Source organism: Jaculus jaculus, chromosome 17, assembly GCF_020740685.1.
Source record: "Jaculus jaculus isolate mJacJac1 chromosome 17, mJacJac1.mat.Y.cur, whole genome shotgun sequence".
NCBI lineage: Eukaryota > Metazoa > Chordata > Mammalia > Rodentia > Dipodidae > Jaculus > Jaculus jaculus.
The window spans coordinates 11,447,452-11,518,673 of record NC_059118.1 but is presented as its reverse complement, the minus strand read 5'-3'; the positions used below and the strand labels follow the sequence as shown (position 1 = coordinate 11,518,673).

At 46.0% G+C, this 71,222-nt stretch overlaps 1 protein-coding gene across 1 annotated transcript; it reads left to right on the top strand.

The window, feature by feature from the left end:
• The first annotated feature begins 16,523 nt into the window (after nt 1–16,523).
• Dync1li1 (dynein cytoplasmic 1 light intermediate chain 1) lies at nt 16,524–60,414 on the top strand. Its single transcript, XM_045136948.1, has 13 exons — nt 16,524–16,824; nt 17,034–17,107; nt 38,145–38,261; nt 40,775–41,005; nt 43,378–43,547; nt 47,558–47,651; nt 48,986–49,121; nt 49,977–50,088; nt 51,235–51,294; nt 51,832–51,876; nt 52,916–53,036; nt 56,599–56,754; nt 59,495–60,414. Exons 1-13 carry the CDS (start codon nt 16,682–16,684, stop codon nt 59,605–59,607), a joined length of 1,572 nt encoding a protein of 523 aa, XP_044992883.1. The 5' UTR covers nt 16,524–16,681; the 3' UTR covers nt 59,608–60,414.
• Nucleotides 60,415–71,222: the final 10,808 nt, after the last annotated feature.

Here is a 71,222-nt window from a genome sequence, read left to right as displayed (position 1 = left end):
CGAACCTGGATCCTTACACTTTGTAGGCAAGTGCCTTAACCAGTGGGCAACCTGTAAAGACCCAGTACCCATAAAGCCAGATGCACAAGGTGGCCCATGCATCTGGACTTCACTTGCAGTGGCTAGAGGCTCTGGTGCACCCATTCTCTTCCCTCTCTCTCTCCTTTCTTTCTGCTTGCAACTAAATAAAAACATTAAAAAAAAAAAAAAAAACCTAAAGTAAAACTAGTGGTGCAGGATTTTGAGGATTTTGGAGGTGGTCTCCCAGACTTGTGAACCCCAATTTTTGGGTCTGTATCCTATTTAACAAGGAATTGATAAAGATGGACTTGAGAAGCACATACTATGAGTTGTTGAGTTTATTTAGGGAGAAATTAGATACAGCGGAGTTTATTTCCGGTGAATTAAAATCCAGGGAGGAAACTAGCTGAAATACTTCTTGTTTGGCCGGAAAGGGAGAAGGGAGGCTGCAAGACACCCACACATGGATGGCAAAGCATAAGAACCAGAAAGTCCCCTCCGATTAAAAGACCAGGGAAGATTCAGAGTAGTGAAGGCCGGTGTGGTGGTGCACACCTTTAATCCCAGAAGCTGGGAGGCAGAGGGTCACCACGAGTTCCAGGCCAGCCCGAGAGTTCAGAGTGAATTCCAGTTCAGCCTGGACTACATCAAGACCTCGGGAGAAAGAAAGAAAGAAAGAAAGAAAGGAAGGAAGGAAGGAAGGAAGGAAGGAAGGAAGAAAATAGTGAAGGACTTAGAGATCAAAGAAATCTTACATACAATCAAAGTGAGAAGGTTCCCCAAATCATGACAAACAGAAGGCAGGCAGAAAAATACCTAACTGAGAGCCTTGCTCCCCCTATACAGTCCAGCTTATAAATATGCTCAGGGCTGCTCACAGGGCCGAAGGAGAGGGAGGGAGGTCCGGTCTCCTCTATAGAGATGAGACATCCAGTCAGGGAGAACCTCATCATCACACACAGGTCAGCAAGCAGAGACCCGCATGGTTCATGGACTCAAGGGGGAGCCAAGATCTGATCGGCTCCTGGGCTCATCTGGAGAGGCTGAGCTGAGGAAGATTCTGCAGGCCTGTCTCTGCGGCTGTTTGGACGAGACAATCAGACCCAAGTTTCAGTTTTGCCAGGACAGACAGACTTGCGGCTCTTTGTTTCCTCTTTGGGATTCTGTCCCTGACTACCTGAAAACAAAACAAAACAAAAAAAAAAAACCCCAAAACTCCGGGGGGTGGGGGTGACTAGTGTTTCTCTTTTCTTATTACTTTGTTTGTTTTTGTTTTTCCGAGGTTGGGTCTCTCTCTGGCTGAGGCTGACATGAAATTCTCAGGCTGGCCACCAATTCACGGTGATCCTCCTGCATCTGCCTTCCAGCTGCTGGGATTAAAGACGTGCACCATCATGCTCATATAGGAATATTAATTTTTTTGTCTTGTTTTATTTTTTTGAGGTAGGGTCTCACTCTGGTCCAGGCTGACCTGGAATTAACTCTGTAGTCTCAGGGTGCCTTCGAACTCATGGTGATCCTCCTACCTCTGCCTCCCAAGTGCTGGGATTAAAGGCGTGCGCCACCACGCCCAGCTAGGAATATTAATTTTTAAAAGAATTTTTAAATTTTTAGTTGTAAGCAGAGTGAGACAGAGAGACAGAGGAGAATGGGTTTGCCAGGACTTCTAGCTGCTGCAAATGAACTCCAGATGCATTGCTACTTTGCGCATCTAGCTTTACAAGGGTACTGGGGGTAGGGGCAATCAAACTCCCGTTCTTGGACTTTGCAGGCAAGTGCCTTAACCACTGAACAATCTCTCCAGCCCCAGGAATATTATTTTTTTGTTTTTTGAGGTAGGGTCTTGCTCTAGCCCAGGCTGACCTGGAATTCACTATGGAGTCTCAGGATGGCCTCAAACTCACAGTGATCCTCCTACCTCTGCCTGTGATTAAAGGCTTGTTCCAGCATGCCCCACTCAGGAAGATTAATTTTGTCTTAAGAAACAAAGGCCAAAAAGCAGGAAGACACTCCAAATCAAATTGTAGTGCTTTAAAACTCCAGGTTGACAACTTAATGTTAAAAAAAAAAAATTAGGGGGCTGGAGAGGTGTGGCTTAGTGGTTAAGACACTTGCCTGCCAAGCCAAAGGACACAGGTTCAATTCCCCAGTACACATGTTGAGCCAGATACAGAAGGTGACACATGTGTCTGGAGTTCATTTGCAGTGCCTGGAGGTCCTGGCGTGCTCATTTCTATCTGCCTTTCTCTCTCTCAAATAAATACATAAAAATAAAATATTAAAAAACCGACAGGGCTGGAGAGATAGCTTAGCAGTTAAGGTACTTGCCTATGAAGGCTAAGGACTCACATTTGAATCTCCAGGTCCCACGTAAGCCAGCTGCACAGTGGCACACAGTGCCGGAAGCATGCAAGGTCACACATGTGCACTAGGGGGCGCATGTATCTGGAGCTTGATTGCAGTGCCTGGAGGCCCTGGCACGCCCATTCTCTCTCTCTCTCTCATCAAAAAGAAATTAATTAGCAGCCTGGGCTACAGTGAGACCCTACCTTGAAAAATCCAAAAAAAAAAAAAAAATTAATTAAAAGCTGGGTGTAACAGGTGCAATAGTGGCACGACTATTCATGGTGGAAACCAGCTGCCCTCTAATTGGACTGGAGGCCCGCTCCATGGGAGGGAATACATCCCTGATACTGAAAACCTATAACAGGGGCAGTCATGAGCCCTAGGGGTGTAACGTCTGCTGCTGTCTGGCTAAATGTATATACTATGCTTATGAAACTGCTCAGTAAGCACTTCTGTTAATGTTCACACCCTTATATTAATGTTACTCTCACTTTGGGTAGAGAATCTTCTCTCTTCAGATGGCAGTGACCTTGGGATGACTCAGAAGGCATCATGGTGCAGGAAAGAAGTGACTGCAGTGCTCAGTACTGAAATATCTCTACCACACCTTCCAAGGCTCAGGGTCTAATGCAGAAGAGGTGGTGGAAAGAAAGTAAGAGCCAAAGGCAGGGTAGGACTCCTTACAACGTGCTCCCTCCAGACATAAAATGGCCTGGATATCCATGACCTCACCGTGCCTGACACTACCTACACAAGACCATCATAAGAGGAGGAAAAGATCATGACATCAAAATAAAAGAGAGACTGATTGAGATGGGGAGGAGATATGATGGAGAATGGAATTTCAAAGGGGAAAGTGGGGGGAGGGAGGGTATAACCCTGGGATTATTTTTATAATCATAATAGATGTTAATAAAAATTTGGGAAAAAAAATGCTGGGTGTGGTGGCACACACCTTTAATCCCAGCACTCAGGAGGCAGAGGTAGGAGGATCGCCGTGAGTTCAAGGCCACCCTGAGACTACATAGTGAGTTCCAGGAGAGCCTGAGCTACAGTGAAACCCTACCTCAAAAAAACCAAAAATAAATAAATAATAATAATTAAGCTTTGTGTGGTGGTGAATGTCTTTAATCCCAGCACTGGGGAGGTGGAGGTAGGAGGATCGCTGTGAGTTCAAGGCCACCCTGAGGCGACATAGTGAATTCCAGGTCAGCCTGGGCTAGAGCAAGACCCTACCTCGAAAAAATCCCCCCCAAAACAAAACAAACAAAAAACCCCACAACTCCAGGCTGTGGTTAGTACATGAAAACCTCTCTGGAAGTGAATAGTGGACAGTGAACACTTCCTGCTTCCTTGTGGATAGCAGCGGAAAAGGAAGAGACAAGCCCTTCATGTCCCGAAAGGGCTGAAGATGTTCCTCACCACCACCATCAGCAATACCAACCCAGGCTAGAGAACTTTTACAGTACTGTGCCCTAAAATAACTCTTGCTCCCGAATGAGTTATAAAAACTGCAGTGGTAAGTTCTTTCCACCCACCTCCAGAGCAGCTGCTCAGGAGCCCGGAACACAAGGGCATTATGCAATGGCTTGCTGGAGCCAGTCGCTGCTCTGTGATGGGCTTTCCAGGTCATGAGCCCGCTGAAGGGAAAGCAAAGAAAGGATTCGCACTGAGCTACGTGGAGTCCCGAACCAGCTTGAGCTAAGCAAGGAAACCTCGTCTCTCCCAACAACATGATAATATGATTATGATTATTGCCATTTGTGGTGGTACACATTGGTAGGATATTGCTGAAGAGGCAATATCAGGAGTTCAAGGCCAGTCTGGCTACACATCTAGCTGGGCGTGGTGGTGCACACCTTCAATCCCAGCACTCAGGAGGCAGAGGTAGGAGGATCGCTGTGAGTTTGAGACCAACTTGAGACTACACAGCCCAGGTCAGCCTGGGCTACAGTAAGACCTTACCTCAAAAAACTTTTTTTGAAAAAAGTCAGGCATGGCGGATGGTGAGCCTGGCCCAGAGTGAGACCCTATGTCAAAAAACAAAAAACAAAAACAACAACAAAAAAGATGTTATGGGTTTGAGGGATGGCTTAGCTCTTAAAGTATTTGCCTGCAAAGCCCAAGGACTCAGGTTCAGTTCTCCAGTATCCACTTAAGCCAGATGGACAAGGTGGTGCATGCATCTGGAGGCCCTGGTGTGCCTATTCTCTCTCTGTGCCTCTGCTCTCTCTCAAATAAATAAATAACATTAAAAAAAGATTTTAGTATAGCTTAGAGATTTTTTGTTTGTTTTTTTTAAATTTATTTATTTGAGAGCGACAGACACAGAGAGAAAGACAGATAGAGGGAGAGAGAGAGAATGGGCGCGCCAGGGCTTCCAGCCTCTGCAAACGAACTCCAGACGCGTGCGCCCCCTTGTGCATCTGGCTAACGTGGGACCTGGGGAACCGAGCCTCGAATCGGGGTCCTTAGGCTTCACAGGCCAGTGCTTAACTGCTAAGCCATCTCTCCAGCCCTGTTTGTTTGTTTTTTGAGGTAGTGTTTCACTCTAGCCCAGGCTGACCTGGAATTCACTCTGTAGTGTCAGGGTGGCCTCGAACTCACTGCGATCTTCCTACCTCTCCCACCCAAGTACTGGGATTAAAGATATGCACCACCACGCCCAGCTCTAATTTAGAGCTTTAAAGAGGGAGAACATTAAGAAAAGGAAGGAAGACATAGCTCTTGCCCAAGGAGGCAAGAGGGAGTTTGAGAAGCTCACTTCAAGTCTCAATCTGTGGATTTTTTTTTTTTTTTTTTTCTTCAAGGTAGGTTCTTACTCTATCCTAGGCTGACCTGGCACTCACTCTGTAGACCCAGGCTGCCCTCAAACACAGTGATCCTCCTACCTCTGCCTCCTGAGGGTTGGGATTAAAGGCATGCACCACTATGTCCAGCTTATTTTATTTATTTATTTATTTATTTATTTATTTATTTATTTATTTATTTATTTATGGGAGAGAGAAAGAGAGAGCAGGAGAGGGAGAATGAGCACACCAGAGCATCTAGCCAGGTGCATGCGCCACCATGTGCATCTGGTTTATGTGGGTTCTGGGGAATTGAACTGAGGTTTTAGGCTTTGGAGGCAAGCACCTTAACTGCTAAGTCATCTCTCCAGCCCTATTTTTTTTTTACTTTAAAAAAGTTGGGGAGCACACTCTCCTGTTGCTGCTGTCCATCTGATGATGGCCAGGAGGTGATGTCCGTCCTCTGCTCATGCCATCTTTTCCCCCTGGCATCATGGAGCTTCCCCCTGAGTCAGTAAACCAATATAAACCCCTTTTCTTCATATGCTGCTCTTGGTCAGGTGTTTCCTACCAGCAATGCGAACCTAACTGCATCAGTAAAACTGGTACCGAGAAGTGGTGTCCTTACTGCTAGAAACCTGATTCTGTGGCTTTGGCCTTTTGTAGGAGGAATGTGGATGAATTTGAAAACTTGGCCCAAGAGACACCTTGCAGTGCTGTAGGTAAAGCTTGATGGACATTCTGGTCAGAGTTGAAAGACCTGAATACAATAAGAACTATGTACTGTCAGGATTGGCTTGTGAGGATAAGAAAGAGCTTTGCCTGGACTGGGCTAGAAGCACTTTGTGTGCAAGGCTTTCTGCATTCTGCTTGCCTGTGTCCTGGGAACCTGTGCAGGGTTGCATTGTATAGAAATGGACTGGTGGGCTGGAGAGATGGCTTAGCGGTTAAGCGCTTGCCTGTGAAGCCTAAGGACCCCGGTTCGAGGCTCGGTTCCCCAGGTCCCACGTTAGCCAGATGCACAAGGGGGTACACGCGTCTGGAGTTCGTTAGCAGAGGCTGGAAGCCCTGGCGTGCCCATTCTCTCTCTCTCCCTCTATCTGTCTTTCTCTCTGTGTCTGTCGCTCTCAAATTAAAAAAAAAAAAAAAAGGACTGGTGTGAGCAGAGGGATATGGCACACACATACACAAAAATACGAAATATTTGGACTGAAACTGCTGCCTGTTTGGCTGAAATTCTTTGAGAGATTACAACCATTGAGATTGGGCCAGCTGGCCTGCATTGGGACAACAGAAAGAATGTAGACTCTTTTGAAGGGGCCTGAATGCTAAAGGAGTGTCCTGTTCTTCAAAGTCTGCATTACGCCTGCCTGGATTAACAAACTGGCAGCCCACCTGGTATTATGGAGTATAAGAAATGCAGGAAAGGGGCGGGAGGGCATTACCATGGGATATTTTTTATAATCATGGAAGTTGTTAATAAAATTAAAAAAAAAAAAAGAAGTTGAACCTGTTTCAGAAGCAAGAAATCTATGGAGTATTATGAGGAAATTTCCATGGGAATTTGTCTCGGTCTGTTGCAAAGCTTGAGGGTCTTTCCATGTTAGGAGTCTAGCCTGATGTCACCATTCCCAGTTCAAAGCACTCCCGAATTTCCAGTCAGATTCAGCCAGAAGGTTCATCCCTCTTTGCCCTGTCACAAGGGACTTATTTTAACTGTAGGAACATCACAGGGAAACAGTCTTGCACCTACCTTATTTCTGGTTTTTTGCTATTTGGTTTTTTTGCTCTTTTTTTCCTGCTACATCTAAATTATATTTACTTATATATTTTGTGTCCATTGAAATTATTTTAAATGTTTCTAGGCAGCTACACAATATAAATGAACAAAATGAATATAATGGGTGGAGATTCTGGCCACCCCCCCCCCCAAAATAAAGAAATGCAGGAAAGAGGGTCATGGAATTTGCAACACAATTTTATATTTTGGAAATGGCACTGGCACTGTGAAGCAGCATGTTGAACCTCCTGCATGGAGCCCAGTGGAGCCCTGGGGATGAACCATGGTTGCAATGGAGACCCAGTGGAGATGCCAGCACTATGGGATGGCTGCCAAGGAGAGCTGCTGGCACCAGATGAAGTTTGCTGGGGCTGTGAGTAGCCTAGCTGGAGGGGCGGAATTGGAACTCCAGACACTTGTCACTGGTCAGAATTGACTTGGAGACTTGTCACTGGTTACAGCTGGGCTTGGAGCTACAGAATTTGATGTTTTCCCTCTTATTTTTCTTTCTTTCTTTCTTTCTTTTTTCTTTTCTTTGAGATAGGGTTTCACTCTAACACAGGCTGACCTGGAATTTGCTATAGTCTCAGGGTGGCCTTAAACTCACAGGGATTCTCCTTTCTCTGCCTCCCGAGTGCCACCACGCCCAGCTTCCATGTAAAGCCAGATGCACAGAGTGGTGCATACATCTGGAGTTTGTTTGCAGTGACAGGAGCCCCAGGAGAGCCTACTCTTTCTCTCTCTTTACCTGTCTCTTTTCTCTCTCTCAAATAAATAAATAAAAATAAAATTTCCTGAAATATCTTTATGCTTTATGCCTTTTAAAAATATTCATTGACTTGAGAGAGAGAGAGGCAGATAGAGTGAGCGAATGGGTGTGCCAGCGTCTCCAGCTATTGCAGACAAACTCCAGATGCACGTGCCACCTAGTGCATCTGGCTTACGTGGATGCTGGGGAATCAAAGCTGGGTCCTCAGGCTTTGCTGTCTAACTGCTCTTTAACTGCTAAGCCATCTTTCCAGCCCCTAAAAATGGTTTATTCTTTTTTTGGGGGGGTTCTAGGTAGGGTCTCACTTTAGCCCAGGCTGACTTGGAATTCACTATGTAGTCTCAGGGTGGTTTTGGAATCACAACCATCCTCCTACCTGCCTCCTGAGTGCCAGGATTAAAGGAATGCACCACCAAAATACTTCATTCTTAAATGGTATGAAATAACAGGTTAATTTTTGCATATAAAAATTTCCCACTAGGCAATTCTCTGATCCTCTTCCCATGAAGGTGGAAAAAAAAATACATGGTTTTTGTCCGTACCAGGAATGATAGATTATAATTCTAGGCTTACTTTTCATAAGAGCAAAGAGAAACCATAATTAGTTTTAGACTAAAGTAGACTAAATTGGTATGAATGCGAAATCACCTACAGCTACAAAAGATAACACATTGCTAAAAATAGCATGAAATTTAATATTTTTCTCATTTTACCTAACGCAGAGCCCCTGAAGTAAAAAAATAAAAATCTTGTTAGGGCCAGACCTTTAATCCTACCACTTGGGAAACTGAGGTAGGAGGATTACTGCAAATTTGAGGTCAGCCTGAATGACAGTGAGATCCTACTTAAAAAACAAAACAAAAATATTTATTTATTTGACTTTTTTTGTTTGTTTTTTTCAAGGTAGGGTCTCACTCTCACTCAGGCTGACTTGGAATTCACTACGTAGTCTCAGGGAGGCCTCAAACTCATTGTGATCTTCCTACGTCTGCCTTCTGAGTGCTGGGATTAAAGGCGTGTGCCACCACGCCCAGTTTATTTACTTCTTTGAGATAGAAGAAGAGGCAGACAGAAAGAGAAAATGGGTGTGCCACTACCTTCAGCCACCGTAAACGAACTCCAGACACATGTGCCATCATGTGCATCTGGCTTACATGGGATGTAGAGAATTGAACCTGGGTCCTTAGGCTTTGCAGGCTAGTGCCTTAACTACTAAGCCATCTCTCCAGCCCAGGAATTTATGCATTCTAAGGTGATGCCTAGAACAGGGTTAGCATGATGCAGAGGAAAACCACACTAAGCCCTTTGGGACTGCCTTCTCCTCTCTGGGTCTCTTGTTGGACCTTCTAGAACAGGAAGTGCCATTCATGCATCACTGTTTTCTCTCAAATGTCAGAGATGCTGAAAAAGAAAGAAAAGGAAAGGGAAGGACAGTAAGCAGGCCGGCCATGGTGGCACACGCCTTTAATCCCAGCAGTTGGGAGGCAGAGGTAGGTGAATCGCTGTGAGTTCAAGGCCACCCTGAAACTACGTAGTGAATTCCAGGTCAGCCTGGGCTAGAGCAAGACCCTACATCAAAAAACTTAAAAAAAGAGCCGGGCGTGGTGGCGTACATCTTTAATCCCAGCACTTGGGAGGCAGAGGTAGGTGGAGTGCCATGAGTTTGAGGCCACCCTGAGACTATATAGTGAGCTCCAGGTCAGCCTGGACTAGAGTGAGACTCTACCTCAAAAAAACAAAACAACAACAACAACAAAAAACTTAAAAAAAAAAAAAAACCCTACCCCAAAAAACCAAAAAAGGGGGATGGAGAGATGGTTTAGATGACTTAGTGGTTAAAGAGCTTGCCCGCAGGTCCTAAGGATCCTGGTTCGATTCCTCAGTCCCCATGTTAGCCAGATGCACAAGGGGGAACATGCGTCTGGAATTCATCTGCAGGGGCTGGAGGCTCTGGTGCACCACCCATTCTCTGCTTCTCTCTCAAATAAATAAATAAATAAATAAAAAGAAAAATCAAAAAAGGAAGGAGGAAAGGAAGAAAAAAAGGAAACCAATAAATTCTATGGCCTCTTCCAAGCTATTCTGTGATTTGGGTTGCTCATACAGTCAGACCTTAAAGGTCTGCTCATCCTGCTTACTTCCCTTTTCGGTTGGTTTTGGTTTTTCAGGGGCATTTCCACCCACTGTGACTGGCAGCTTTTGGGGCAGCGGGCGAGCCTGGAGGCAGCCTGGCGGGCCGAGCCGGGAAGCACTGCGTTGTCTCAGCTCCCAAACACAGAGGGCACCGCGCCAGCAGGCAGGGGACTTGGCTCTGCCTCCCCCAGCTCAGGCCTGCAGAAGGTTCTCCCAGCAGCGCTCTGTGCCTGCCAAACCAAAAATTTTGAGATGTCAAAATCCCCACGGGTGGCCTCCAGGAGGGTGCTAGTGAGCGGAGGATGGGCATGTAACAGGGGAGGGAGAGAGAGGTGCCCGGCTCCGGGAGAAGCTGGACCGGGGAGCCCTTGTCTGCTGCTCCATTCCCCGCTTCCAGGCCCTGGGGTTTAGTTGAATTAGAAACCAAACTAAAGAAACAGGGCCATCTGGGGTACCCCAAGAATATCCCAGCAAGACCTAGCGTTATGACAGGAAACCCAGAGCCTTTTGGGAAAAGTAAATCTGTAGTCTCATAAATGGAGATAGCAAGGATAAGGGGCATATAATTAATTCATTCTCAAAGGATACGTGTATAATTGTGTGCGTACAGATAAATATAGTGTTATTTTTTTTAAGATGGATCCTGTTTTTAAAAAAAATTATCCAGTGGAATTTCAAAGGGGAAAGTGCGGGGGGGGGGTATTACCATGGGATTTTTTTATAATTATGGAAAATGTTAATAAAAATTGTGAAAATTAAAAATAAATAAATAAATAAAAAATAAACAGAAAAAAAATTATCCATTTTTTTGTTGTTTTTTGTTTTTCGAGGTAGGGTCTCACTTTAGCCCAGGCTGACCTGGAATTCAGTAGGTAGTCTCAGGGTGGCCTCAAACTCACAGCGATTCTCCTACCTCTGCCTCCTGAGTGCCGGGATTAAAGGCATGTGCCCCTCCCCAATTTATCCATTTTGAGAGAAAGAGAGTCAGACAGATATAGAAAATGGATGCACCAGAGCCTCCAGCCATTGCAAACAAACTCCAGATGCACGTGCCCCTTTTTTCACCTGGCTTACAAGGGTACTAGGGAATCGAACCTGGGTCCTTAGGCTTTACAGGCCAATGCCTTAACCACTAAGCTATCTCTCCAGTTCTAAGTTTTTAAATTTTTATTTATATTTATTTATTTATTAGAGAGAGAGAGAGAGAATGAATGGGCACACCAGGGCTTCTAGTCCCTGTAAATGAACTCCAAACACATGTGCAACCATGTGCATCTGGCTCATGTGTTTGAGGTCACCCTGAGACTGCATAGTGAATTCCAGGTCAGCCTGGGTCAGAGTGAAACCCTACCTTGAAAAAACAAAAAACAAACAAACAAAAGCAATGGCAGGGCTGGAGAGATGGCTCAGCGGCTAAGCCATTTGTTTGCAAAGCCTAATAACTCAGTTTCAATTCCCCAGTACCCTTGTAAAGCCAGATGCACAAAGTGGCGCATGCACCTGGAGTTTGTTTGCAGAGGCTGGAGGCCCTGCCTTGCCCATACGCTTCCTCGCCTGGGGCCCACCCTCACGCACCCGTCTCTATCTCTCTCATTGCAAATAAAGAAATAAAAACTTAAAAAATCCCACCACTTGGGAGATAGAGGCAGGAGGAGCAGGACTGTTCCGTTCAAGGTCATCTTTCCTTGCATAATGAATTTGAGGCCAGACTAGACAATGAAAGATAGGCGAGAGAGAGAGAGAGAAAGAGAGAGAGAGAGAGAGAGAGAGAGAAAGAAAGAGTATGAATATTACAGCTAAGCTAACCACCAAGGGGTTATCATGGACGAGTGATAAGTTAGGTTGTAGATTGTGATTCTTTTTTGTTGTTGTTGTTGTTTGATTTTTCAAGGTAGGGTCTCGCTGTAGCCCAGGCTGTAGTGGAATTCACTACGTAGTCTCAGGCTGGTCTTGAACTCATGATCCTTCTACCTCTGCCTCCTGATGGCTGGGATTTAAAGGTGTGTGCCACCATGCCTGGCCTATGAGCTTAAAAAAATTAATTTATATTTATTTATTTATTTGAAAGGTGGGGGCGTAGATAGAAAGAATCCAGAAGCCAGGGCCTCCAGCCACTGCAAAGGAACTACAGATGCATGTGCCACCTTGTGCATCTGCCTTTAAGTGTACGCTTGGGAATTGAACTCCAGTCCTAACACTGTGCATCTGCCTTAAGTGGGTCCTGGGGAATCAAGCCTCAAACTGGGGTCCTTAGGCTTCATAAGCAAGTGCTTGACTGTTAGCCATCTCCCCAGCCCCCCTTTTTTTGAGGTAGGGTCTCACACTAGCTCAGGCTGAACCTGGAATTCATTATGTAGTCTCAGGGTGGCCTCAAACTCAGTGTTCCTCCTACCTCAGCCTCCTGAGTGCTGGGAATAAGGGCATGCACCACCACATCTGGTTTAAAAAACACTTTCAAAAACATTTTAAAAGCTTTTTTTTTTTTTTTTTTAACTTATTTGCAAGCGGAGAGATAGAGAGAAGACAGAGAGAGAATCGGCATGCCAGGGTCTCTAGCTGCTGCAAATAAACTCCAGATGCATGAGCCATCTTGTGCATCTGGCTTTACATGGGCCCTGGGGAATCGAGCTCAGGTGGTTAGGCTTTGCAGGCAAGTGCCTTAACAACTAAGCCAACTCTTCAGCACCCCCATAAAAACTTTTTTTTGAGGTAAGGTCTTGCTCTAGCTCAGGCTGTCCTGGAATTCACTAAGCAGTCTCAGAGGGACCTCAAACTCATACCAATCCTCCTACCTTTGCCTTCCTGAGTGCTGGGGATTAAAGGTGTGCACCACCATACCCAGCCCCCAAAACATTTTAGTGACAACTTTCATACATATACATAATGTCCCTTCCCATTGCCTTCCTTTGTTCCCTTCTTTCTAACTGTTATACTGTTACATTGATGTCTTCACCCACCCCCTCTGCATTTGCTGGATGCCAGAGGTCAACTTCTGGTGTCACCTTTTCTTTTCTTAAAGGAACTTTATTTATTGGAGAAATAGATGCAGACAGGGGAGAGAGAATGGGTGCACCACGACCTTCAGTGACTGCACATGAACTCTAGACACATGTGCCACTTTGTGTATCTGGTTTATGTGGGTACTGGGGAATTGAACCTGGGTTCTTTGGCTTTGCAGGCAAGCACCTTGACTACTAAGCCATCTTTCCAGCCCCCAGGTGTCACCTTTTTTGAGACCAGGTAGATTACTGGCCTAGAACTTGCCAAGTAGGCTAGACTGGCTGGTCAGACGGCCCCAGTGATGCTCTTGCCTCTGTCTTCCCAGTGCTGGGGTTACAAGCAACAGCCACTATGCCTGACTTTTTTTTTTTTTTTTTCTTTTTTCGAGGTAGAGTCTCACTCTGGTCCAGGCTGACCTGGAATTAACTCTGTCATCTCAGGGTGGCCTTGAACTCATGGCAATCCTCCTACCTCTGCCTCCCGAGTGCTGGGATTAAAGGCATGCGCCACCACGCCCGGCCTATTTTTAAGTTGGGTTCTTGGGATTGAACTCAGTTCCTTCTGCTTGTAAGGCAAGCACTGTACAGACTGGGCTATCTCCCCAGGCCCTTTATCAGCCATCAATAGAAAAGCGCCACATGGGCTGGAGAGATGGCTTAGCGGTTAAGCGCTTGCCTGTGAAGCCTAAGGACCCCGGTTCGAGGCTCGGTTCCCCAGGTCCCACGTTAGCCAGATGCACAAGGGGGCGCATGCGTCTGGAGTTCCTTTGCAGAGGCTGGAAGCCCTGGCGAGCCCATTCTCTCTCTTTCCCTCTATGTGTCTTTCTCTCTATGTCTGTCGCTCTCAAATAAATAAATAAAAAATGAACCAAAAAAAAAAAAAAAAAAAAAAAAGAAAAGCGCCACATAGTCAGGTGTGGTGGCGCACGCCTTTAATCCCAGAATTCGGGAGGCAGAGGTAGGAGGACAGCTATGAGTTCCGGGCCAGCCTGAGACTACACAGTGAATTCCAAGTCAGCCTGGGCTACAGTGAGACCCTATCTCAAAAAAAAAAAAGGTGCCACATAGTGATAGTATAAGATTACAAGAATACAACTTTGCCCTCAATTTCACTGTATAGTTGGACATCTGAAGATATACCATTATTAAAGAGAATAATACTTCTGAGGCTAATAAATATAAGAAACTTAACGCTCTCTTGGCTGGCTTCTGAACTTCAAGCTTCTGGCAAACTTTCCTTGTTTCAGTCCAGGTGGGTTGATATAAATGGAGACCCCCTTCCCTTATTCCCACATGGGCTTTCTTTCTTTCTTTTTTTTTTTTATTGTTTGTTTGTTTTGTTTTTTGAGGTAAGGTCTCACTCTGGTCCAGGCTGACCTGGAATTAACTCTGTAGTCTCAGGGTGGCCTTGAACTCATGGCGATCCTCCTACCTCTGCCTCCCAAGTGCTGGGATTAAAGGCGTGCGCCACCACGCCCGGCTTCTTTCATTTTTTTAGTATTTTATTTGTATTTATTTATTTGGGAGAGAGAGAAAGAATGGGCACGATGTCAGGGCCTCTACCCCCTGCAAATGAATTCCAGATGCATGTACCACCTTGTATATCTGGATTTATGTGAGTCCTGGGGAATTGAACCTGGGTCCTTTTGCTTTGCAGGCAAGCACCTTAACCATTAAGCCATCTTTCCAGCCCCCACATGGGCTTTTTACTCCCTCCTGCCCACTACATGACAGGAACTCTCTGCACTTTCTTTTCTTTCCTTCTCTTAATCTAATAAAGTCTTTCAAAACTTTTTTAAAAAGAAAATAAACTTATAATTGTGTATATAAACAAAGTTGGGGTGCGGGGATGCACTGAGGAAAAAGGTGATGAAGAACTGAATACAGCAGTGACCTGGACAACCCCAGCCTGCTTGGCACCTCAGAAAGCATGAGATACACTGTTCTGTTTTCTAATCATAACAAAATGAAGAATTTCTGCAGCAGCAATAGACATTCATTAGGTCTACCAATTCCAGGGATTGGTCAGATGTTGTTTGAAAGGTTAAGGAACAAAATCATTAGCAATAATTGGTGGTACGAAGTGTCGATCACCTATAACCACAGCAATTTGGCAGCTATAGAGGCAAGAGTTCGAGGCCAGACCCTGTCTCAGCCAACAAAAATCTATTAAGGTCACCAAGTAAACAAGTTCTGTCAATATCTGTCAATCATACAGCTGTTTAGAGGCTGCGAGAAGCAGCTCCTGATGTGTGTCCATCGTCATCCAGGAGGAGAGTGGACATCCATGGCACAGAACACCGATGTGTGTTCATCATCTTACAGGTGGAGAAAGCAGACGTCCAGGACCATAGGAACACCAATGTGCATTCATCGTCATCCAGGAGGAAAGAGAGGACGTCCAGGACCACGGGAACACCGATGTGCGTCCATTGTCATCCAGGAAGAGAGAGCGGACGTCCAGGACCACGGGAACATTGATATGCTTCCATCGTCATCCAGGAAGAGAGTGCGGACGTCCAGCACCACGGGAACATTGATATGCTTCCATCGTCATCCAGGAGAGAGCGGACGTCCAGGACCACAGAACACCAATGTGCGTCCATCATCATCCAGGAGGAGAGAGCGGACGTCCAGGACCACAGAACACCGATGTGCGTCCATCATCATCCAGGAGGAGAGAGCGGACGTCCAGGACCACAGAACACCGATGTGCGTCCATCGTCATCCAGGAGGAGAGAGCGGACGTCCAGGACCACAGAACACCGATGTGCGTCCATCGTCATCCAGGAGGAGAGAGCGGACGTGCAGGACCACAGAACACCGATGTGCGTCCATCGTCATCCAGGAGGAGAGAGCGGACGTGCAGGACCACAGAACACCGATGTGCGTCCATCGTCATCCAGGAGGAGAGAGCGGACGTCCAGGACCACAGAGCACCGATGTGCGTCCATCGTCATCCAGGAGGAGAGAGCGGACATCCAGGACCACAGAACACCGATGTGCGTCCATCACCATCCAGGAGGAGAGAGCGGACGTCCAGGACCACAGAGCACCGATGTGCGTCCATCATCATCCAGGAGGAGAGAGCGGACGTCCAGGACCACAGAGCACCGATGTGCGTCCATCACCATCCAGGAGGAGAGAGCGGACGTCCAGGACCACAGAGCACCGATGTGCGTCCATCACCATCCAGGAGGAGAGAGCGGACGTCCAGGACCACAGAACACCGATGTGCGTCCATCACCAACTAGGAGGAGAGAGCGGACGTCCAGGACCACGGGAACACTGCCAAGTGCGCGCGACGGCGGACACGAGGGAGGCTGGGGAGCCGAGCCTAGACGGCGAGAGCACGATGGGGTGACAGGCTGGCAGAGAGCAGGCCTCCCCCGCTCGCCCACGGCCCAGGCTGCCGGCGCAGGACCACCCTGCAACGCGTCCGAGCGTCCAGCAACTGCGCGAGAGCAAGACTAGCGCGGGCTGGCAGAGGGGCGGGGGAGGAGGGAGGGAAATCCCCAGCCGCTCCTCAAACTGCGCACGCGCAGCCTCTGCAGCCGCCAGCCCGCAGCGCACGCGCAGGACGCTCCCGGCGCGCGCGGAGTCGGCCCCGCCCACCAGGCCCCGCCCCTGTAGGCCCCGCCCCCAAACTCCCGAGCTCCGAACGCCCATATCCGGGTTCCCGCCGCCGCCGCCGCCGCCGCTGCCACCGCCACCGCCGCCACCGGCCGCCGCCACTTCCAGCAGCAGCAGCAGCAGCGGCCACAGCAGTAGCAGCAGCGTACGTGCGTCGCCTCCGTGTCCATTCAAGCCGTGCCGGGGAGTGGCGTGTTGATCCCCGACCAAGATGGCGGCCGTGGGGCGAGTGGGCTCGTTCGGCTCTTCTCCGCCGGGACTCGCCTCGACGTACGCCGGCGGCGCCCCGGCCAACGATCTGGCGTCGGGTAGCGGCGGCGCGGCGGCCGACGACGACGACGGGCAGAATCTGTGGTAAGGAGCCGTTCCCGAGCTGTGTGTGTGTGTGTGTTGGGGGGGGCGTTGGTTCTTCCCGGTGGCGGGCGGGCCGGCCCCCCTCTCTCCCGTCCCCGGGGGGTTCTCCCGTTCCCCCCGCCCCCGTCCCGAGCGCAGGGCTGGCTCCGTGCACCCCGCGGCGACCCGGCCTCAGCCTGGCGTCTCCGCTCTCCCCCCTCCCCCGTTAGGTCGTGCATCCTCAGCGAGGTGTCCACGCGCTCGCGCTCCAAGCTGCCGGCCGGGAAGAACGTGCTGCTGCTCGGTAAGCGTCCCCTTCCCCGCGGGTCCGGCCGCTCCTCCGCCGTCCTCCTCCTCCTCCTCCTCCTCCCCCGGGGCCCGGCGGACGTCCCTTTGTCAGGCCGCGCCGCGCCCCGCCTTCCCCACCTGTCCCCCTCCCCACCGACCCGGAGAGCCTGGTCCTCCGCCCTAGCATCCTCCGGACCCCGCCCGTCCTCCTGCCCTGGGATGGAGGGGACAGTGGTGGTGGTGGTGGTGATGGTTGGTGGTGGTTTCTTCCTTCCTTTCTTTCTCCCCTCGCCGAGATGAGGGGCAGGAGGCTGTTCTTGCCAGCTCCAGGGCCGGTGCAATGCCATTAATATTTTAATAGCTGGCCCTTCTGTGTAATTGACAGGAGCTGGAGACCAGAGTCCCCTTGGTGGACGTTCCTTGTTTGAATCAGCAATTCTCGGGGGCGCCGTGGGCTGCTGTTGGCTCTTGCCTTTTTTTTTTTTTTTTTTTTTTTCTTTTTCACTGTCGCCCAATACCTGGGAAAATTCGTGAAGGGCCCCCGGAGCAGCGTGAATGGGCTATAAGGATACAATAACTCGGTTCTCTTAGGTATTTTTAATCTTCCTTGGCTGGAAGGTTGGGGGAGAAAGGATCCAGAGAGAACAATTACAGCGTCAGGATTTCTGGTTTTTTGTTTTTTTTTTTTTTTTTTCTTTTCAGGTTCAGCTTCTGAATTTACAGGAGAATTTTACTTCCACCCCTTGTTTTTACTTCAGTTTGACTTATACATAGATGATGGTACATTTTAAAGCTTTGGTATGGATAACTTGAGACGTTTTGTTATGTGTATCTGAAAACAGGGATGGAAACAAAAAAGAAGCCACCTGACAAGGGGCTGTGGTTTTGTGGGAATGAATAGATAGAAAAACTGACTTTTTTTGAGTTGCTACCTGTACAGAATGCATGAATTTTTGTGTTCTTTTTTACTTATTTGAGTGAGAAAAAGAGGCAGAGCAAGAGAGAATGGGTGTGCCAAGGTCTATACTCCAGATGCTTGGGCCACCTGGCTTTACGTGGGTACTGGGGAATTGAACCCTGGTCCTTCCACTCTGAAAGCAAGTGCCTTAACTGCTGATCCATCTCTCTAGCCCCAGTCTTTGTGTTCTTTAAGGTTAGTTGGAAAATTAGCTTTGTGCCTTTCTTTTAATGAGATTGAAAGCGTCTCGTGCAGTTTAACCTGGATTAAGTAAAGGCTCCTTCTGGACAGGCCCAGTGATGTTAAGCAAGTTGCTTGGTGTCTATAAATCTTAACTTACTAATCTTGAAAATGAACGTTACAGCAATAATAATGCCTGTCTCCTGGAATTTGGGAGAAGGTAAAATGGGAGAATGTGTGTAAAGTGAAAACAGACGTGACTTTGTGATTGATTTGATTGAATTAGGGAACATTATGAAAACTCTTTTTTTAACGGGATAGTCTGTCTCTCCAGGGCCTACCCTTTTCTTTGTATTGTATTAAATACACCTGCTTTCTTAAAAACAAAATTAGTGCCAGCCTGGGTGATACTAATAGAGATAAAATGATTCTGAAAACTAGAACTTTACAATTGAGTTGATCATTCCATCAAGTTCTGGGCCACTGCTTTCCTCCCTCCCTCCCTCCCTCCCTTCCTTCCTTCCTTTCCTCCTTCCTTCCTTTCCTCCTTCCTTCCTTTCCTTTGCTTGTTTTTTTCGTGGTAGAGAGTCACTAACTGGGGCTGACCTGGTATTCTGTAGTCCCAGACTGGTCTTGAACTCAGTGATCCTCCTTCCTCTACCTCCCAAGTACTGGGATTAAAGGTGTGCACCAACACGCCCTGCCTTACTGCTTTCTTTGCAGTATATTAAACACACCTGTTTCCTTAAAAAAAAATTAGTGCTGGGATGGGTAATACTGATGGAAATAAGAGTCCAAACCAGTTCCAGAGAATGTTAATTGCTAATGCAGACAGATTACTACTAATTACTAAACTGCAGTGGACTTAAGACTGTGACCTCATCGGAATGGATTATATTTTAATGACTGTTACATAGTTTCAAATACTGCCAGGGTAAAGATTCAAGGTCCTGAGTTTTATTTATGTGTGGTCAGTTCTCTTCAGTTAGTCTTGTGCTTACCGTAGTACCTGGATGGTCAGGAGTGGCTATTTTGTAGTGAAACCAAAGTGTGGTTTTGTTCTTTCCTGGAGTTAAAGTAATTTCTACTTGTTAGCCTTTCTCTTTCTCGCTTTCTTTTATTTTTATTTTTTGGTTTTTCATAGGGTTTCACTCTAGCCTAGCCTGACCTGGAATTCACCATGTAGTCTAAGGGTGGCCTTGAACTCAAGGTGATCCTACTTCTGCCTCCCCAGTGCTGAGACTAAAGGCATGTGCCACCAAGCCTGGCACCTTTTCTTTCTTTTTTTAAAGTTTATTTTTATTTTAAATATTTTTTTATTTACTTGAGAGAGAGAGAGAGAATGGGCAGGCCAGGGCCTACAGCCACTGCAAACGAACTCCAGATGCATGTGCCCCCTTGTGCATCTGGCTTATGTGGGTCTTGGAGATTTGAACCCGGGTCCTTTGGCTTTGCAGGCAAGCACCTTAACCGCTAAGCCATCTCTCCAGCTCTCTCTCTCTCTCTCTCTCTCTCTTTTTTATTGACAACTTTCATAACCTTTTTCTTTTCAAAGTACCTTTTGGACACTAGGTCAGGACCTAAGACTGAGTGTACTTGGTGGTTGCACTCCTCCATACTTAGATTTAGTTTCCTTTTCCTTTTTATTTGTTTATTTATTTGAGAGAAGGATAGTGACTGAATGAAAGGCCTAGAGAGAAATGGGGGGGGTGGGGTGGGGGAGGGGGAGGGGGAATGGGTGCACCTGGACCTCCAGCTGCTGCAAATGAACTCCACAGACGTACTGCCTTGCACATCTGGCTTATGTGGGTTCTGGGGAATTGAACCTGGGTCCTTGGCAAGCGTCTTAACCACTAATCTATCTCCAGTCCCTAGTCCGTTCTCCCCACCACCACCAAGGTAGGGTCTCACTGCAGCCTCAGGCTGACTTGGATTCACTATGTAGTCTCATGGTAGCTTCAAACTCTCAGTGATCATCCCACCTCTGCTTCCCGAGTGCTGGAATTAAAGGTGTGTGCTGGGGCTGGAGAAATGGCTTATTGGTTAAAGTGCCTGCAGAGCCTAAGGACCCATGTTTGACTCTCCAGATCCCACATAAGCACAAGGTGACACAAGCACACAAGGTCACATATGCATACAAGGTGCCATACATGTCTGGAGTGTGAGTGCAGTGGCTGGGGACCCTGGTGTGTCAGTTCTCTCTCTTGTTCTCTCATTAAATAATCATAAAGCCGGGCGGGGTGGCGCACGCCTTTAATCCCAGCACTTGGAAGGCAGAGGTAGGAGGATTGCCGTGAGTTCCAGGCCACCTTGAGGATACATAGTGAATTCTAGGTCAGCCTGGGCTAGAGTGAAACCCTATCTCGGAAAACAAAATCAAACAAAAAATAATAAAATGTGTGCCACTGCACACCCAGCTAGTTTCCTTCTTTTATTTATTTATTTTATTCACTTATTAGAGGGAGGAAGGGAGGTGAGAGAATGGGTGAGGGCCTCTAGCCACTACAAATGAACTTCAGATGCATGCGCCACTATGTACATCTGGCTTATGTGGGTTCTGGGTAGTCAGACCTGAATCCTTAAGCTTCTCAGGCAAGTGCCTTGACCGCTAAGCCATCTCTCCAGCCCCGTTTATTTTTTCTAATATTTTTATTTATTTATTTTGAGAGAGGGCATGAGAAGAGGGGAGTGGAGAAAATGGGCATGCCAGGGCATCCAGCCATTGCAAACGAATTCCAGACACAGGCACCAACCACTTTGTACATCTGGTTTATGTGAGTCCTTAGGAATCAAACCTGGATCCTTTGGCTGTGCAGGCAAACACCTTAACCACTAAGCTATCTCTCCAGCCCTCCTTTCTTAAAATCTTTAAAAAATATTACATATATATATTTTTTTTGGTTTTTCGAGGTAGTGTCTCACTTTAGTCCAGGCTGACCTGGAATTCACTATGTAGTCTCAGGGTGGCCTCAAACACATGGCAATCCTTCTACCTCTGCCTCCCGAGTGCTGGGATTAAAGGCATGTGCCACCACGCTCGGCTAAAATATTATTTTTTGTCAGAGAGCAAGAGAGAGGGCCTCCAACCACTGCAGTCAAACTCCAGACGCCCGTGCCACCATGTGTGCGTGTGCAGCCTTGCACACTTTGATCATCTTGTGCATCTGGTTTACTTGGAACCTGGAGAGTTGAACATGAGTCCTTAGGCTTCACAGGCAAGCTCTTTAACCGCTAAACCATCTCTCCAGCCCTAGTTTCCTTTAAAAAAAATTATTTATTTATTTATATGAGAGGGGAAGATAGAGGATGGGCATGCCAGGGCCTCCAGCCATTGCAAATGAACTTCAGACACATATGCCACCTTGTGCAGCTGGTTTACATGGGTACTAGAGAATCTAACCTGGGTGCTTAGGCTTCTCAGGCAAGTACCTTAGCCACTAAGTCATTTCTCCAGCCTCTATTCTCCTTTATGAATTTAATAGTTCAGGAAGCTCCATCTGGTATCTAGTTATATAAGCTTGAAATTTAGTATTTTTTTTTATCATTTCACAATTTAAATTTAGTATTTTTATTAAGGTTTCATGAAGTTTTTCATGTTTGAAAGAAGCTATTAACTTTTATTTTTTTTATTTTTTTCATTGTTTTTTATTTATTTGAGAGTGGCAGACAGAGAGAGAAAGACAGATAGAGGGAGAGAGAGAGAGAATGGGTGCGCCAGGGTTTCTAGCCACTGCAAACGAACTCCAGACACGTGCGCCCCCTTGTGCATCTGGCTAACGTGGGACCTGGGGAACCGAGCCTCGAACCAGGGTCCTTAGGCTTCACAGGCAAGCGCTTAACCGCTAAGCCATCTCTCCAGCCCTATTAACTTTTTTTTTTTTAAGGTAGGGTTTTGCTGTAGCCCAGGCTGATTGTTATTACTGATACAATAAATGGAGTTAAATTTCTAAATTTTTTTTCTAAAGATTTCTAGAGCATTTAATCATCAGATAGTAGAGAAACCTTCAGTCTGTGGTGGTAGAGGAAAGAGATAGGAATTGTGATTTTCTTTTTTTTTCCTCAGTTTTTATTAACATTTTCCATGATTATAAAAAGTTTTCCATGGTAATACCCTCCCCCCCAACCTTCCCCTTTGAAATTCCATTCTCCATCATATCCTCTCCCCATCTCAATCTCTCTCTCTCTCTCTCTCTCTTTTTTTTTTTGGTTTTTCGGAGTAGGGTCTCACTATAGCCCAGGCTGACCTGGAATTCCCTATGGAGTCTCAGGGTGGCCTCGAACTCAAGGCAATCCTCCTACCTCTGCCTCCCGAGTGCTGGGATTAGAGGCGTGTGCCACCACGCCCGGCTTCAATCTCTCTTTTATTTTGATGTCATGATCTTTTCCTCCTCTTATGATGGTCTTGTGTAGGTAGTGTCAGGCAATGTGAGGGCATGGATATCCAGGCCATTTTATGTCTGGAGGGAGCACATTGTAAGGCGTCCTACCCTTCTTTTGGCTCTTTCATTCTTTCCACCACCTCTTCTGCATTAGACCCTGAGCCTGAGGATCAGTGAGAGACTCTGTCTCAAAAACAAGGTGTAAGGCTGGAGAAATGGCTTAGTAGTTAAGGCGCTTGCCTGCGAAGCCTAAGGACTCAGGTGTGATTCCCCAGGGTCCGCGTAAGCCAGATGTACAATGTGGCACATGCGTCTGCAGTTTGTTAGCAGTGGCTGGAGACCCTGGTGTACCCATTCTTTCTTTGTCTCTCTCTCACTGTCTGTGCCCCCTCCTCCTGATAAATACTAAAAAAAAATAATAATAATGTGGAGAGGAACTGAGGAAGACATCCGACACTATCTCTAGCCTCCATGGGCATGCACACTCACACACACAAGCATCCATCCACACACACACAAACATGCCAAAATTGGGATTCAGAACTGCAGCCTCGGGGCTGGAGAGATGGCTTAGCAGTTCAGGCGTTTGTCTGCAAAGCCAAAGGATCCCGTTTTGACTTTCCAGGACCCACGGAAGCCACATGCACAAGGGAGAGCATACACCTGGTGGTCGTTTGCAGTGGCTAAAGGCCCTGGTGTGCCCATTGTCTCTCTTGTTTTTCTCTCTCTCAAATAAATAAGTAAAATATATTAAATGCAGCCTGACGTACACATACACAGGTACAACTAAATAATTTTTTTTGTTTGGTTTTTCGAGGTAGGGTCTCGCTTTGACCCAGGCTGACCTGGAATTCACTATGTAGTCTCAGGGAGGCATCAAACTCATGGCAGTCCTCCTACCTCTGCCTCCAAGTGCTGGGATTAAAGGCGTGCACCACCACGCCTGGCTGCAACAAAAATTAAAAAAAGAAAAAAAAAGCACCCTGTATTCAGAGCCAGTACCCCAGACTATAGCCCAAAACAGGAAAGGACTTGCTTTGTAGGAAGAGAAAGAGGGTGCTTCTCAGTTACTAGGGAATTTTATCTGAAACTCAGTGTGTCTGCTTGAATGAGAATGTCTCATTGATTTCCTTGAACTCACTGTCAGCTAAGGTACTGTGTACTTGCAGTCACAGCTCAGCCCCAGCATTCTAGGGTGCCCGTCAGTGTGACTTTCTGATTGCAGGCAGTGTGGGTTACTGAAAGCTAGCTTGTGTTTTGGCAAGTCCTTGAAGCCTCATCTTTCTCATCTGCTAGTTGAGCTACAGGATCTGCAGTAGTGAGAATGTAGTAGAGGATGGTTTTGAACCCCTGATCCTTCTGCTTCCACTCCCAAGTTCTGTTATTACATGCATGTACCACCTTGCCCAGATACATTTTTGGTGGTGCTTTTTTTTTTTTTTTTTTTTTTTGTATTTTCAAGGTAGGGTCTCACTCTAGCCCATGCTGACGTGGAATTCACTCTGTAGTCTCAAGGTGGCCTCGAACTCATGGTGATCCTCCTACCTCTGCCTCCCGAGTGCTGGGATGAAAGGTGTACGCCACTATGTCCAACGGCTCTAAATATTTTAAATGAAGATTATAGGACACATTATAATTAGTTGTAAATTAATAAAATATTCCCTTGTAGAATGATCTGGTTAGTTCTACCTAGGGAAGAAATCTAGAGTTAATTGTTCCCTATAGGCAGGCTTCAGTTCAGGCTACTGTACAGAAAAAAAAAATCCTACAAAATGTTAAGTTTCATCAAGAAATGTATTTGAAACAATCTTTTTAAAAAAGAAATTATTTTGGTTTATCAAGGTAGAGCCTCACTCTAGCCCAGGCTTACCTGGAATTCCTCTGTAGTTTAAGGGGCCCTCGAACTCAAGGTGATCCTCCTACCTCTGTCTCCCAAGTGCTGGGAGTAAGGTGTGCACCACCACGCCTGGCTTGAAACAGTCTTTTTTAAAACTAAGGAACAAAACCTGACCCTGTTAGGTTAGATTATGGCTAGTAGAAAACCTTAATATGAATGCAGTGAAACTAGAGATGTGTTTAGAAGGTAACATGTATCTGTCAAGGGAATACCTGGCTTTCTGTGTAAGGAAAATAAAGAAAAGTGCTTAGTGTGAAATTGCTAATTTTATGAAGAGCTTGGATTAAAGATCACCATGATCCCATGGCTGCAAAAGTGGTTTTATTAGTTGAATTATTTTGATGCTGTTTTCTGGTGTGATTAGTTATGGAATATGATGCAAGGGATAGAATGATTCAAGGAATGGAGTATTTCATATCTAACACTGAATTGACTTTCCAAGAATTAACATAAAATTGTTTTAACCATGTGTTGCTTGCTACTAAAAATACACAAAATTGGGTTGGAGAGGTGTCTCAGCAGTCAAGGTGCTTGCTTGCAAAGTTTAATGACCAGGATAGATTCCACAGTGCCTACATAAAAAACTAGATGCACAAAGTGGTGCATGCATCTGGAGTTGGATTGCAGAGGTTAGAGGCCCTGGCGCACCCATTCTCTCTGACTCTTTCTTTGCTTGCAAATAAAAGAAAATGTACAAAATACAGTGTACTTGTGAGGCACATCTGGCACCTTATAATTGTCAGGGTTAAGCAAATTTCTGTTCAGGGCCAGATACTGAGTAATGTAGGCTTTGTGAGTCATCTAATCTCTGTGACCACTACTCAGTTCTGCTCTTGTAGTTTCAAAACTGCCCCAGACAAAACAAGTGAAATAAGAACGGCATTGCTTAAATAAAACTTAAGTACAGGGCTGGAGGGATGGCTTAGCAGTTAAAGTGTTTGCCTGCGGGCTGGAGGGATGGCTTAGCAGTTAAGATGTTTGCCTGCGAAGCTTAAGGACCCAGGTTTGATTCCCCAGAACCCACATAAGCCAGATGCACAAGAGGGCACATGCATCTGGAGTTCTTTTGCAATGGCTAGAGGCCCTGGTGTTGCCCATTCTCTTTCTGTTTGTCTGTCTCTCATAAATAGGTAAATAAAAATAAAGTATTTAAGAAAAAAATCTTTACTGACAGACACAGACAGCAGGCCAGTTTTGACCTATGACTTGAAATTTGTTTTCTGTATCCCTGGTATTATGGTCATCAGTGTCATCCATAAGCAGAGATGATAGTTGATAGAGGTTTGGCCAGTGGGACATGGTGCTTAGTGGAAGCATGTTGGGTGAATGATGAAAAGCTTTCAGTAAGTTGAATATGGGTTAAAAGTCAAGAGGAGAGGGCTGAGAGATGGCTTAGTGGTTAAGGCACTTGCCTGCAAGCCTAAAAGGGCCAAGGTTTGATTTCCTAGGACCCATATAAGCCAGATGCATAAGGTGGGGCATGCATCTGGAATTCATTTACAGTGGCTGGTGGCCCTGGTGTGCCCATTCTCTCTCTTTCTCTCTCTCTCTCTCTCTCTCTCTCTGTCTCTCTCTCTCTCTGCCTCTCTCAAGTAAACAAATAGAACAAAAGTGTTTGTAATAAGTGAAGTGTGTTACAGTGTTGTAGCCAGTGCTCTTGCAGAAACGGAAAACATTGCCAGAAGCGTCCCAGGTTAGAACAGTAGTTCCGCGTGCGGCCACGGGAGCAGGAGCGCTGGCTGACGAAAGCATTTGGAAGGGAATGAAAAATGAAAGCTTGGACACACACGCACACTTGCCCCATAATTTTTAATTTTTTAATTGTTTTATTTATTTATTAGATACATAAGGACAGAGAGAAAGAGAGAGAGAATGAGAATGAATGAGCACACCAGGGCCTCTAGCCACTGCAGACAAACTCCAAATGCATGTACCACAATGTGCATCTGGTTTACGTGGGACCTGGAGAATCGAACCTGGGTCCTTAGGCTTTGCAGGCATGTGTCTTAAGCGCAAAGCCATCGCTCCAGCCTTGCCTCTGCAACTTTTTGTACTTAGGAAGTAGAATACAAGAGGATTAGGTTTCAAGGCCATTTTATTTGAGAGAGGGAAGAGAGAGGGAGTGGGTGTGCCAGGACCTCTAGCCAGTGCCAATGAACTCTAGAGCATGCACCACCTTGTGCATCTGGCTTACGTGAGTCCTGGGGAATCGAACCTGGATCCTTTGGCTTTGCAGGCAAATGACTTAACCACTAAGCCATTTCTCTAGGCCTCAAGGCCATTTTGGCTGCATAGTGAGTTGGAAGCCAGCCTGGGCTATGAGACCAGTCTCAGAAAACAAAAAAAGAGGGCTGGAGAGATGGCTTAGCGGTTAGGGTGCTTGTCTGCAAACCAAAGGACCCAGCTTTGATTTTTCCCAGGATCCACATAAACCACGTGGCATGTGCATCTGGAGCTTGTTTGCAGTGGCTGGAGGCCCTGGCATGCCCATTCTCTCTCTCTCAAATAAAAGTAAAATATTTAAAAAAGTAAAAAGAGCCAGGCATGGTGGCACACACCTTTAATCCCAGCACTCAGGAGGCAGAGGTAGGAGGATTGCTGTGAGTTTGAGGTCAGCCTGGAATGACAGAGTGAGTTCCAGGTCAGTCTGAGCTAGAGTGAGACCCTGCCCTGAAAGAAAAAGAAAGAAAATGCAAAACAGAGGAACCTTGAATTCTGTGTTGTTAATAAGTGAGTGGACATGGGTCAGTCTATTTTATTTTTATTTTTAGTTTTTTTTAAATTTTTATTAGCATTTTCCATGATTGTAAAAAAATATCCTATGGTAATTCCCTCCCCCCCCTTTCCCCTTTGAAATTCCATTCTCTATCATATTACCTCCCCATCACAACAATTGTACTTATATATATACAATATCAACCTATTAAGTACCCTCTTCCCTTCCTTTCTCTTCCCTTTATGTCTTCTTTTTAACTTACTGGCCTCTGCTACTAAGTATTTTCCTTCTCACGCAGAAGCCCAAGGGTCAGTCTATTTAATTTGTGAAGAAAGATTTTAGAATTATCTCTTCGTTAATTTTTTTTTTTTCTTTCCTTGGCTTTTTAGGTCGGGTCTCACTCTAGCCCAGACTAGCCTGGAATTCACTATGTAGTCTCAGGGTGGCCTCGAACTCGCAGCGACCCTTCTGCCTTTGCCTCTCAAGTCCTGGGATTAAAGGCCTGAACCACCACTCCCCGCCCTTCGGCCATTTCTTCAGTCTTTTTTTTTTTTTTTTTTAAATTAGAATTATGGTGTGTGTAACACAGAACAGTGAGTCAGCCAAGGAAAACAGGGCTGACTAAGACTTGCTCCCTGCTCTTCAGAAGCTTATAAACCCCATGGGTTGGAGAAATGACTCAATCAGCAAAGTGCTTGCCCTGCAAACACGAGGTTCTGTGTTCAGTCCCCAGAACCCACTTAGAAAAGCTGGGCGTGGTGGTGCCCACTTGAAGTCCCAGCACTGCAGAGGTGGAGACAGACTGCTGGGCCTCACTGGCTAGCCGGTCTAGCTTTCTTGGTGAGCTCCAGGATGCAGACCCTGTCTCAGGTAGATGGCGCCCGAGGAGGCCTGTGGTTGCAAAGGTCCTAGCACGTCTGGGAAGGGCGGAGGGAGTCCTGGTGGAGAGGCCAATGCTGCCGTCCTCCCTGCTGTCTTGGGAAGTGGGGCATTGTGTGGACAGCCTCTTGACCTCAACTGAGATCGTGTCATGCTCAACGGGGTTAAAAGAACCAAACGGGGCTGGAGAGATGGCTTAGCGGTTAAGCGCTTGCCTGTGAAGCCTAAGGACCCCAGTTCGAGGCTCGGTTCCCCAGGACCCACATTAGCCAGATGCACAAGGGGGCGCACGCGTCTGGAGTTCGTTTGCAGAGGCTGGAAGCCCTGGCGTGCCCATCCTCTCTCTCTCCCTCTATCTGTCTTTCTCTCTGTGTCTGTCGCTCTCAAATAAATAAATAAAAAATATTTAAAAAGAAAACCAAACGACAGTATATCTAAAACACCTGAGTGTTTTATATTATAACAGTAGTGCGTATTTCTTGCCAAACAAAGAAAAAAAGAAGATAAAAGATGAAAATAATATATAACTGCCACAGCCGTCCTTCTTTGTTCCACCCACTGTCCAGGCAGCGCCCTGCCAGGGAGCTGCTCCACCACCCTCGGGACTCGGCGGGGAAGCCCTTTACGTGGGGATGGAGAACTGAACCCCGAGCAGCTGGGGAAGCCCTTTACGTGGGGATGGAGAACTGAACCCCGAGCAGCTGGGGAAGCCCTTTACGTGGGGATGGGGAACTGACCCCCGAGCAGCTGGGGAAGCCCTTTACGTGGGGATGGGGAACTGAACCCCGAGCAGCTGGGGAAGCCCTTTACGTGGGGATGGAGAACTGAACCCCGACCAGTAGTCTTTGCAAGCAAGTGCCTTTAACTGCCGAATGATCTCTCCAGCCCCAATTTATCTTATTTTCGAGGTAGGGTCTTCCCAGGCTGACTTGGAATGTACTATGTGGACTCTGGCTGCCCTTGAACTGCCAGTGATCCTCTTTCCTCAGCTTCCTGAGGGCTGGGATTAAAGATGTGTGCTACCACGCCCCACTCGTCCAGCCCCAATTAAAACTTTTTTTTTTTTAATTCATTTATTTGAGAGAGACAGGCAGATAGAGAGAGAAAATGGGTGCACCAGGGCCTCCAGCCACTGCAAACGAACTCCAGACATGTGGCGCCCTTGTGAATCTGGCTGACGGGGGTCCTTAGGCTTCACAGGCAAGCGCTTAACCACTAAGCCATTTCTCCAGCCCTTAATTTTTTTTTAATTTTTATTTATTTATTTGAGAGTGACAGACAGAGAAAGAGACAGAGAGGGGGGGAGGGGAAGAATGGGCGCACCAGGGCTTCCAGCCACTGCAAATGAACTCCAGACGCATGCGCCCCCTTGTGCATCTGGCTAACGTGGGTCCTGGGGAATTGAGCCTTGAACCGGGGTCCTTAGGCTTCACAGGCAAGCACTCAACCACTAAGCCATCTCTCCAGCCCAATTTTTTTTTTTTTTTAATGCTAGTTGCATAGTGGGACAGAGGCTTCATGTCAGACTTTTTTCACCCTTCTTTTACTTGGTCCTTTTACTTGCGTCAGACGTGCATGCTGGTAGAGGGTCTTCCACGCCTGAGATGTGCTCTCTTGTGGAGAGAGGGACAGGACAAATGTCCTCTGGGATTGCCTCACAAGCATGTCCTTTATGTCGTGTCCTGCCTCTGGTTGACACAAGCTGCCTAGAGAGATTCTTGTCTTTTTTTTTTTTTTTTTTTTTTGAGGTAGGGTCTTGCTGTAGCCCAGGCTGACCTGCAACTTGCTCTGTAGTTCCAGGCTTAGAGATCCTCCTCCACCTGCTTCCAGAGTGCTGGGATTAAAGGTGTGAGCTCCTGAGCCCAGCCATCATATTTTGAGTGAGGGGCTGTTCAGACAAGTATCCCTTTGTAGTCCAGACTAGTCTTGCTATGTAGGATGACCTTAAACTTCATTCCTCCTGTTTCTACCTCCTGAGTACTGAGTAGCAAGTGAACACCAAAATGTCCACTTTATGCAGTGCTGGGCATCACAGCCAAGGCTTTGTGCATGCCAGGCAGGCACTCTATCAACTGAACTATGTCTCCAGCCCAGATTTTTGCCTTTTTGTATGCTTTTTAAAAAATATTTGAGAGAGAAAGAAGCAAATAGCAACAGACTGGGCATGCCAGGGCCTCTAGCCACTGCAAATGAATTCCAGACAAATGTATCTGGCTTATGTGGGTACTGGGGAATTGAACCTGGGTCCTTAGGCTTCGCAGGCAAGCACTTTAACCGCTGAGCCATCTCTCCAGCCCTTTTTTGCTTTTTGTGACAGGCTCACACTATATGCCAGGTTGGCTTGGAACTTACTGTGTAGTCCTTGAGCTCATGACCCTCCTGCCTTGCCCGCCCCAGTGTTTGGATTGTAGAGGTGTGCTGTCGTGCCTTGCTGGGGCCCTGTGGAGAGCCTTCTCTATGCCAGGCTCCGTTGGGGGTGAGAGGATTCTTGGGACTTAGTGGCTCATGTGTTTGTGGAGTTGTGCTCCACAAAAGATTGACTTGTGTTGTCTTGGAGGCTTGGCTGACAGCTACCTTTGAAGCTATTGCCTTGGCCTTAGTTTTTTGAAATAAAGATATTTAATTAATCCCTTATAACTTCAAAATGTGGGCTTTAGAGTCTTTATTTTCAGTTTCACCACTTCTGATGTGTTACCAGAAGTGAGATTTGTGAAATCAGAGTGGGGAAAAATAAAGGCCTCAAACTCCTTTGTTTAACATACTACAGTTGACCATAAACTCTTTTCTTATCAAGTTTTACTTGTGGAGTTAATCAAAGGATCTACACAGCGATAAAGGCTTAGTTACCAATTTTTAAAGTTTCAGAAAAGAAGAAATTACCAGTGTAGTGGTGAAACAGCCTTTCTTCCCAGTGTAAGAGATAGGATCGGAAGTACAGGGGCATAGGACACCTCACTCAGAGAAAGTCTGCTAAAAATTACAGTGACCCTTGGGAGCAGAAATAACTTTCTTCAGTGTCGGAGAAGGGCCTCTGAAGACAGCAGCACCTTGCTTATGTAAAGAAGAGTGTGCGCAGGCCCCGGCTCTGGGCGCTTCCCTGTGCGGCCTTGGGTAAGCCGATCTGAGCGTCGGCCTCGTCTGCCCAGTGGGAGGTAGCTGTACTGGTTACCTTCCTTGTTGCCCTGACAAAACAGCTGACCAGACGCAATTTAAGGGAGGAAGGGCTGATGGTGGCTTACTGTTCTATAGGGTACGGCGCAGTCCACCATGGCGGTGGAGAAAAGAGGTGGGAGGCAAGAACACGGTCACTGAGGGATTTTGAAACTCAGCCAGTTTTAGGTGAATGCTGCATTGGTGGTACTTGTTTGAGATACGATCTGTTCTGGAGAAATACACTACAGTGTTTGCTATGAGAGGAGCAGAATAGGTGCTTTTATTGTAGGAACTTTCTAGACATTAGGGATACAACGGTGAACAAAAAAGACAAAACAGGGCTGGAGAGATGGCATAGCAGCTAAGCGCTTGTCTGTGAAGCCTAAGGACCCCAGTTTCAGGCTCGATCCCAGGACCCACATAAGCCAGATGCAAAGGTAGGCACATGCATCTGGAGTTGGTTTGCAGTGGCTGGAGGGCCAGACACAGCCATTCTCTCTTTCTATCTCTCTGTCGCTCTCAAATGAATAAAAATAAAAATTAAAAAAAGACAAAAGACTTGTCCTTCTGGAGCAAGCTTTGGGGTAGAGACCCAGTGAGACATACTAACCAACCCCAGTACGCCCAGTGCTCAGAAAAGAAGACAGACAAGGTGCGCCAGCAACGGTGAGAGGCTTCGTTTTACTTACCTCCTTCGGAACATTTAAAAAAATTGTTTGCTTGTTTATTTGAGAGGCGGAGAGGTAGATAGAGCAAGAGTGGCTGTCCCTGGGCCTCCAGCCACTGCAGACAAATGCATGTATGTGCCACCTGTGCATCTGGCTTATGTGGGTACTAGAGAATCGAACTTGAGCCTTTTTTTTTTGGTTTTTCAAGGTAGGGTCTCACTGTAGCCCAGGCTGACCTGGGATTCACTGTGGAGTCTCAGGGTGGCCTTGAACTCATGGCAATCCTCCTATCTCTGCCTGCCTCCCAAGTCCTGGGACTAAAGGTGTGTGCCACCACAGCCAGCTTAAAAAAAAATATATATATATATATATATATATATATATTTATTTATTTATTTATTTGAGAGAGAGAATATGGGCACACCAGGGTCTTCAGCCACTGCAAAGGAACTCCATATGCATGCACCTCCTTGTGCATCTGGCTTATGTGGGACCTGGAGATTCGAACTGGGATCCTTTGGCTTTGCAGGCAAACAACCACTAAGCCATCTCTCCAGCCCCATTCTTTATTTTTATCTATTTATTAGAGATGGTGGGGGAAGAATGGGTGCACCAGGGCCTTTAGCTACTGCAAATGAACTCCAGACACATGCACCACCATGTGCATCTGGCTTATGTGGGACCTAACAATTGAAAGTGGGTCCTTAGGCTTTGTAGGCAAATGCCTTAACCATACCAGGGCCTATAGCTACTGCAGATAAACTCCAGATGCATGTGCCACTTTTTGCATTTGGTTCTATGTGGGTAATTGAACTGGGACTGGGGTTGTTAAGCTGTTCAGGAAAGTGCTTTAACTGTTGAGCTATCTCTCCAGCCTTAGAGGTGTAATCGTGTTCCTTTGTCTCTGTGTGGAGATGAAAGCAGAACTTTGTACGTGTGCATGTTGGGTGAGCGCTCCCATCTCCAAGCCACATCTCTGACCCTGAGCCAGCAGCTTCACACCCTAGAGAGCTTGTCGAAGCTGCAGATCCTTGAGCCTTTGTCTCTACTTTCCTGCTGATGGGACTATCTGACACCAGCCTCCCGCCCTGCCATGCTTTCCCCATCGTGAGGGAATCTACCCCTGGAACTGTGAGCCAAATTAAACCTCTTTCCTTCCACACATGCCTTTAATCCCAGCACTCAGGAGGTAGAAGGATCGCTGTGAGTTAAAGGCCACTCTGAGACTACATGGTGAATTCCAGGTCAGTCTGAGCTAGAGTGAGACCCTACCTTGAAAAACCAAATGCAAACAAACAGTAATCTGGAGAGTTGGGTGTGGTGGCGCACGCCTTTAATCCCAGCAGTCAGGAGGCAGAGGTAGGAGGATCATTGTGAGTTTGAGGCCAGCCTGAGACTACATACTGAATTTCAGGGAGGATAAGTTCTACTCATGCTTTTACGATTTTTTTTTTTTTTTTTTTTTGAGATAGCGTCTCACTTTTAGGCCAGGCTTGCTTGGAACCCGCTGTGCAGCCCACACTGGTCCTAAATTCTCTTGCTTTTCAGCCTCCCAAGTTCTTGGATTACAGTTGTGAGCTACTGCGCCTAGCTTTCCCACTTCAGTTTAAAACAATTTTAGACAATTTAAAGTTTTAAATATTTTATTTATATGCAAGCGGGGGGAGGGGGGGGAAGAGAGGGAGAGGGAGGAGACGAATGGGCATGTCATGGCCTCCAGCCACTGCATGTGAACTTCAGATGCATGTACCACTTTCTCCATCACTCTGGCTTTACATGGGTACTGGGGAATTGAGCCTGGGTCATTAGGCTTTGCAGGCAGGTGCCTTAACCACTGAGCCATCTCTCCAGCCCTGGAAACTTTATTCTTACTCAATTAGAAATTCAGGTAGTGGGCCCAGCAGTGTGTTTTAGCAAGCCCCACATCGTTCTGACAACATGCGTGAGAACTATTGACTAGTCCCGTGAAATGAGTGGCAGCCTCCCATGGGGGCAATCAGGTCTGGAGTCCCGGAGTCTTTCCTGTTAGTTCTCCGTCCTCAGGAAAGGAGCTACTTTACTTCACGAGCTGATAGTACTGGGCATGTGAAGGGAGGGTGACGGGATGGTGTGTGTGCACTTCATTGCAGGTTGGCCTCGAACTCATGAAGTCTCCTACCTCTGCCTTCCAAGTGCTGGGATTAAAGGTGTGCACTGCCATTCCTGGTTTGAGTGACAGAATACATATTTAAATCTTTTTTGGTGTTTTCTAGGTAGTGTCTTACTCTCCAGCTCAGGCTGACCTGGAATTCAGTATGTAGTCTCAAGGTGCCTTTGAACTCATGGTGATTCACCTACCTCTGCCTAAGATTAAAGGTGTGTGCCACCACACCTGGCCCTTAAAAAAAGTTTTTTTAATTATTGAAAACTCCCATAAATGTAGACAATATATCATGGTCATAATCCCTTCCCACCATCTCCTTTATCTCATTCCCAAATCCCTACTCCACTGAATCCCTTTTTTCCATTTAGTCTGTCTTTTTTTTTTTAATTATTTATTTGCAAGCAGAGTGAGACAAAGGGGAGAGAGAATGAGCATGCCAGGTTCTATAGTCACTGAAGACAAGCTTTAGATGCATGTGCCCTTGTGATTCTGACTTTACATGGGCATACTGTATATAACATGGTATTGTGAAATATGTATGCATTATAGAATGGTTCAGTTGAGCTATTATCTTTATACTTTGTAACATTTAAAGTTGGGATTAAATGTTTCTAATCCCAGCACTATTGAGTGCTGAGGCAGGAGGATCCTGAGTTCCAGGCCAGCCTAAGATACATAATGAAATCCTACCAGTAAACGACAATTAAAAAAATAAGGAATTGGGCTGGAGAGATTGCTTAGTGGTTAAGGCGCTTGCTGCAAAGCCTAAGGACTTGGGTTTGATTCCCCAGTACTCACATAAGTCTGGAGTTTGTTTTCAGTGGCTGGAGGCCCTGGCATACCCATTCTCTCTCTATATGCCTCCTTCTTTCTCTCTCTTAAATAAATATAATAAATTTTAAAATAAGTAAAAAAATAAGAAATCAGGGTGGAGAGATCCTCAGTGGTTAAGGCACTTGCCTGGAACGCCTAATGACCTGGATTCAATTCCCCAGAAAAGCCTGATGCATAGTAGTGCATTCATCTGCAGTTTGTTTGCAGTGGCTCATTTCTGGTACATTCATTCTCATTCTCTCTCTCTCTCTCTCTCTCTCTCTCTCTGTGTGTGTGTGTGTGTGTGTGTGTGTGTGTGTGTATGTATGTCTGTCTGTCTTCTCTCTGTTTATTAATTTATTTATAAGCAGAAAGAGTCTGGGGCTAAAAAAGATATACTCATTAAAGACAGATGGACAATGGCACGCGTGTCTGGAGTTCGTTTGCAGTGGCAACATGCCCTGGTGTTGCCCGTTCTGTCTCTCTCTCATAAATAAACAAAATAAAATATTAAAGTACTCAAAAAGACAAAATACTGGGTCATATGAAATGTAGTTCATGACAACTACCTGTTTGGAGATATTAAAGCTTTAAAAATATTTCTGACATTTTGTTGTTGATTATGGGTCTGCTATAAGGCTGGTTCTAGGGGATAGTCAGTTACATTGGTAACAGTCAGGAGAAGGGCTGGCTCTGAGTGTAAGGACTGCAGGCTGGAGAGATGGCTCATCCGTTAAAGGCCCTGGCTAGCAAAACCTGACTGCCCAGGTTTGATTCCCGGTAGCCATGTAAAGCCAGATTCACAAAGTGGCACATGAATCTGGAATTTGTTTACAGTGGTAAGAGGCCTTGGCATGCCATTTTCTCTCTCATTCTCTCCTCTCTATCTCCTTGCAGGTAAATAAAAATAAGTACATTTTTTAAAAGACTGCAGAAGCTCTTGGAACTTGGCTCTTAGGCATCCCACAGCTTTCCTCACATGGGAGTCGAAATTACTCTTGTTCTTTTGGTGTGACTAGATATGAATTTTATTTGCTTATTTCTCAATTACAAAACCAAAAATTATATTAAATACCATAAACTGTACAATGAAGAAAATTCAAATTAGTAGCAGCAGTGTAACCCATAACTGTTTTAATGTCCTTGTTGGTGTAATAGACATATTTTCACACATTCTACTTCTCAACAACTAACTGTATCTGAAGTTTAAGCATCATGGGAATTGTCATGATCCTAGACTGTACCGTTTTTTAATCTAGTCTGTCATTTTGGTGAGCCAGGGTAATAATGGACTATAAACTAGTACTCAATGTGCACTTAATTGTCCCATTCTTTTTTAAATTAGATGAAATTATATATACTCACTCTGTACAATGTGATGTTTTGGATCATACATACATTGTGAGATGGCTTCAACAAGCTAATTAACATGTTTCTCACTTCACATAGTTGTGAATTTGGGGGCTCGAAGATAGCTCAGTGGGAAGCACTTACCATGCATGCGTGATGGCCTGAGGCTGGATCCTCAGAGCCCATGGCAGGCTGGCCACAGCTCACACAGGAGATGCTTTTCTTTTTTATTTATTTAGTTTTAATTTGAGAGAGAAAGAGGCAGATTGAGAATGGGCACACCAGGGCCTCTAGGCCACTACAAATGAATTCCATCTGCATATGCCACCTTGTGCATCTAGCTTTACATGAATACTGGAGAGTTGAACCTGGGTCTGTAGACTTCTCAGGCAAGCACCTTAACCACTAAGCCATTTCTCCAGCCTGGAAGTTGCATTCTTGATGAAGTCTCCCCATCTAAAATGGCACCAGTCACATGGTGGCACACACCCTTAGTCCAGGCACTCAGGAGGCAGAGAATCGCCATGAGTTCGAGGCCAGCCTGAGACTACATAGTAAATTCCAGGTTAACGTGGGCTCCATGGAGACCTTACCTAAAAAATAAAATAATATAAAATTGGAGGGATGGCTCAGCGGTTAAGGCACTTGCCTGCAAAGCCTAGTGACCTGACTTCAGTTCTCCCAGGAGGCCCTGGTGTGCTTATTCTCTCTCTAGCCAGATGTGGTGGCATATACCTTTAGTTCCAGCACTTGAGAGGCAAAGGTAGGAGAATTGCTATGTGTTCGAGGCCATCCTGAGACTACATAGTGAATTTCAGGTCAGCCTGGGCTAGAGTGAGAGTATACCTGAAAAACCAAAATCAAAAACAAGAAAGAGCTTTAATCCCAGCATTTGGGAGGCAGAAGGAGGAGGATGGCAGTGAGTTTGAGGCCACTCTGAGACTAGATAGTGAACTCCAGGTCAGCCTGGCTAGAGTGAGACTCTACCTCAAAAAACAAAAAACAAAGGCTTAGCAGTTAAAGTGCTTGCCTGCAAGCCTAAGGACCCAGGTTCGATTCCCCAGTACCCACGTAAGCCAGATGTACAATGTGACGCATACATTTGGAGTTCGCTTGCAGTAGCCGGAGGCCCTAGCATGCCTATTCTGTGTCTCTATCTGCCCCCCTCTCTAGTCTCCGAAAAGGTCAGATGATCTTATGTTACCAGCTTTGCCCGCTCTCCTTGCAGTGCGCTGTAGTAAACTTGGCCATCTTCTGTTCCGGTATGCGTGTGTTTGGGTGTGCGCATGCGCATAGAAAGGCTGGAGGACGGCATTGGGAGTCGTCTGTGGAGCCCATGCCGCCTCTTTCAGAGACAAGGTCTTACTGGCCTGGAGCTCATGTATTGGACTAGACTAGCTAGCCAGTGAGCCCCACAGGTCTGCCTGTCTCCCTCCTTGCACTGGGATTACAGAGACATGCTACATGCCTGGCATTTTATGTGGGTATTCTGGGGACCAAACTCAGGTCTTCATGCTTGCAGAGCAACTCTTTATTGATCTCCAGCCCTGGTCTTTAAAAAAAAAAAAAAAAAGGTGTTTTACTTGAGATTCTTCCGACTTTATAAAAGCCCAGAGTGTCTTTTGTTCCTTGCAGATTAAGCTGGTGTGATGGTGTCCCCCTCTTACGGCCCCATCCCCTGAAAATGACCTCAGAGGAAGCCATCTGTGACAGGTGGAGCAAGACGGCGGTGGCCCGGGAGCAGTGGCGCGGGGAGGGACCCGGCCATGCCTCTGCCTCTGGTGCAGCCACTGCCGCTGCTGTCAAAGGCCACGCCGCCTTTGTCCCCGACACTGGCTTTGACTGGCTTTTCATATGGCACCAGAAAGTGCCCTTGATCCATAAGTTAAAAAGATGTTTCCTTTTTCATACGTGTAGGTGAAGATGGAGCTGGCAAAACAAGCCTCATAAGGAGAGTTCAGGGCATCGAGGAGTACAAGAAGGGAAGAGGGCTGGAGTACCTGTACTTACACGTGCACGACGAGGACAGGGACGGTGAGTGCGAGCGCCTGCTCCCCTCCTCCGCTTCCCTTCTCACTAGCCGTTCCCGACGCCACGTGCTCGTCAACATGTCAACGGTGACATGGAGGCCTGTTCTACTGGTGTGGGGCTCGATTCCTCCAGTGATGCTGCTAAGCATCTTGGGGTGCTCTGGTGTGCAGCTGATAGCCTTGCAGCCTTACAGAATCAGGTCTTGAGGTCCTTCTCCCTGGGGGCAGTTGTTTGGCCCCTTTCCACCTGCTTCCATTTTCTGGTAATAATGTAACTGACTCCCTAGCTTTTTTCATCTGATCAGCATTTTTTGTTGTTGTTATATTTGTTTCTTTTGAGGTAGGGCCTTGCTCTAGCTCAGGTTGACCTGGAATTCATTCTGTAGTCTCAGGTTGCCCTCCAGATCACAGTGATCCTCCTACCTCTGCCTCCCGAGTGCTGGGATGAAAGGTGTGCGCCACCATGCCCAGCTTGATGAGACATTTTTTTTAAATTTTTTGTTCACTTTTATTTATTTGAGTGTGACAGAGAGCGAAAGAGACACACAGAGAGAGAGAGAGAGAAAGAGAGAGAGAGAGAATGGGCGCACCAGGGCTTCCAGCCACTGCTAATGAACTCCAGATACATGTGCCTCTTGTGCATGAGGCTAACGTGGGTCCTGGGGTATCGAGCCTCGAACCAGGGTCCTTAGGCTTCACAGGCAAGCACTTAACCACTAAGCTATTTCTCCAGCCCCTTGATGAGCCATTTCTAATGGTTTTCTATGTGTGATGTGGTGTGCATATCCATATGTGAGGGTGGACACCTGGGCATGTACTTGGGCATCTAGTGGGTGCCCGAGAATTCCATTGGATGTCTTACTAAACAGTTCACCCCTTACTCTTTGAGGCAGAGTCTCTTCCTAGCCAGTGAGTCCCAGGACTTCCCCAACTCTGCTCTCCCAGCGCGGGCATTACAAGCCTCTACCAGCACACCCGGCACTTACATGGGTGCTCAGGATCTGAATTCACGTCCTTGTGTTGGTGCAGCAAGCACTTTACCCATGAGCCGTCTCCCCGCCCCTGCCATTGTTTCCTTCTGTAGATCACGGTCCTCCTTTCCATACTTGGTGTTTGTGTGGCATGGCCTGTGTGTACATATAGCGTATGTATGTGTGCACAGATCTGTGCGCGCACCTATGTGGAGGCCGAGGGAAATGTTGGGTGGCCTCCTCTAATGCTCATCTTAGTGTTTTCTTGAGACAGTCTCTCACTAAACCCGCTTCTACCATTTTGAGTCAGACTGGCTGGCCAGTGAGCTCCCATGATTCTCCTGTCTCCTCCATAGGGGCTGGCATTACAGGCATTCATGATCATGCCCAGTTTTTGTTTTTTTGTTTTGCCGCACAGTTTCACTCTAACCCAGCCTGACCTGGAACTCGCAATGTAGTCCAGGCTGGTCTCAAAACTCCCAAGGAGCCTAGGCCTCAGCCTCCGAAGTACTGGGATTAAAGGCCTGAGGCATCATTCCCATCTCATGCTCAGGTATTTTGTTTTTTAATTTTATTTATTAGGGAGAAAATGGGCACACCAAGGCCTCCTGCCATTGCAAATGAACTTCAGATACATGTAGCACTTTGTGCATCTGGCTTCATGTGGGTACTGGGGAATCGAACCTGGACCCTCGGGCTTTGCAAGCAAGTGCCTTTAACTGCTGAACCGTCTCTCTAGCCCTCGTGCTCCGTTTTTTTCATGTAGGTTCTGGGGAATCCAACTCAGAGCCTCTCAGGATTTCATGTTTGTACAGCAAGTGGTTTGGCCTTCTGAGCCATCTCCCTAGTCTTCCAGTAAACTTACTTCTTAAATATTTATTTATTTACTTATTTATTTATCAGAGAGGCAAAAAGAGAATGGGCATGTCAGGGCCTCTAGCTGCTGCAAATAAACTCCAGACGCATGTGCCCTCTTGAGCATCTGGCTTACGTGTGTTCTGGGGACTCAAACCCGGGTCCTTAGGCTTTGCAGGCAAGCACCTTAACTGCTAAGCCATCTCTCCAGCTCTTTTTTTTTTCTTTAATTTAATTTAATTATTATTATTATTTTTTTTTGAAGTAGGGTCTCACTCTAGCCCAGGCTGACCTGGAATTCACTATGTCATCTCAGGGTGGTCTCAAACTCACAGCAGTCTTCCTACCTCTGCCTCCTGAGTGCTGGGATTAAACGTGTGCGCCACCATGCCTGGTTGAAGCCCTCCTTTTTTTGTGTATAGTTCTTCAGTAGGAGCGGCTCTATGTGCCTGTGGTAAATGTATAAGCATGTTGTTTAGTGTCTCAGCTTCAGGTTAAGAACTGTGAAATGGACAGTGCACTGGTACTGTCAGATCATGGGAGGCCTTTGCCAAACTGTAGATTGGATCTAGCAGTTGAATTTGGTCCAAGCTAACAGGCTTGTCCGAGGCAGAGGCCCTAACATCCCAAGCAGCGTTGGTAGTTGGATGGTGACAGGTGTTGCCTTGGTAACTCTCTATGTCTTTTTCAGATCAAACTAGATGTAATGTGTGGATCTTAGATGGAGATCTGTATCACAAAGGGCTCCTCAAGTTCTCACTGGATGCCATTTCTCTGAGGGACACTCTGGTCCTGCTGGTTGTGGACATGTCAAAGCCTTGGACTGCTTTGGATTCTTTACAGAAATGGGCCAGTGTTGTGAGAGAACACGTGGACAAGTTGAAAATCCCTCCCGCAGAGATGAAAGAGATGGAACAGAAGTGTGAGTAGCCTAGAAATGTTTCTGCGGCTTCAGATACCAATGTCTCAGCGCGCTGTAAGAGTCTTCAAGATTCCTTGTAGCTGTGAGGGAGGCTTAATGAAGGAGACAGTGGGATGACTGCAGTCACTGGGTGTTTGCATGTGTGTGCACCCGCGTGAGTGAGGATGCCCATGTACGTGGATGTGTGTGGAGGCCAGAGGTTGGCATCAGACCCCTCCCTACCTGATGTGCTGAGAGGTCTCTCCCTAACCCAGAGCTTGCTGGTTTGGCTGTTCTAGCCAGCCAGCTTGCAGGAGGGCTTCCTCTCTGGGATTACAGGTGGGCTACACGCACGCCCAGCATTTCCATGGATGCTGGAGTCCAATCTCCACTCCACATTTTTATGAAAGTTTTAGCCACTAAGAGCCATCTCTTCAGCCCATTACCTTTTTTTAATTTTTTTTTTTAAATAATTTATTTGTGAACAGAGAGAGATAGAAGACAAGAGGGGTGTGCCAGAGCCTCCAACCACTGCAGATGAACTCCAGGTGCACGTGCCACTTAGTGCCCTGGCTTTATGTGAGTACTGGGGAATCAAACCCAGGTTGTGAGGCTTTATAGGCAAGCGCCTTAACTGCTGAGCCTGCTCTCCATACTGTTTTTAAAATTCAGTTCAATTTGAGAGATGTTTTAGGTTTTAACCTAATATTTAACATACAAAACGGTAAACTTCAGTATAGGTGGATTATGTATGTGTTGCGTCAAAGTTTTCCTGCAGAGATACAAGCTGATGTCTATTCACCCCCAGGTAGGACACCAACAGCAAAATAAGGCAATAATTCCACCAAAGTTTACTTGAACCAATGAATTTTTTATTATCTATTTTTTGAGAGAGAAAGAGGCAGAGAGAGAATGGGCACACCAGGGCCTTCAGCCACTGTGAGCGAACTCCAGATGCATGCGCCCCCTTGTGTGTATGTGTGACATTGCGTGTTTTGCATCACTGTACACCTGGCTATGTGGGACCTGGAGATTCGAGCATAAGTTCTTAGGCTTTGCAGGCAAGCACCTTAACCACTAAGTCACCTCTCCAGCCCAACCAGTGAATTCTTTTGGGTACTCACAGGAGTATAGATGACTCAAAGGCAACTGCACTGCTGAAAATCCTGCCTATCCCAGCATAGCAGCCTAGGTGGCAACTCCTCAAAGCTGCATCTGGAAAATATTTATTTACTTATTTGAAAGACAGAGAACGAGAATGGCATGCCAGGACCTCCAGCCATTGCAAATAAACTCTAGATGTATGCGCCACCTTGGGCATCTGGATTACATGGGTACTGGGGAATCAAGCCTGGGTCCTTAGGCTTTGCAGCCTCTCCAGCCTCTGCAATGTCTGAATGGGAGGAAGTTGCTGTACAGTAGTGTGCGCGCAGGCTCTTGTGTGCAGGTGAGCATGCCGCCACGCCTCGCTCTCACGTGAGCGCGGGGATCTTAACGCTGCCTCATTCTTGAGCTGCCAGTGCTTTACTATTGAACTATTCTCCCACCCTAAAAACCAGTTTGACTTTTTTGTTTATTTGTTTATATGCATGTGTGTGGTGTGGTGCCTCCAAATTCACTGTGGAATTCACTGTGTAGTCTTAGGGTGGCCTTGAACTCACAGTGATACTCTGACCTCTGCCTCCCAAGTGCTGGGATTAAAGGTGTGTATCATGCCTGGCATTTAAAAAAAATATTTATTTGAAAGAGGCAGATGAAGAGAGAATGGGTGCACCAGGGCCTTTAGATAGACACTGCAACAAACTCACTCCAGACATGTGCCGCCTTGTACATCTGGCTTTATTTAAGTCCTGGGGAATTGAACCTGGGTCCTTAGGCTTTGCATGCAAGTACCTTAATCACTGATCCATCTCTCCAACCTGTTTATTTTTTGAAGCAGAGCCTTACTCTAGCCCAAGTTGATTTCTGGAGCCCAGGCTGGCCTTGAACTCATCATCTGGAGTGCTGGGATTGAAGTTGTAAGCCACCTCACCTGGCTATGAAACAGACTTCTAGGGTCATGATTTTTTTTAATATTCATTTATTTATTACAGACACAGGGAGGGAGGGAGAATGGACGTGCCAGGACCTCCAGCCACTGCAAACAAACTCCAGATGCATGCACCAACTTGTGCATGCATGGGCTTACATGGGACCTGTAGAATTGAACCTAGATCCTTAGGCTTTGCAGGCAAGCACCTAAACTGCTAAGCCATCTCTTCAGCCGTAGAGTCATCTTTTATTTCTTCTCTTACATAAGACTGTCCAAGCTCTAGTAAAATACATATTTAGATTGTGGCAGAAATACATTATGCTCAAAGTAATATCTCAGCCATGCTGGCTCTGATTCACAGTAATTAGAGACTTCCAAGAGTACGTGGAGCCTGGAGAAGACTTCCCAGCCTCTCCTCAGAGAAGAAACACTGCTGCCCAGGAGGACAGGGACGACGGCGTGGTCCTCCCTCTGGGTGCTGATACCCTCACCCACAACCTGGGCGTGCCGGTGCTCGTCGTCTGCACAAAGGTGAGCTCGCTTCCCGTCCCGGGCGGCCCGCGGAGAGAGAGTGCTGCTTGCGTCTTCAGGGTGTTTTGGAGTTATATTAATTTTTACAGTGATTTTTATCTCTCTTTTTTAAGGGATAGAAGATTTATCTTTAAAATATTTTTATTTAGCCAGGCATGGTGGCACATGCCTTAATCCCAGCACTTGAGAGGTGAAAGTAAGAGGATCACCATGAGTTTGAGGCCACTCTGAAACTACACAGCGAATTCCAGGCCAGCCTGGGCTAGAGCAAGACCCTACCTCGAAAAACAAAACAACAACAACAACAAAATATATATGTGTAGTTGCAGTCAGGTTTGCATTGCTGGTAGAAATCACCCAACCAAGAGCAGCTTGTGGGAAAAAAGCAGCTTGTTTTGGCTTATAGGCATGAGGGAGCAGCTCCATGACGGCAGGGAAAAACAATGGCATGAGCAGAGGGTGGACATCACCCCCTGGCCAACATAAGGTGGACCACAGCAACAGGAGAGTGAGCCAAACACTGGCATGGGAAAACTGGCTATAACACCAATAAGCCCACCCTCAAAAATACACTGCCTCTAGGAGACTTTTAATTCCCAGTTGCCATCAACTGGGAACCTAGCATCCAGAACACCTAAGTTTATGGGGGACACCTGACTCACACCACCACATCACACTTACATGTATGTTGTTTTCATTTATTAATTTGTGAAGAGATTAGTATGAGTGCAACAGAGCCACTTGACACTGCAAACGACCTCCAGACCCAGGCGCCACTTTGTACGTCTACTTTATGTGGGTGCCATCTTCCCAGCCCTCTTTTTTGTTTTGAGGAAGGGTTTCACTGTGTACTCAGGCCTTAAAGGCACATTTCTCTTGCATGCTGAGATTACAGGTGGGCACTGCCATGTTCATGAAACAGGTTTTGAAAGAAAATGTTATTTCAGATATTTTGTTTGTGATTGAATTTTATTTTCAAAATATCAGTTAAACTTAACCAAGCATGGCAGTGCATGCCTTTAATCCCAGCACTTGGGAGGCAGAAGTAGGAGAGTCACTGTGAGTTTGAGGCCACCCTGAGACTCCATAGTGAGTTCCAGGTCAGCCTGAGCTAGAGAGTGATCCTACCTTGAAAAATCAATATTGTTTATTTTATTTTATTTATTTATTTTAATCCTGGCACTCAGGAGGCTCAGGTAGAAGGATTGCTAAGCTTCAGATCTAGCCTGGAGTAGAATGATACCTGCTTCAAGGAAAAAAAAAAAGTCTAACTGGCACTGGGTGACGGCTCAGCAGTAAGAACACTTTCCCCACAAGCCTGAGGACCTGAAAGGGCCTCATTTGCCTTGAATTCAATTCCCCAGCACCCCTGTGAGCAGCTGGGCAACACTATGAATGTTCATCACACGAGTCCTGTAATAGAAGGGCATTTCCTTTAAGAATAATTTCTGTTGAGTTCATCTTTTCCCCACTGGGTCCTGAGTACTATGTGTTTCTTTTTATTTTTTATTTATTTACTTTTATTTATTTATTTATTTGAGAACGGCAGAGAGAGAAAGAGGCAGAGAGAGAGAATGAGTGCACCAGGGCCCTCCAGCCACTGCAAACAAACTCCAGATGCATGCACCACCTTGTGCATCTGGCTTACATGGGTACTGGGAAATCGAGCCTCGAACCGGGGTACTTAGGCTTCATAGACAAGCGCTTAACCGCTAAGCCATCTCTCCAGCCTACTATGTGTTTCTTGTTTGTACACTACAGACTGGTTGAGAAAATGTCATAACATAACCTGTTCTATTATGTTGAAGCCCAAGGCTTTGCACATGCTAAGCAAGTGCTCTAGAGTAGAGCTGCTTTCCCAAATCTAACATGAACCCCTTTTTAAAAAGTATTTTTATTTATTCATTTGTTTGACAGCGCACACACACCAGGGCCTGCAGCCACTGCAAGCAAATTCCAGATGTGTGTGTCCCTTTGTGCATCTGGCTAACGTGGGTTCTGGGGAATTGAATCTGGGTCCTTTGGTTTGCAGGCAAATGCTTTAACCATTAAGCCATCCCTCCAGTCTCGTAAACCCCTTTGAGACCTAAATTACTAGTGGTTTTTATACTGTGGGAAAAATGCATGTAATGAAAAGAGACTATAGAACTTACTAATTAAATAGGATAAAACTTAAAAAAAATTAGTAAGTTGTGGTGGCACATCCCCTTAATCCCAACACTTTGGAGGCCAAGGTAGGAGCATCACTGAATTTGAGGCCAGTGTGAGACTACATAGTGAACTCCAGGTCAGCCTGGGCTAGAGTGAAACCCTACCTCAAAAAAAAATAATGATGGGCTGGAGAGATGGCTTAGCGGTTAAGCGCTTGCCTGTGAAGCCTCAGGACCCCGGTTCGAGGCTTGATTCCCCAGGACCCACGTTAGCCAGATGCACAAGGGTGCGCATGCGTCTGGAGTTTGTTTGCAGTGGCTGGGGGCCCTGGCGCGCCCATTCTCTCTCTCTCTCTCTCTCTCTGTTGCTCTCAAATAAATAATAAAAAGAATTTAAAAATAAAATATTTTTAAAAAAATGATAATTATAATAATGTTAAAGTATGACTTAGCATTTTACATTAAATTCTCTACATTATCACTACCAAAATAGGGTGGCAGTATTTAAGACTAATTGGAGTACCTATTTTTCAAATGGTCATTCTGGGTTAATTTTTTTTTTCGTTTGAGGTAGGGTCTCACTCTAGCTCAGGCTGACCTGGAATTCACTTTGTAGTCTCAGGTGGCTCGAAACTCATGGTGATTCTCCTACCTCTGTCTCCAGAGTGCTGGGATTCAAGGTGTGCACCACCATGCCTGTCTGGGATAATTCATTCTTATTATACCTTCTCTGTAGAACAGTTACCTAGTTTTTTAGAGAAGGTGTGGGAGAGAGACAGAAACGTGGTGCGCAAGGGCCTCAGCCACTGCAGTCAAACTCTAGACGCTTGTGCCACCTAGTGGGCATGGGTGACCTTATGTTTGCCTCACCTTTGTGTGTCTGGAGAGTAAAACATGGGTCCTTAGGCTTTGCAGGCAAGCGCCTTAACTCCTGAGCCATCTTTCCAGCTCTTACCTAGTTTTTTTGAGGCAGGGTCTCTGTCCAGCCCACGCTGACCTGGAACTCATTCTGTAGGATTCCAGGCATGTGCTACCATACCCAACCAATTCCCAGGAACAAGGTTATCTGAGGTGTTTGCAGAGCGGTCTTATTCTAGGATTGTATATCTTTTCCAATAATATTGTGGTTTTGCTTTTTTTTTTTTTTTTTTTTTTTTTTGAGGCATAGTCTCACCATGGCCCAAGCTGACCTGGAACTCGTTAAATATCCCTTTTTAAATATATATATTTCACATCTTCAGTCCTGAGGTTTTGGGCAGATTTGGATGTCATGATGTTTGAACAAGGCTCCTTTATATTTTCCTTAATATTTTTCGGTGCTGAGCAGAATGAGAATTCTCTCATCAGCTGTAGGCGGCGTTTTACAACCAGCCTGTGTCCGCTGTGCTGTGTGAGACTTGTGAGGGGATAGGGAGGGGCCAGGACCGACAGGTCCGTGATAGACTGCACGAGGTCTCCGGAAGCCACAGCCATGTTCTGCAAAGCTCCCCAGCTCCCTGTTTTGTTTTGTTTTTTTTTTATGTGAAGGAATTATTATGGACTTGAGAAATCCTGTGCCCATTATTCTTTCTGTTCCTGGAATAGAGATTAGGTGGAAAATAATTTATTTTAGGACAGAAGCGGTTGAGTGACAAGTATGACCGCTTATATAAGCCAGACACGCTCTTCATTCTCTTGAGCGTTCTGGTCAGGTCCAGTGTGATTTGGAAGTTGGTGCTGATCAGAGAGGGCTCAGGTGGCCACCATAGCGTAGCTTGTGGTGCTCCTCCCATCTAAAGTTGAACTGCTTGCTTACTGTTGAATGGCTGTATTTAATTTCAGTATTTCGAACACTGAAGTAACCCTGTTTTACCTCCTCAGTGTGACGCCATTAGCGTGTTGGAGAAGGAGCACGACTACCGAGACGAGCATTTCGATTTTATCCAGTCCCACATCCGCAAGTTTTGTTTACAGTGTATCCTTGCATTCCTTGTCGATACAGTGTGTCCGAGTTGTTTGTTTTTAGAGTGAGTGAGTGTGTGTGTGTGTGTGTGTGTGTGAGAGAGAGAGAGAGAGCAAGCGAGCGAGAGCGTGCGCATGTGTGTGTGCGCAGGCGCCAGACATAGTGGCACACGCCTTTAATCCAGCACTCTGGAGGTAGAGGTAGGATCGCCATGAGTTTGAGGCCACCCTGAGACCACATATGAATTCCAGGTCAGTCTGAGCCAGAGTGACACCTACTTTGAAAAACCAAAAAGAAAAAAAAAGAGATGTGTGTGTTCATAGGCCCAAGTGTGTCACAGCATGCATGAAGTGGTCAGAGGACAACCTTGGAGAATTTCTTCTCTCCTTTCACCCTTTTTTTTTTTTTCCCAAAGTGAGAGTAGCATTAATATAAGGGTATGAACATTAAGAGAAGTGCTTACTGGGCAGTTTGATAAGCATTGTATATACATTTAGCCCGAGAGTTTCCACCCAGCATTGTTCGCGTGGCTGGAGGAGTATGCCCGAGAGCTGTGCCCCTGGCGAATTGTGAATGACTGGTGGGGCCTTTACCATGGGTACCATAGGTGGTGGTATCTTTCAAGCAATCAAAGACTTTCGAAATTCTCCAGTGGGAGTTAACCACAGGCTACGAGGAACTTTGACTGCTGTTAAAACCAGGGCTCCACATTTAGCCAGAGAGCAGCAGACGTTACACCCCTTGGGGCTCATCACTACCCCTGTTTTAAGTTTCCAGTATCAGGGATGTATTCCCTCCCATGGAGCAGGCCTCCAGTCCAATTGGAGGGCAGTTGGTTTTCACCATGACAGATGTGCCACTATTGCACCCATTGGCTCATTTGGCCTGGCTGGCCAAATATAAGGCTTGCAGTGGCCACTTTTGAGTATCTTCACTGGTGATTTCTCTTTCTCCCATTGAACTGCATGTAAAAGGTAGAATGGCTTTTTCCAGCTTTCTGTCAGCTGGTCTACATGGAAGAGGTTATCAGCTCAGTTCCAGCAGGATTTCTGAGTTTGGGTTTTCTTGAGGCAGGGTCTCACTGTGGTCCAGGCTGACCTGGATCTCACTGAGTCCATAGCAAATCTCCTACCTTACACACTCAAGTGTTAGGACTGCAGGCGTGAGCCACCATACCTGGCTTACTTGTGAATTTGTGTGTGTGTGTTCACATGCATACCATGTCATGTACCCTAGAAGTTTTCTCTTGAGCTAGTATGCGTGTAGATGACACAGGTAAGCCGCTCACCCTGTTCTGTGGGGCTGCTTGTGAGGTTTGTGCAGTGTTCCTTAATGGGATTGTTCAGATGGTGCAGCACTTATTTACACGTCAGTAAAAGAGAACAAAAACATAGACTTAGTATATAAATACATCGTTGAGAAGCTCTATGGGTTCCCCTATAAGATCCCTGCTGTGGTTGTGGAGAAGGATGCAGTGTTCATGTAAGTACGTCCGGCCCGTGCTGCTCACAAATCGCCGTGTGTGGTTTCTGGGTGGGGCTGGTGGTCTGTGGGTGGTGAGTGGATGCAGAGCTGTACTTAGAACCTGCCTGGGCCTCCTTGTCACAGCGCTTTGGTCTGCTCCGTTGCTGTTCAGCTTGTCTATTGAGTGTGTGTATTAGAGGATCTGCATTTTCTTCATTTGATTATAATATACAGTGAACAAACATGGAACCTGGGTTTGGTTTTGAACTTCTCTTCTGATGGGCTGGGGATGGAACTCACTGGTGGAGGAGTACTTGCCTGGCATGTGCAGAACCTTGTAGTTAATCCCTAGCATTCAAAAACAGAATTATTAGCCAGGCATGGTGGCACATGCCTTTAATCCCAGCACTTGAGAGGCAGAAGTAACTGGATTTCCATGAGTTCGAGGCTACCCTGAGACTACATAGTGAATTCCAGGTCAGTCTGGGTTAGAGTGAAACCCTACCTGGAAACCCCACCCCCCAAAAAGTAAACCCAACAAATTGGAAAATAATTATGGTCCCCCTTCCAGGAAAAAAAAAGTTATAATGAAATTTGTAAAGAATCATTTCTGATAGAAATTAATAAAACAAAAATTGGATGTTATAATAAAAAGCTAGTTTTCTATAACTGATCAAAATGTTACTCTTACAAGATCATGGATTATATGATGGAGAATGGAATTTCAAAGGGGAAAGTGGGGGGAGGGGGAATTAACATGGGATATTTTTTATAATCATGGAAAATGCTAATAAAAATTTAATAAAAAGATCATGGATTAAATAAAACATGATAGTATAACTGCTTGGGAATTTTGTGTGCATTTCTTTCCAGTCCAGCAGGATGGGATAATGATAAAAAAATAGGAATATTGCATGAAAATTTCCAAACATTGAAAATAGAAGATAATTTTGAAGACATCATAACTAAACCACCTGTTCGAAAGGTAAGTTTTAGTAAATAATCTCGAGTATTTAGCCTTTTTGTGGTTGGTTGTTTTTTTCATGGTAGGGTCTCACTCTAGACCAGGCTGACCTGGAATTCTCAGGGTAGCCTCAAACTCACAACGACCCTCCTATCTTTGCCTCCTGAGTGCTGGGATTAAAGGTATGTGCCACCATGCCTGGCTGCTTAAATGAATCCTCATGGGAATTATGTATTAGAATCACCCAGATTATACTCAGAAACTTCTCAGTTAAAAAAAAAAAAGATATCTTGGGCTAAAGAGATGGCTTGGTGGTTAAGTGCTTGCCTGTGAAGACTAAGGATCTCGGTTCAAGGCTTGATTTCCCCAGACTCACATAAGCCAGATGCACTGGTGGCGCATGCGTCTGGAGTTGGTTTGTAGTGGCTGGAGGCCCTGATGCACCCATTGTCTCTCTCTCTGCCTCTTTCTCTGTCACTCTCAAGTGAACAAAAATTTTTTTAAATGACATCTTTACAGGGCTTGGTGGCGCATGCTTTTAATCTCAGCACTCAGGAGGCAGAAGTAGGAGGATTGCCATGTGTTTGAGCCCAGCCTGAGACTGCAGAGTAAATTCCATGTCATCCTGAGCTAGAGCAACACCCTACATTGGAAACAAAACAAAACAAAAAAAAAAAAAAAAAAAAAATTTGTTTCAGCAAACTACAAGTCAGCTAGTCCGTCCCGAAGTCATTGCCTTCATAGTAGCAAAACTTAGTGCTGCGTCCACATTCTCGTACAGTACTTTGGAGTTGCACCTTGGCACACATGACTGGATTTGAGCAGTCGTGTGTTATGCATCAAGGTGACTTTGGTGGTTCCTTTTCCTAATTATTCAGCTGTTGGCAGCCATTGCATTTTATTTCAGGAAACCAGGGACAAGTTGCGTTCACCCAGCTGAGGTATGGCTGACCTGTTAAAACCACCCCGCTGTTTTTAGCACATAGAATAGTAGTCAGTGCTCATGGCAGTTAAATGACAAGAGAAGCACTTTGCTGGTCACACTGAGGCAGCTCACTTAGGAAACTGCATACAGGCCCGGGTAACATTGAAGTTCCAGATCTGTCTCTAGTTACAAATGGCATTAGCAACATGGATTAAGCTTGCTCATTTCGTTGTTCCTTTCAGTTTGTACATGAAAAGGAAATTATGGCAGAAGACGACCAAGTGTTTCTCATGAAGTTACAGGTATGAAGTTACATCAGGACTCTTATTGTGGTGGACTTATGAAAAGATTGTTTCATTTGCCCTCTAGCCCTTATGTAAGTGTTCTGCATTGTGTTTTAATTCTTTTTATTCGTGGGGGCGTGCACGGGCAGTGGCTTGTGCGTGTGTGTGCATGTGCGTAGGTCAGAGGACTTGTCTGCTCCACCTTCCTAGAGACACTTGTTTCTACAAGTGAGTGTGGCTGTGAGCCTTGGCTTCTCTGGGCTCCACCTCCCTCTGTAGGATTGCTGGGATCACAGGTGCAAACTCCACTTTGCTCCAGGTTTCCATGGGAACTGGGGAATTGAACCAAGGTCGACAGGCTTTGCCAAGCAGGCGCTTTCAACCACTGAGCCGTCTTCCCAAAGCCCCGTACTTGTGGAATTTTTTTGAAGTATATATACCTTTGGAAGATATTTTTAAACTAATATGCTTATAGATGTAAAAGTCTGTGTGTATTTTCTTTAAAAATGCGTTACATGCTGTGAGTGTCTAAACTTGGGTTGTTTTTCCCCCCAGTCCCTTTTAGCAAAACAACCACCAACTGCAGCTGGAAGGCCAGTGGTGAGTATTATTTATTTTGACAGTTACTAAAATCATGTATCAGACAGTTCTTCAGCATAAACTTGAATTCAGAATTCTTCTGGAATTGTGAAATTTACTCCATTTTATTTATTTATTAACTTTTGGGTTTTTGAGGTAAGATTTCACTTTAGAGCAGGCTGACCTGGAATTTGCTATGTAGTCTCAGGCTAGCCTCGAACTCACGGTGATCATCTTACCTCTGCCTCCCGAGTGTTGGGATTCAAGGCGTGCACCACCGTGCCTGGCTCTTTGCTCCTTTTTAGAACATTTGATTTATGTGTATATATCTTATGCAGTGTCTTTTTGTTTGTTTGCTTGTTTGTTTTTTCCGAGGTAGGGTTTCACTCTAGCCCAGGCTGACCTGGAATTCACTATGTAGTCCTGGGGTAGCCTGAACACACTGTGATTCTCCTATGTCTGCCTCCCCAGTGCTGGAATTAAAGATGTGTGCTACCACACCCTGCTTGCAGTGTCTGTTGCATAGCAGTTTTTGTACTGCGCCGTTGATATGTGCTTTTCAACAAGTCCTCAAAACGGCCTTCTAAAAGAGGTGCTGCTATTAGCCACAGTCTGAAGGGGGCCATGGGTCCTGAAGTTGCTCAGGATCCAGTCCAGACTGGGGAATCATATCTGACCTCCAAGCTTGTGCACATCCCCTCATTCCCTAATACATGATTACTTCACCAAACAAGAGATTTTAAACTAGGTGTGTGGCACATGACTTTAATCCCAGCACTGGGGAAGCAGAGGTAGGAGGTTGCTGTGAGTTCAAGGCCAGCCTGAGACTCCATAGTGAATTCCCGGGACTAGAGTGAGACCCTATCTCAGAGAGAGAGAGGTTATCCTAAAATGTGATAAACTTTTGGTACTCTCTAATACTGAGGACAAAATTATTAACATTTTTCTCAGTGAGTACAAACCAATAGAATAGGTGAGGATGATTGCAAAGTAATTCATTTTCATATTGTGAGGTTGAAAGTGATAGTTTTTAATATTTGGTTTACCTATTCTCCCCTAGGATGCATCCCCAAGAGTCCCTGGAGGCTCTCCCCGAACACCAAACAGATCTGTGTCATCTAATGTGGCCAGCGTGTCTCCTATTCCTGCTGGATCAAAGAAAATTGACCCGAACATGAAAGGTATTCCTGTCTTATTTGGAGAAAAAAAACAATGCAATATGTTATACTGCAACAGACAACCTAGAAACTGTCTTCACTCTTAAAAATATTTTATTTATTTATTTATGTGAGAGAGGGAGAAGAGGTGTGCCATGGCCTTTGGCCACTGCAAACAAACGCCAGATGTATACACAACCCTGTGTATCTGGCTTTTGTGAGTACTGGGAAGTCGAACGTGCATCCTTTGGCTTTGTAGGCAAGTGCCTTAACTGCTAAGCCATTTCTCCAGCCCTTTTTTTGGAAGGGGGGGTGGCAAGTTAGGGTCTCACTCTAGTTCATGCTGACCTAGAATTCACTGTGTAGTCTCAGGGTGGCCTCAAACTCACGGTGATCCTCCTACCTCTGCCTCCTGTGTGCTGGGATTCAAGGCGTGTGCCACCACGCCCCACTCTATTTAATTTTGTTTATAGAAAGAAACTCACATTTAGATTGTTAACCTCTTCACAGTGTCTTCCCACTATATCACTGTGTCCATGTGAAAGTTTTATTTATTCTCTGGTAGGTCATTGAAGAAATCCATTGGTAATAGGTAATCTTAGCACTGCAGAGATGGCTAAGTGGATAAGGCATATGCCTGCAAAGCCTAATGACGTGAGTTGGATTCCCCAGTGCCTGTGTGAAGCCATATGCACAGTGGCACATGCTTCTAGTGTGCACTTGCAGTAGCTGGAGGTCCTGGTGTGCCCATTCTCCCTAGCTCGCTCACTCTCTCTTCTCTCTCTGCTTGCAAATAAATAAAAATATTTAATCAATGGTTGGAGAGATGGCTTAGTAGTTAAGGTGCTTGGCTACAAAGCCTAAAGACACATGTTCAATTTCCCAGTACCCACACACGTCACATGCACATTGTGGCACATGAGTCTGGAGTTCATTTGCAGTGGCTGGAGGACCGGGCGTACCCATTTTCTGCCTCTCTCAAATAAATAAAAATATTTTAAAAAATATTTAATAAAAGCCAGGCATGATGGCACATGCCTTTAATCTCAGCACTTGGGAGGCAGAGGTAGGAGGATTACTGTGAGTTCAAGGCTATCCTGAAACTACATAGTGAATTCCAGGTCAGCCTGAGCTAGACTGAGACCCTACCTTGAAAAAATTAATAAAAAAGTACTTAGGGCTGGAGAGATGGCTCAGCAGTTCAGGCATTTGCCTGTAAAACCTAATGACCTGGATTCAGTTCCTCAGTACCCACGTAAAGCTAGATGCACAAAGTGGTCCATGCATCTGGAGTTTGTTTGCAGCTGTTGGGAGGCCCTGGTGCACCCATTCTCTCTCTCCCTCCCATCTGTCTGCTTGCAAATATATAAAAATACTTAAAAAGAAAACAACAACAACAAAAAAATAGGGCTGTAGAGATGGTTTAGCAGTTAAGGCATTTGCCTGCAAAGCCAAAGGACCCAGGTTTGATTCCCCAGGACCCACATAAGCCAGATGCACAAGGGGGCGCACGCGCCTGGAGTTTGTTTGCAGTGGCTGGAGGCCCTGGCGCGCCCATTCTCTCTCTCTCTCCCTCTTTCTGCCTCTGTCTGTCTTTCTCTCTCAAATAAATAAAGAAAAAGCAAAAGTAGGTAATGTAGAATTAGAATATATGCATATAAGTTACTGGTCTGGGAATCATTACTGTAAGGGGGATTAGTCAGTCAAGGAAATTTTGGTTTTGTACCCTTTGATACCTTTCCAGTGAATTGTTTAGTTTTAGGGTTAGCAACACTGAGTGTGGCAGGTTTGTTTATTTTTGCCACCAGGTCTCACTGTGTAGCAAGCTAGCCTCATGCCTCCTTCCACCATCACCACCACTACCTTTTTTCCCCAGAGTACTGGGGCGTGAACCTGAGGCCTCACCTATGCCAGGCAAGCTCTCTATCACTGAGCCAAATCCCCAGCCTTCTTTTTACTTTTTGAGACAAAGTCTCACTAACATGCCAGGCTGTCCTGAGCCTGTGACTCCGCTCGGCCTCTGAAGCTGCCATCCGGCTGTTTCAGCTTAAGAGTACCTGGTCTTACAGGCCTGCACCAGGCCGCCTAGTCCTGAGATTTTCCCCTTAATTAATTACTTTTATTTGTAATGAGAGAAGGGGGGAGAGAGATGGGCACTCAAAACTGAACTGCAGAGGGGCTGCAGAGATGGCTTAGCGGTTAAGCACTGGCCTGTGAAACCTAAGGACCCCAGTTCGAGGCTCGTATTCCCTAGGATCCACATAAGCCAGATGCACAAGGGGGCGCATGCATCTGGAGTTCATTTGCAGTGGCTGGAGGCCCTGGCGTGCCCATTCTCTCTCTGTCTCTGTCTCTGTCGCTCTCAAATAAATAAATAAACAAACTAACAAAAAAATGAACTGCAGAAAGCCAGGCATGTTGGAGCATGCCTTTAATCGCAGCACTCAGGAGGCAGAGGTATTAGGATCGCCATGAGTTCAAGGCCACCCTGAGATTACAGAGTAAATTCAAGGTCAGCCTGGACTACATTAAGACCATATCTCGGAAAACCAAAAAAAGAAAAAGAGACCGAATGTGGTGGTACACACCTTTAATCCCAGCACTTGGGAGGCAGACGTCACCATGAGTTTGAGACCACCCTGAGACTCCATAGTGAATTCCAGTGAGACCCTGCCTCGAAAAACAACAACAAAAAAAAAAAAAAAAAGGAAAAGGAAAAAATTGAACTGTTGCAAATAAGTGCCTTTTAACCATTGAGCCCTGGTTCTGAACTTTCTTTTTTTGAGGTGGGGTCTTGCCCTAGCCTAGGCTGACCTGGAACTTACTCCGCAGTTCCAATGTGGCCTCAAATTCACAGTGATCCTTCTACCTCTGCCTTCAAGTGCTTGGATTAAAGGTGTGTGCCACCACGCCAAGGTCCACAGTTGTAGTTTTTAAAAATCTTTTATAGGGAGAGGTATATCGGCATCTAGCATGTTTTGTGTAATTGTTTAAGATGCTTTTAACCCTTAAAAAATAACATTCTAGGGCTGGAGAGATTGCATAGTGGTTAAGGCTCTTGCCTACAAAGCCAAATGACCTAGGTTTGATTCCCCAGTGCCCACGTATAGGCAGGTAGCATATGTGTCTGAAGTTCACTTGCAGCTGCTGGAGGCTCTGCCGCATCCATTCTCTCTGTTTCTCTTCTCTCTCTCCCGGTTGCAAATAAAAATAAAAGATATTTGCTGGGCTTGGTGGCACATGTCTTAAAAATAGAAATTCTAGGGCTGGGAAAGTGGCTTAGCAGTTAGGTGCTTGCCTGCAAAGCCAAAGGACCTAGGGTCGATTGCCCAGGATCCACGTAGGCCAGATGCACAAGGCGGCACATGCATCTGGAGCTTGATTGCAGTGTCTGGGGGCCCTGGCGCACCCATTCTGTCTCTCTCTTTCAAATAAATGAATAAAAACAAAAAATATTTTTTAAAATTTTAATTGTTTTGTGTATGAATAGATTAGGAAGTTTGAGTCCTGTGTGTATTTACTGTGATAATTTGTGGGGAAAATCTGATGTTTTTAGTAAAAGAGTTTTTGCTTGTTTTTTGTATAGCTGGAGCTACGAGTGAAGGGGTCCTGGCAAACTTCTTCAATAGCTTGCTGAGTAAGAAGACTGGCTCGCCCGGAGGCCCTGGCGTTGGCGGTGGCAGCCCTGGAGGGGGCGCTGGAGGAGGGAGCAGTGGTTTGCCTCCATCTGCCAAAAAGTCAGGTCTGGCTACTTAGAACTTTCCTTTGAAAATGGCTTTACTGGGGCTGTAATTAACTTACAATGGTCACTTATTTAAATTTGCGGTTGTATAACATTTTCATCTCTTCAGAGCTAAACCTCTATCCCACCAGACTCCCTTCCAGGTGTGGACTTGCCTGTGTGGACACTCCTGTGACCTCAGGCGAGTCTTGAACTGGTGCTTTGGGCTCCCTCCTGCAGTAATGTGTGCTGGGTAGCAGTGATTCCCTTCTGCCCGCTGAGGAATGCAGTATGTGGACAAGCCACACTTCACTTGTCCACTAGGTGTGATGGGCATGTGAGTCATGGCTGCGTTTAGTCCTTATAAATAATTTGGCTATGAAAATAATTTTTTGTTTTTCAGGTAGGGTCTCAATCTAGGCAAGGCTGACCTGGAACTGACTTTGTAGTGCCAGGCTGGCCTCAGACTCACAGCAACCCTCCTACCTCTGCTTCCCAATTGCTGGGATTAAAGTTGTGTGTCACCAAGCTCAGCTCTGAACATTAGTTTGTGTGTGACTTAAGTTTTTACTTTTGGAAGTGCCACTTTGTGCATGTGGCTTTACTTGGGTACTGGGTAATTAAATCCTGGCCAGCAAGCAAATGCCTGGAACTACTGAGCCTGGAAGTCCCCGCACGTTTTCACTTCTTTTTGGGTCATACTTCAGAGTGGAGTTGTGGGCCACATCATAACTGTTAAGTTTTTATTTTTCTAACTTAATTTTATTTAGTTTGGGTGGTAGCCCAAGTTGGCTTGGAATTCACTATGTAATCTCAGTCTAGCCCGGAACTCATGGCGATCCTCCTACCTCAGCCTCCCAATTGCTGGGATGAAAGGCGTGCTCCACAGACCTGGCTAATGGTTAAGTTTTAAGTGCTGCAAAGCACTGTACTTCCTCGAGAGCCACTTTGCCACATCCTGCCCAGCCTCTGCTGCCAGTGTGTTGTTGCTGTCTCTCACCTTCTCCGGGTCTGCATTCTGGGGCTGCTGTTTGTTACACTCTCACTTCCTGAGGCTAATAAGCAACAAGCAGTGGTACCTCCATTTAGTAACTGACCCTCCATTTAGAATGAAGGAGTCTATTTTTCTTGTTCTTGTTTTGAGATAGTGTCTAACTGTAGCCAAGGCTGGCCTTGAACTCACCGTGATCCTCCTACCCTCACCTCTGGTGTGCAGGGATTAAAGGTGTGGCCATCACACTTAGCTGATAGATTGATTGATTGATTGACAGATAGGCAGACAGTTTTGTTTTTCAAGGCAGGGTCTCAATGTAGCTCACACTGACCTGGAATTCACTCTGTATTGTCAGGATGGCCTCGAACTCTTGGCCATCCTCCTACCTTTGCCTCCCAAGTGCTGAGATTAAAGGTGTGCACCAACATGCCTTGCTTGGGAGTGTGTGTGTATGTGTGTGTATATATATATTTTAATTTATTTATTTATAAGCAGAGATGGAGAGAATGGGTGTGCCAGGGCCTCCAGCCACAGCACATGAACTCCAGATGCATGTGCCCCCCTGTGTATCTGGCCTATGTGGGTAGTGGGGAACCTGGGTCCTTTGGCTTTTCAGGCATGTGCCTTAACTGCTAAGCCATCTCTCTAGCCCAAGAGAGTACATACATATTTTAAAAAATATTTATCTGATGGAGGGAGAGAATGGCATGCCAGGCAAGTAGCCACTGCAGACAAACTCCAGACACGCGCACTACTTAGTGTGCCTGGCTTTATGTGAGTGCCGGGGAGTCTAACCCAGGCTCTTGAGCTTTCCAGGTAAGTGCCTTAACCACTGAGCCATTGCAGTGTTGTTTTGGTTTTTTAAACATTTTAAATTAATTTATCTGCACATGTGTGTGTAGGCACACCAAATGAACTTCAGAGGCATACAGTGCTTTTGAGTCTGGCTTTGTACATGGATGGTAGGGAATTGAATCCAGGCTGGTGGCCTTTGTAAGCAAGCACCTTTAACCTCTGAACCATCTTCCCAGCCCTGCTTTTTTTTTTTTTTTTTTTTAATTGGAGAGAGGGTCTCACTGTGTATCCCAGGCTGACCTTGAACTAGTGGTGATCCTCCTGCCTCAGTCTCTGCTGGAATTACAGGTGTTGCAGTCCGGTTCACATTGCTGGTAGAAATCACCCAACCAAGAGCATCTTCTGGGAAAAGAGATTTATTTTGGCTTACAGGCTCGAGGGGAAGCTCCACGATGGCAGGGGAAAATGATGTCATGAGCAGAGGGTGGACATCACCCCTGGCCAACATAAGGTGGACCACAGCAACAGGAGGGTGTGCCAAACACTGGCATGGGGAAACTGGCTATAAAGCCCATAAGCCCACCCCCAACAATATACTGCCTCCAGAAGGCGTTAAGTCCCAAATCTCCACCAGCTGGGGACTTGGCATTCACAACACCTAAGTTTATGGGGGACACCCGAATCAAACCACCACAACAGGCATGAGTCACTACGCCTGGTAATTGTTTCTGCTCTCTTCTCCATCCTTCTTGAGACAGGGTCTTGCTGTGTAACCCTGGTCACAAGCTCACAGCAGTGCTTCTCCAGCCTGCTGAGTGTGGGTGCTGTGGGCGTGAGCCACCTTGCTGGCTTTGGTGGACTGGGTGAGGTAAATGAAAGCTCGAGCAGCTTTTATGTGGAGAGACACCGGCGGAAAGTAGCCATTGACTATATCTAAACCTCCTTTCTTTCTTTCTTGAAACTTCTCTGCAGGCCAGAAGCCTGTCCTATCAGATGTTCACGCGGAACTAGACAGAATCACGCGGAAGCCAGTGTCAGCGTCCCCTCCGTCGCCCACGTCTCCCGCGGAAGGAGGGGCTTCCTGAAGGCACCAGGGCAGCCGTTTTCAGTTTCGGGGATGATGTACTTGCCTCTGCCTTTTCCTTCCAAGTTGGAATTAGGGAGCTGGAGTGCTTTACAGACAAAGTTTATGTCCTTTTTCCTTATTTTAATTTTATTTTTTTGGTGGCTGCCCAGTTTTATAAAAGGAGCTATTCAGAAGAAATATGATTCTACACTGTGTAGAATTACTGGTGGAATTGTTTTGCATAAGGAAGTAACTTTGGATTTTGAAAATCTCAGAATTTAGAAGCCTGTAACAGAACTCTGTGATCATGTTCTAAAGACTACGTAAACCGTGCAGGAAGGTTTCAGGAAGGACAGAAGATGCGTAATTTGGGCAGGTGTTTGGTTTGGAAGTCTAAACGTATTTTTAGGTAAGACTATTAAGATCATTTTAAAAGATACTGTGTTTTGCTGGAAAACAAAAAATGGCCATTTGTCAGATGTTGCACACCAACAGAAATGTGCCCACACGTGGGTAACGCTGAGATAACGATCCGGTGGTGGTTGATACAGGAGCCATCGTCTCAACTGGAGGTCCTGTCAGTTACCATCGAAGTGCGATCGAGAATCATTGGCCAAGCCGTTTCTTTAACTGAGAAGGACAGAAAGCACACTACCTAGATGCGTAAAAGAAAAATGCAGAGGTCATGAAAATGTAAAGAGATGACAGTCTTTGAATTTGTCTATACATATATATACATATATATATATGGCTCTGCCTTAATAGACTCCTTTTGTTTGTGACTTTCAACTGTAATCAGTTAATAATAAAGTATTTATTCTCTGCATTCAGGTTCAAATAACTTGTTGTGTTTTCTTATGTTTAAATGTGATATGCTAGGCAAGGAGTACAGTTAGACAAGTGAGCAAGCGAGAGCCATCACCTGTGTCCCCTCAATTTGGGAGTTTGCCTTGATCCACATGCTTTGTGTCCAACGCAGTACCTTAGGCCAACATTTCCAGGAGATGAAGATAGAGCCTTTGGGGGCTAGGGGGATGGGCTGCACAGTTAAAATCCCTTGCTTACAAAGCCTGTTAGCCCAGGTTCCGTTCCCCAGAACCCACATAAAGCCAGATGCAAAGTATTGCTTATGTCTGAGATCTCCACATGCCTGATAATGCAAAGCAGGGTCAGTAGAATCCAAAGCTTATGGGTCAGGTCGTCCATTAATAGTTTGCAGTGGAAAGAGACTGTTTCAAACAAATAAATACGTAAAATTTAAAAAATAGAGCTTTGAGTTGGCTCGGTGAATAAAGCACTTGTGTGTAAAGCCTGCCAGCCCAGGTTAATTCTTCAGCATCTGTGTAAAGCCAGACAAAATGGCACATATGTCTAGAGGTCATGGCAAGAGGCCCCAGAGCATCTCTGCCTCCTCTCAGATAAATATTTAAAAAGAAAAAGCTTTACTACATGGATTGTAGTGGTAAGTTAAAAAAATATATATATGGGCTGGAGAGATGGCTTAGCGGTTAAGCGCTCGCCTGTGAAGCCTAAGGACCCCGGTTCGAGGCTCGGTTCCCCAGGTCCCATGTTAGCCAGATGCACAAGGGGCCGCACGCGTCTGGAGTTCGTTTGCAGAGGCTGGAGGCCCTGGCGCGCCCATTCTCTCTCTCTCTCTCTCTCCCTCTATCTGTCTTTCTCTCTGTGTCTGTTGCTCTCAAATAAATAAATAAAAAGTGAACAAAAAATATTAAAAAATATATATATATATGTAGCTTGTTATGTAATGGGAAGAACTGGGTTTTTTTTTTCTTTAAATTTTTATTTATTTGAGAGCGACAGACACAGAGAGAAAGACAGATAGAGGGAGAGAGAGAGAATGGGCGCGCCAGGGCTTCCAGCCTCTGCAAACGAACTCCAGACGCGTGCGCCCCCTTGTGCATCTGGCTAACGTGGGACCTGGGGAACCGAGCCTCGAACCGGGGTCCTTAGGCTTCACAGGCAAGCGGTTAACTGCTAAGCCATCTCTCCAGCCTGGGTTTTGCTTTTTGAGATTAGGTCAGCTTGATTTTGAACCTGAGATCCTCTGTCTCTTCTCAAGTGCTGAGATTCTAGACATGCACCTTACCCCAGCTTAAAAACGATTTTAAAAGCTTCGCAAATGTACAAGTGGAGCTAACAGGTGGAAACACCTGATACTAGTTCACTTTTTTAAAAAAGTATTTTTATTTGAAAGGGAGAAAAGAGAGAGTGGGCATGCCAGGACCTCTTGCTGCATGCACCCCTGTGCACATCTGGCCTTATGTGGATCTAGGGAACTAGACCTGGGCAAGCAAGCTTTACCCCCAGACACTTTAAACCACTGAGTTATTTCCCTAGGAAAGTTCTACTTTTTTCATTGCTTTTGTAAATTTTTAATAATATTATTATTATTATTATTAATTTGGATTTTCAAGGTAAGGTCTCACTGTAGCCCAGGCTGACCTGGAATTCACTCTGTAGTCTCAGGGTGGCCTTGAGCTCACTCTGCTGCCTCGCCTCCCCTGCTGTGGTGGTTTCTAACGCTCTAGAACTCTGAGCTGAAATAAACCTCACTTTGTCAACTGCTTCTTGTCAGGTATTTATCCACAGCCACAAGTAACTGGTATGGTGGTTTCCTCACCCAGGAGAGAGAGGCTCACATTCACGTGCCTATGGCACTTACCACAGAAGCAGCTTGCGGAAGAAACGGGTTTATTTCAGCTTGTAGTTTCAAGGACAAGCATGGCAGGGGACGCAGAGCAGACGGCAGCCGTCACCTCAGCCGAGAGGAAGCAGCGAGAGTGCCTTCCACGAGCGCTCACACGGGAACTGGCCTGTCAAATCCCAATGCCTGTCCCTGGTGACACACCTCCAGCAAGGCACCACCTCCCACAGGCTCCCCAACTTTCCCAGATCACCACCAGCTGGGGACCAAGCACTCGAAACACACTAGCCTATGGGGGATGTTTTGCATTCAAACCACCACAGTGACCTATGTTCAGAGAGTAATGATGGCATCATGGGAGCTGTGACCTCATCAATGGAGTAATCCATTGCTGGATTCAGAGCTTAATGGCATTATTTGGAGGTGGTGGAAATAAAGATGGGGGGGGGACGACATTGGAGAAAGTAGGCCTCTGGCATTGAAGGGCTTGCCTTGCCCCTGGTGCCTTACCTCTGGGCCTCCTGAGTTTCATGAACTCTGAACCCTTCAACTGTACCCGGTATTCTGCCTCACCATGCACAGAAGGAGTGAAGCCAATGACATGGACTGAAATAGTGAGCTGATAGAACTCTTAGGGCTGGGGAGATGGCTTAGTGGTTAAGGCACTTGCCTATGGAGCCCAAGGACCCAGGTTCAATTTCACAGTACCCCGTGTAAACCAGATGTACAAGGTGGCGCATGCATCTGGAGTTTGCAGTGGCTAGAGGTTCTGGTGCACCCATTCTATCTGCCTCTCTCATATATATTTTTAAAGCCATGTGTGGTGGTGTACACCTTTAATCCCAGCACTCTGGGCTAGAGCAAGACCCTACCTTGAAAAACGCAATCTTTGTGTTGTTTTCTTGAGTGTGTCCTGTCAGAGTAATGGAAAAGAGTTTAACAAAAGAATTTAACAGTCATTTTTCTGCTTTATAGATTTCAAAGATCTTTGTGACAGGGTCTAGGTTTTTTTTTTTTTTTTTTTTTTTTTTTGGTTTGTCAAGGTAGGTTCTCACTCTAGCCCAGGCTGACCTGGAATCCACTATGTAGTCTTAGGGTGGCCTCGAACTCACAGTGATCCTCCTACCTCTGCCTCCTGAGTGCTGGAATTAAAGGCATATGCCATCATGCCTGGATATTTTAAATTTTTTTTTATTTTATTTATTTATTTATTTATTTTAAAACTTTTTTTTGTTCATTTTTTATTTATTTATTTGAGAGCGACAGACATAGAGAGAAAGACAGATAGAGGGAGAGAGAGAGAATGGGCGCGCCAGGGCTTCCAGCCTCTGCAAACGAACTCCAGACGCGTGCGCCCCCTTGTGCATCTGGCTAACGTGGGACCTGGGGAACCGAGCCTCGAACCGGGGTCCTTAGGCTTCACAGGCAAGCGCTTAACCGCTAAGCCATCTCTCCAGCCCTGGATATTTTTAATTTTAATTTTTTTGTTTTTTCAAGGTAGGGTCTCACTCTAGCTCAGGCTGACTCAGAATTCACTATGTAGTCTCAGGCTGGCCTCAAACTCATGGTGATCCTCTTACCTCTGCCTCCCTAGTGTTGCGATTAAAGGTGTGTGACCCTCGATTTCCCTTTCTTCCTTTTAAAAAAAAATTAAAAATTTAAAAAACAAATTTGTAAGGAGAGAGAGTGAGAATGGGCATGCCAGGGCCTCTAGTGACTAAGGACATACTCTAGATACACCTAACACTTATGCATCTGGCTCTTCGTGGGTACTGGGGAATTAAACCTGGATCCTTTGTTTTTGCAGGCAAGCACCCTAACCACTGATCCATCTCTCCAGCCTGCTTTTCTTGTTTGTTTGACTGGGTCACATAACCTAAGATGACCTTGATTACACTATGTATCTATAGATGACCTTGAACTTGTGAGTCTCTTATGTCTGACTCCTGAGTGTGGAATTACAAGCATTTACCACTGCACGTGGTTTGTGTCATGCCAGGGACAGAACTGAGGGCATGTTAGATAATCACGCTACCAACTGAGCCACATCCCCAGTCCTAACACCTCTAGTCTTAGATCCGGGCGTGTGGTTCACGTCCTTAACCCCAGCACTTGGGAGGCGGAGGCAGGAGGATCACCATGAGTTCACAGCCAGGCTGAGACTACATAGTGAATTCCAGGTCAGCCTGGGCTAGAGTGAAACTCTACTTCAAAAAAAAAACAGAAAAAACTTATGGGGCTGGAGAGGTGGCTTAGTGGTTAAGGCGTTTGCCTGTGAAGCCCTAAGGAGACCCAGTTCGAGTCTCTAGTACCCATGTAAGCCAGATGCACAAGATGGCACATGTGTTTGGAGATTGTTGCAGTGGCTAGAGGCCCTGTCATGCCCATTCTTTCTCTGCCTCTTTCTGTCTTAAATAAATTAATTAAGAAACAAAAAATGGGCCAGGCATGGTGGCGTATACCTTTAATGCCAGCACTTGGAAGGCAGAGGTAGGAGGATTGCCATGAGTTTGAGACCACCCTGAGACTCCATAGTGAGTTCCAGGTCAGCCTGAGTAGAGTGAGACCATACCTCGAAAAACAAAACAAAACAAAAAAAATAAATAAAAAAGAAAAGAAAACCACTATGTAGTCTCAGGCTGCCCTCAGGTGATCCTCCTACCTCTGTCTCCTGAGTGCTAGGATTAAAAGCATGCAACACCACACCCAGCTTTGCATATATGTATGTATGTATTTTACAGAGTAGGGTGTGGTGGCTCACACCTTTATTTATTTGAGAGAGTGCCAGGGCCTTCAGCACCTGCAAATGAACTCCAGATGCATGCACCACCTTACACATCTGGTTTACATCGGTCCTATAGCTTTGCAGGCAGGTGCCTTAACCAACGAGCCATTTCTCCAGTCCTATTTTTAATTTTTATTTTAGGTTTTACCAAGGTAGGGCCTCAGTCTAACCCAGTCTGATCTGGCACTAACTCTGTGGTCCCAGGCTGGCCTGGAACTCACAGCGAGCCTCCTACTTTTGTTTCCCAAGGGCTGGGATTATTTTTAATTTTAATTTTAATTTTTTTTTTGTTTTTTCAAGGTAGGGTCCAAGGGCTGGGTGTGCCGCCGTACCTGGTTTATACCTCTATTTTTTTTTAAGTATAATTTTTTTCACTGAAACTATAAAAGCTGGGCTGTCTAGGGTGGCACAGCCCTCAGGAAGCCAAAGCAGAGGAGAGCCACTGAAAGTCTGAGAGCAGCCTGGGCCTCAGGCTGAGTTAGTTATGTCTCATTCAAGTTTAAGGCCAGCTTTGGATACGTAACGAGACGTCTCAGAAAAACAAATGGAAAAAGAAAAACTTTTTTTTTTTTTAACAGAATTTGACATCACAAAGGGTTGGAGGGATGGCTTAGTGGTTAAGGTGCTAGCCTACAAAGCCAAAGGACCCAGGTTTGATTCCCCAGGACCCAGGTAAGCCAGATGCACAAGGTGACAGATGTATCTGGAGTTCATTTGCAGTGGCTGGAGGCCCTGGCGCACCCATTCTCTCTTTCTTTCTCTCTCTCTGTCATAAGTTGAAAGAAGGGGAGGAAGGGAAGGACTGAAGGAAGGACGTAGTTTAAGACAAGGCTTTTTTTATTTTGTTTTTCAAGGTAGGATCGGGTCTCACTGTTGTCCAGGTTGACCTGGAATTCACACTCTAGTCTGGGCATAGCCTCAAAGTGATCATCTTCCCTCTGCCTCCCAAGTGCTGAGATTAAAGGCGTGCACCACCATGCTCAGCTTCCCCTCTTTCTTATTCCATCTCACTGAAGTACACAAACTATCCTGGATTAAAGTTCTCAACGCAAGAGGGTAAGTGACCTTGGGAGCCTCAGATTTCCCTAATGTTACTTAGGACTCCACCCCCCAGGTTACTCAAAGCAGAAGCCTAACAAAAAGGATTACCTGGCATTGCTTTGCCTGTGTGGCCCTCTGCTGGCATAAATGAAATAATGTGGAGATCTAGGATGTTTGAGATTGCTACATTCCCATCCCTAAATCTCTGGTCTTTGTTTAGCTGGCTTCTTTGTGTCCACTGTATGTAATTCCCCCCCCACCCACCGCCCAAGGTTGGGACTCAATCTTGCCCAGGCTGACCTGGTTCACTGTGTACTCTCAGGGTAGCCTCAAACTCACCGTGATCTCTTCCACGTGCTGGGATTAAAACCATGCACCACCACGCCTGTCTATAATTTATTTATTTTAAACAGAGAGAGGGGAAATGGGCATGCCAGGGCCTCTATCTGAAATAGATATTTTTTTTTTTTTTTTTGCTGGGCATGGTGGTGCACACCTTTAATCCCAGCACTCAGGAGGCAGAGATAGGAGGATTGCAGTGAGTTCAAGGCCACCCTGAGACTACGTAGTGAATTCTTAAAAAAAAAAAAAAAAAAAAAAGAATTACAAGCAAGTGCCTCTAACTGCTTCGCCATCTCTCCAGCCCCAAGTGACGGGATTACAGCTGTGTGCCACCATGCGCAGACTTTACAGCGTTGGACCAGGACAGAGCCACACTGGTTTATTTCTGCATTATCTGTAGCTATTTTCCTCGTACGACACCTGGGGAGTTACAACCGGGGCCATCTGCTGCCTGTCATACTTAATCTCCTTTGTCAATTTGACAGGATTTAGAACCCCTATGGAAACAAATCTCTGGGCAATTCTGCGAGGGAGTTTCTAGCTGAGATAACTGAAGAAGGAAAACCCTTTTAAATGTGGGCAGCACCTTTCCATGGGCTGGTGTCCTGGACTGCATTAAAGGGAGAAAGCAGAGCCGGGCGTGGTGGCGCACGCCTTTAATCCCAGCACTCGGGAGGCAGAGGTAGGAGGATCACCGTGAGTTCGAGGCCACCCTGAGACTCCATAGTGAATTCCAGGTCAGCCTGAGCTAGAGTGAGACTCTACCCTGAAAAAACAAATAATTAAATAAAAGGACAAAGCAGGGCTGGAGAGATACCCAGCTCTCGGGACCTGATGGCCAAGGTTTGGTTGCCCAGTGCCTATGTAAGCCAGATGCACAGGGCGGCACGTGTCTGGAGTTCGTTTTTAGTACCTATAGGCCCTGGAGCACCCATTTTCTCTCTCTATCTGCCTCTTTCTCTCCCTCTCTCTCTCAAATAAATAAATAAATAAAATATTTTAAAAGAGCCTGGCATGGTAGTGAACGCCTTTAATCCCAGCACTTGGGAGGTGGAAGTAGGAGGATCACCGTGAGTTCGAGGCCACCCTGAGACTTCATAGTTAATTTCAGTTCCAGGTTGGCCTGGGCAGAGTGAAACCCTACCTCGAAACCAAAAAAAAAAAAAAAAAAAAAAATTATATACATACATACATATATATGTATACATATGGTTTTGTTTTGGGTTTTGTGAGGTAGGGTCACATTCAACTCAGAATAACCTGGAATTCACTTTGTAGTCCCAGGCTGGCCTGGAACTCACAGTGGTCCCTCTACCTCTGCCTCCCAAGTGCTGGGATTAAAGGCGTGCACCACCATGCCTGACTCCCCCACCCTCCCTGGGTAGGGTCTCACTCTAGCCCAGGCTGACCTTGAACTCATGGCAATCCTCTTAACCTCAGCCTCTTAAATGCTGGCATTAAAGGTGTGCCCCCAGCTGAAAACAGTTTCTTTTTGGTAGAGTCTAGCAGTTGCCTTCTCATTGTTGGGACAAAACACCCAACTAGAAGCAGCTTATGGAAAGGAAGGAATGATTTCCACCTTGTAGTTTCAAGGGAAAGTGTGGCAAGAGGAGACAGCCAGCATCCATCTGCACAGCAGCAGGGAGGAAGGGCAGAGGACGAACACCTGGTGAGACTGGATAATAACCCCCAAGGCCCACCCCCAGTGACATGCCTCTAGCATGGCTCCAACCCCCAAAGTTTCCACCAGCTGGGGATTGAGTACCAGGCTTATTCACAAACACCTGCGGCAATGGGGGACAGTTTTCAAACTACTACATAACAGGGCTGGAGAGATGGCTTAGTGGTTAAGGCGCTTGCCTGTGAAGCCTAAGGACCCATGTTCGACTCTCCAGATCCCACGTAAGCCAGGTGCACAAAAGTCAGGCAAGTGCAAGGTCGCACATGCCCACTAGGTGGCGAAAGTGTCTGGAGTTCAGTTGCTGCACACAAACTCCAGACACCCACATCACTTTGTACATCTGGCTTTACGTGGGTGGTAGGGAACAGAACCCATAATGGCAGGCTTACAAGCAAGTACCTTTAACTACTGAGACATCTCTTGAGCCCCAATATTTAATATTTTTAAATGAGAGAAATAAAAGATTCACAAAAATAAAATGTTCTTCGGGGAAATAGGGTTTGATGGGCTGTCTGACATTCCAAAAATAACTGCAATTTTCAGCTGAGGGTTGATGTTTGCAGCAGCTTCCACTCAGACTTCCTCACTGGCTCTCTCCCCTACATCCCTATGGTTAGGCAGTAATGTGAGTACAAAGTGGGATGAATAACAGAGGCTGTCCTAAATGGAAGCCACAGAAATGTCCGTAAACTCCAGACATGGTGACACACACCTTTAATCGTCAGGAGGCAGAGGTAGGAGGAATGCTGTGAATTTGAGGCCAACCTGAGCCTACACAGTGAATTCCAGGTCAGCCTGGGCTAGAGTGAGACCCTACCTCAAAAAAGCAGAAAAAAAATTGTCCATAAAGGAGTTGGTCACAAGATAAGTGACATAAAAGAGTGAGATACTAAATATGTTGGGAATGTGGAGCAGAGAGAAGCAGCTTGGTGCTAAAAGGATGGACCCAGCAGCACTTCAAGCTAGATGTAAGCACTTCTGTGATTCAGGAGAGCTCGAGAGAGTGGCTGCCTTCTCTCAGCCCTTAGGTGGGCAATGATTCAAGAGCTAGGGCTCTGAAAACTCAACGCTCACGCAAAACTGCCACTGAGTCAGAAGCCTCCAGGCTCTTATGAATTCAACAAATATAATCCACAGACCAGAGGAAAAGGTTCAGAAAGATTTTACTAGAGGGCTGGAGAAGATGGCTTAGCAGTTAAGGTGTTTACCTGCAAAGCCAAAGGACACTGGTTTGATTCCCCAGAACCTCCATAAGCCAGATGGACAAGGTGGCACATACATCTGGATGCTGTGGCTGGAGGCCCTGGCGCACCAATTCTCTCAAATAAATAAATAAAAATTAAATACACATACACACACACATGTATATATAAGATTTTACTAGGGCTGGGAAGATGGCTCAGCAGTTACGGCACTTGCCTGCAGAGTCTAACGAATCAGGTTTTATTCCCCAGTACCCATGCAAAGCCAGATGTACAAAGTGAAACCTGTGTCTGGAGTTCATTTGTAGCTACTGGAAGCCCTGGCATGACCATTCTCTCCTTCTCTCTCTTTCTCAATCTCTCCCTCCCTCCTCACTCACAAATAAATAAATAAGATAGAAAGAAGGCTGGAAGCTGGGTATGGTAGTGCATGACTTTAACCCCAGCATTTAGGAGGCAGAGGTAGGATTGCTGTGAGTTCGAGGCCACACTACGTAGTGAATTCCAGGTCATCCTGGGCTAGAGCAAGACACTACCTTGAAACACCAAACAATAAAATTTTAAAAATACAGAAAGATTTTACTAGAACTTCAACCTTTAGGAGGGAGAGCTCTAACAGAAGGGAAGCTTAAGGGAATGAAAGAAGAAAGGAAGACACAGGTCTTGCCCAAGGAGACAAGAGGGGCTTTAAGAAGTCCCCCCCCACCCCCCCGCCGAGACTCAGGCAGGGCTCTGCCGTGTGAGCCATCTGGAAGGGCGGCGGTTCTAGTCAGTCCAGTGCTGACGTCAGGTGTCTGGCTCAATTTCTAGAAAAGGGTAATCTTCCCGGAAACCTTTCTTCTTTAGGATAGGCCCTTCTCAGAAGTGAGAAAAATTTTCCTCCAGTTGGCAGAGATAAGGAAAGGCCAGATCATGCTGAGCTGTAGGTGGCCCAGAACTCACCACAGTCCTCCTACCTCTGACTCCAGAGTGCTGGGATTAAAGGCATGTCTGGGAAAATTATTTATGTGTTGTGAGGGGGGAGCAGATATATAGAGAGAATAGGTGTGCCAGCACTTCTGACCACAGTAAAAGAACTCCAGACACCTGTGCCACCTTGTGCCTCTGGTTTATGTGGGTACTGGGGGAATTGAACCTGGGCCCTTAGGCTTTGCAGGCAAGTACCTTAAACTACTAAGCCATTTCTCCAGCTGGTCTTTGGTTAAGAAAACATAGCCAGGTGTGGTGACACATGACTGTAATCCTAGCATTTGCCAGGCAGTGACAGGGGAATTAAGAATTGAAAATGAAGCTGGGCGTGGTGGCTTTAATCCCAGCACTCAGGAGGCAGAGGTAGGAGGATTGCCATGAGTTCGAGGCCATCCTGAGACTACATAGTGAATTCCAGGTCAGTGTGAGCTAGAGCAAGACCCTACTTCGGAAAAAAAACAAAAAAACAAAAGTTTTAAAAAGCCATAATCATTGGGCTGGAGAGATAGCTTAGCGGTTAAGCGCTTGCCTGTGAAGCCTAAGGACCCTGGTTCGAGGCTTGATTCCCCAGGACCCACATTAGCCAGATGCACAAGGGGTGCACGCATCTGGAGTTCATTTGCAGCGGTTGGAGGCCCTGGTGCGCCCATTCTCTCTCTTTGTCTCTGCCTTTCTCTCTCTCTGGCTGTCGCTCTCAAATAAATAAATAAAAATAAACAAAAAAAATTAAAAAACAAAACAAAACAAAATAAAAAGCCATAATCAAGCTGGGCGTGGTGGCACTGAGGAGGTAGAGGTAGGAGGATCACTGTGAGTTCAAGGCCACCCTGAGAGTCCATAGTGAATTCCAGGTCAGCCAGGGCTAGAGTGAGACCCTACCTCCAAAAACCAAAAAAAAAAAAAAAAAAAAAAGCCATAATGAAATCAAATCAGCTCCAAGAAAAGCACT

Excerpts from the sequence above, each read along its gene's own strand:
- Dync1li1 (XM_045136948.1), top strand. The coding sequence starts at position 16,682 with ATGGCGGCCGTGGGGCGAGTGGGCTCGTTCGGCTCTTCTCCGCCGGGA. Across the intron at positions 47,652-48,985 it reads CCGCAAGTTTTGTTTACAGT|ATGGTGCAGCACTTATTTAC; the intron begins GTATCCTTGCAT and ends GGGATTGTTCAG. Across the intron at positions 51,877-52,915 it reads CTGCAGCTGGAAGGCCAGTG|GATGCATCCCCAAGAGTCCC; the intron begins GTGAGTATTATT and ends ATTCTCCCCTAG.